The sequence below is a fragment of the Aplidium turbinatum genome, chromosome 12 (assembly GCF_918807975.1).
Source record: "Aplidium turbinatum chromosome 12, kaAplTurb1.1, whole genome shotgun sequence".
Lineage (NCBI taxonomy): Eukaryota > Metazoa > Chordata > Ascidiacea > Aplousobranchia > Polyclinidae > Aplidium > Aplidium turbinatum.
Genome location: NC_137483.1, coordinates 23,048,284 through 23,109,231, shown reverse-complemented (window position 1 = coordinate 23,109,231; position 60,948 = coordinate 23,048,284). Strand labels below are relative to the sequence as shown.

Sequence of the window (60,948 nt, the reverse complement as noted above, 5' to 3'; positions counted from 1 at the left end):
ACGAGGGAAGGTGGTTACAGCCAAGACATGCTGACCTTTACCAGATCACTGGTACAAACCTGGCTTAAAAAATATGGAGTCCCTCTGCAAAAAACAGGAAGACAACGACCGCTAACAAATGCGATCAATGCTGAGATGCGGTTCGATCAAATTGCTCATGATATCGTTCCAAGTGAACCCAAAAGCCGCCGAAGATGCAGACAATGCCAAAGCCAAACAGTATAGCCTACGTCTGCAAGAAATGTGATGTTCCTTTACATTTGAAATGCTCTCAACATTACCACAAAGAGTGAATACGTTTTTACGATTGAGTACATGATAATGTAACCGTTTTTCCAGCAATAAATCTTGCAAACTGCCAAGCTGACTTAGTGTACTAAATATTACATTATTTCAGAAAAAACACTGCAGACAGATCACAAACTAATATGCATACAACTAAACGGATGAAGATAATAGCTAGAAAGAAATAAGAGATTAGACAAACATAGCCTACATATAAGTTTTAAGTCTGTACGAATCAATTGCGACAACAGCAATAGCATGCGTGGTGACAAACGTCGCGTTTACGCAACATCCACTGCCGGCGGGGTGACAAACGATGCGTTTTCGCAACGTTTGATTTTTGCAAATATTTCAATAAATCAACAAAACTTAAATTTTTTTTTTGCTAATTATCATCCCTTTACACACTATTAAAGATCATATGTGACTTTCACGATTTTTTAAGCATCTTTATTTTGCATGTCTTATATGGGTTAAAATAAGACGTCATTATAATGCAAGAAGTTATCATGAAAAATTCATATTAAAATTTTGGTAGAGAGGTGATTTTTTTTTTAACTAAAGACAAATAGAACCTATCAACCAGACGGCATTTAACATAATAACATGAAAATGTGTCTAAAGTTAACGTTAAAAGTTTAAAAGGAATCAATTTACCCCACAAACCTTATGTTTCAATTAAGCAGTAAAATTCGTAATTATGACGTCATTTAAAATTAACACGTCAACACAAAGTTCACATCGGTTGATAAATTTAGATCAGAGTTCATTATTTCACAACAATGAAACCACGTGTTTTGTTTTCAAACTGAAATGACATTCTCAAATCAAACAGAAGTGTTATTTTCCAATGATGGAATAGTTTCAGATAGTTGTGTTCTACTTAACCCTATCTTAATACGAGCTGTTTTCGTTTTCGGAAAGCACGTCACCGGCTATCTTGGCCCCGTGCTAATTAATCGCTAATAACGGGAGCTATGAAAATCACAGAGCCAAAATATTTTACAAGATAATAGCCATGTGTATTGTGCGTGTAGAAATTAAATTTTTACCCAACAGATTTATTGAAATAAAGTGTTTGAGATGGAAAACGTCAGACAGTCGGTTTTTATTTTACTTTCCCGAAAATAGCTTTAAAAATGAAATTTTTGAAGTAAGTTATAACATAAAGTAATGCTAAACTAAACAAAAAATTACTTTTGCTCATAAATATAGCCAATTTTGGGCGTTTTTACACTTTAAAGTAATTGCACTAACATTAATATTGCACTAACATTAACATATATATAACTAGCATTGCACGAAAATGTCTAGCCACCTGAGACGAAATGCTTATTGTGAAGGGCAGAAAGGTAGAAAAATGACCAGTTTAGGCTTAGAAAATTCGCAAAGAATAAAATTAAAGTCAAGAAATTTCACATTTCTAGCATATTTCCTTGTGTGAAATATTTCACTACTAGTGTGGGGCGTCCTCATAAAGCCCCGTGCACAAACGAGTGCGTAGCCCATCAACTTGTTATGCGCCTTTCTCTCGCTTTGATTTTGTTGCTCTTCCCTTTGAATAAACAAAAACCACACACAGAGAACATAATTTTAATTCCTCTAGCCCCGGATGGCTGCTTTGAAAAAATGAACAGTTCCTGATTTTATGACGCAATACAATCACTCCAAAGTGGGCAGAACATGTAGGCTAGTAAGAATGGTGTTCAACCAGTGAAATGGGTCGAATGTAGAAAGGTAGCTCAAAATAAACCTAACTTAACGCTAAGCTCTTCTCAGGCAAGCGGAGTTTCAGTCCAGCTCGGTTTAAAACTTGAGCGCGCTGCAGAAACTAATTTGCAAGGTCGCTTGGCCAAGCCACCCTTTGAGCTGCGCTTCATAATATAACTGGTTTTAAGCTACGTTTTTGACGCAAAGTGTGACATCACTCGACTTGCATTGGTGATTTTTGAAACCTACCCGACAAATAAAGTAATATTGTAAGTTTAGAAGTTGTTCATGTAATTAGGATGCTTTATTAATGACATCATAATACCTTTTGTTACATCAGAATTGAATTTGAAACGCAGTTTCCAGTTGGTGGTAGCAAGTTAGTAGCCTGTTGTAAGACAACGCATGTTGACAGCAACTAGCAAACATGTAGTAGACAACAACTTGTAGGCTACAAATAGCCAGGGGCCCCGGAATCGGGGGGGGGGCGAATGCCCCCCCTGCCCTCAATTTTTGTGTGGATGAGGGGCAAGGCGGGCAATGGTGCCCTTTTAAGGTCATGTAAGCTACTGCACATTTTGCAATATAGCAATTTCTGCTATTTCTTTTCAGCCTAATTATAATCTTTTATTTTTACTTAATTAATTATAATCTAATATTTTATTATTCACGACACAAAATTCTGTATCACCGGAGGTTACATCATTATAACATAGCATGATGCTCTTCCGTTCCATTGTTCTTTGTATACCTGACACTTGTATCATTACTCGATAATGAGCTGAAAGATGAGCATTATCGCTATATGTTGTTTTAAAACTATAAAAAATGAGCCTTTCAGCAAAAAAAGTGCCCTTTTTTCATAATCCTGCAAGTATTAACAGTTGTTTTTTAACAACTTTGTAACTGAAAAATAGCAGTGAACCAAAAATATCTGGAGGTTTGTCAAAGGGCTACATAGGGACATTCCACCTGTAACTTAATTAAATCTGGTCAGAATTTTCTCTTTAACCTGGTAGTATGAAATGCTGCTAGTAAGCTTCAGCATTTCCAGAAAGTCCTACAGTGTTCTACAGACGGAGAATGCTCATTTTAGCAAGCTTCAAAAAGTGCCCTGTACGATGGACTGATTACACAACTTCACCGCAATCCTTTGAAATCCAGTTTGCAAAAATGCTTAAGGCAAGATCCGCCGCTGTTAAGTCGCCTTTTTTGGCGACTTAAATTGGTGGCTCAAAACCTGGAATGAAACGAGTTTTAAGCTAGGCTTAAAGTAAGAATAGTTTCTGCAGCGCAAAACTCGGCTCAAGCCACTATCTAAGCCCAGCTTGCTTAAAACTAGTTTTGAGCTACCTTTCTGCATTCGACCCTAAGTCATGCAAAGCGGGCAGAACATGTAGAAAGAATGCCGTGCAACAAGTGAGCCAAAAGAACCACAGAGTGGACACCAAGACATGCAAAGTGGGCAGGACATGTAGCAAGAAAGGCGGACAACAGTGTAGACACAAAGACATGCAAAGTGCTTAGGACATGTGGCAAGAATTTCGGGCAACAGATGAACCAAAATAACCACAGAGTGGACACCAAGGCATGCAAAGTGGGCAGGACATGTAGAAAGAATTACGGACAACAGATGAGCCAAAATAACCACAAAATGGACACCAAAACATGTAAAGTGCTTAGGACATGTGGCAGGAATGTCGGACAACAGATGAGCCAAAATAACCACTGACTGGACACCAAGACATGCAAAGAGATGAATGAGAAACCTAGGAGAAAATGGTACAATGATTTAAAAAAAGGGTAATCAAGTAATTTCTTTTATTCGTGAGTTCGAATTGCATTTAGATTTTGAATTTAGAAATACACTAATTTATGTTATATTATCTTTTATATTATCTGTGTAAAAATTGTTTTGCGCAGAGGTATATAAAGCACTTTCAGAAAAAGGAAAATGCAAGCAGTTACGTAATTTAAAATTGGCAAATTTCAACAATATGTTTACGAACTAAGGTGAAATCCTGGTGAGATTCCGTCACAGAGGTGAACTGCGGATATAACGTTTTGTTAAAGCGGAGAAGATTGAAAGCGATGAATAGCCATTGAACAGAATCACTTGGGAAATCTGCGGATGGAAGGTTATTTAAGTCAGGGCTTCCCAAACTTTTTTGCTCGCGACCCCTTTTAATCTCCTAAAATTTTCCGCGACCCTCCACAGTTCAAATAACGAACAGTGCGAAATATAACCTACATTTGTGATATTGATGGAAAGGTTTAACTAGAATGAACACTTAAAACAAGCTAACGGTACTCAAAGACTGCTACTTTACAGTTGACACATAGCCTACTGAAAACACAACAAAGCACCAAACACATTTATTCAGATGGATGTAAATGTGATGAATGCGACCGCTTATTGCTACAGAGCAAGTCCAGCCGTGGCTCAATGTTGGTTCCAAGGCGGTTTCAAAGTTGCTTAGTTTTGATGGTGTTTGTTCATCAACGTTGAAAAAGCTGACTTGCACAAATTGTCGTGGTAGGCTCCAGCTCGTGTCCGAGCATTGGTTTTATTTTCCAGTCGGATGTAACTTTGGAGGCCTAGTCTATGATAGTGGAAAAAACGTGGGCAGAAATCACATTGTATGGAGAGTTGGAAATGTGGTTGTATTAGCTTTTTTCTAATGTTTTATATTTTCTGAGCCTTTTGTATCCTGTTTGTTTTTAAAGTTTTGTGCCTTCCCTCGTTCTCTTCCTCCAGATTGACCTATCACTGGCAAGTTGTTCCCACGATTCTAGATCAATGTTTGCTGGGTTGAGGAAAACTTTAACTGATATTTGTAATTGCGTCGTTGGTGAGACGATCCTCCCAACGAGTAGGCCTACCCAATATTTCCCGCAGTTTTCTCTGCTAGAAATTTTAGGCCTACTGCTGAATCAGTTAATGGTATATATTCCGCTTTAATGTTAAGCCAAAGAGTGTGAAGGCTGCTTTGTTTTTGCGTTGCAAATAGGTTTTGAATTCAATATAATTTGGTATAGTCTAATTCTTGAAGAAAATACTTTTGGAACTGTTACAACAGATTTGACAACCGTTTAATAACCAAAAGCTTAATAACATTTGATTTCACATCTTTGTTAACCAAAAACTTTTCAGTAAAGGAGAACATTTCAAATAAATCATTTTCAACTTTTTGTTTCCAGACGTTTAATTTGTAGATGAACGTTTGATGTTTTCTCTACGAAGAGACAACTTAAGCTTGTTCAGTTTTTTAAGCAAATCTGATAAATAGTATAATTTCAAAAACCACATGTCATTGCGAAAATGATGGGCAAAGTCTGGATTTTTCACGACTTCAATTTTCAACATTATTAATAATCTTTTTAGCTTCAACTTTTAAAAGCCATGTTAGGCCTACTTTACATTGCAATAAAAAGGGTTTTAAATTCCCATTCCGTTTTACACCAATTTGCAAAAATAGGCGTACTGAATGTTCGACTCTCAATACAGTTAATAACTTGCACAGAAGTGTTAATATTCAGTACTTTGAGTAAAATTGGTACACTCTTTGCGACCCATGAAGCTCTATATGCGACCCCTACGGTGTCGCGACCCCCAGTTTGGAAAGCCCTGAGTTAAGTAAAAAATGATTTATCAAAATTATATTTGTGCACAACGAGTGAGTTTTTTAAGAAACGTAAATGTTATAGGAGATTTACATTTTGTAGAAAGTTAAAAACAATGGAAATAACATCGCGGGTCCCTACACACTTATTACAGTACGGTACAAATTATGACAAGTTGTCTATCTCCAATAGTATGAAATTTTTTGGTACGTGTACCACACAATGTTCTCAGTATTGTTATGAAGACTCCACCCTGGCACACATGATTAAGTTTATCATATGCCTCAGTCTTTAGTATTGTAAAAGTCCTATGCCGGGACTACAGAGAAAGGGACTTCCGACTCAAAAACGGCAAAGGTGTGATATTATCCTATATCACTAGGCTCGACCGCAAAGGCAATCCGACTGTTGTCCAATATAAATAGAAATCGTTTCTTGAATTGGAGCGAAATTACAATGATACTTGACGTTTTTGTTAACAGTCTCTCAAACCACAATCCCGAGTGATCAGAACAGGAGTGTGATCAAAGAAGTCGTTTTCTGAAATAACATAAAAGCACAAATCACGCATTTGCCTAAACTAAAACTACAAGGCAATAATGATGATTAATGTGAGTTTTTACATTGCTACATCCATCGTGGATATGCGTCGACCTTTAGCGCTTTACGGACAAATAGTGTGAATAACAATACATTAAATCAGCAATAAATTTCACATAATTAAAATGTCCATACCAATTTTTGCCAAGTAAGCTGGTGAATTTCGGCAACAGCTACAGTCTGAAATTCTTTACACAGGATTCCAATGCGGTTACAATTCAGTTATAACAAATGAAAATAACGCGTTACCATACGCAGATAATGCGCAATAAAACTGTGTCATTAAGTAAGCCCTTTTACAAGTGAACACAGCGCGTACAAAACTGATAGTGATAGATATGTTCAGCTTAGATACGTCAGACGATTAACACAGGGCAAAGGCTAAATTTACAAATTAGCAATCAATTTGTACTCACATTCGAAGCAATCTCTTTACAGCTGCTTGTCCGAATTTTACAAATCTCGACTTACTAAATAAGTCCGAACTGGCTGACAAAACAACCCAAGTTCACAGATGAACAGAACTTTTGCCCAACGTTGGCTACAAACTGCCTGATAATATTTCAGGCACAAGTGCGCTTATTTAAGATAAATTTTTCCATGTTTTGAAATTCCCAAATTATAATAAAGAAGCGACAAATCGAACACAATATTTTCGATGAAATCATGGAATGTTGTTTCTGTAGGCAATCCCAAGGGGCGATGATTTCAGTAAATTGTTACGTCACAATAAACTTGGAGGCACCGTGTTTTGCAAGGGCATGTGAAATCATCAAAATATTTTCCAAAATAAAGTGTTTTTTCTATATTGTTTTAAGCTAAGAAACTTTCCAGTTAATCAATTGCAGTTGATGAATCGCCAGGAGAAAGCTGCTATGCCGTCAAAGAGGGCATTTATCAATGTATTGCCACTCGTAAACACGTGAACTTCAAAACTTATGCAGTGAAGAGAAAATATCTTACATGGGCCTTAAGAGGGTTACTACCGCTCAAACGAAAATCGACAAAAAATAACATCTAAACGTCTTTCTGTTTCATGTAACAACTTTTATGGGTACTCAGCACAAAATTGAATAGGCTGTGGCTATATTTACACTATTGTTCCAGACGGTTGTTCGCCTGGTCAAACGTCATGTAGAAACCGTTCGGGTCTACTGAATATTACGTCATGGAAATTCCTAAAGCATGTGCCAAAATTGCACCAGCGTTCATAAGAATTCTGTCAAACCTGTTTGGGCCTGTTTAAACAGGAAATATTACATCAGCTTTAAACACCTGTTGGAATGACTTCATAATTGTCTTTCATTTATTGCGTCACAGTTACTTTCTACGTGAATTTGAGATATTGATATCTATTCTGGTCATTCGTAAAATGATTGTTTGAAAGTTGGCCGCACATTTAACTGTTGGCTTAGTGCTTGCTAGCTGGACAAAGGTTCCGTCTTTATCCAAGTAATCTGTTCTGTAGTGACAGTTTTCAGTGGTGTAAGGCGTTGCACCCCCCTCGTTTTCGATAGCCTCGGGCTAATTTTACAGAAATACACTGTTTGAAAAGAAGTTCAAGTGTGTGTTTCTTCGGTCATTATATACAGACGAACGGATTTGGGAATCTTATGTTACAATTTTCCCACGAAGAGATTATGGTTTACCGCTGTGACCAACTATATAGTGTAATAATTGCCTCAATAGTATTGCCAGATAAGAAATTCTGCCCTAATTTGTGAAAAGTTTAAAGCTGTTGAAAACAAAAACTTGAATTTTGTGAATTTTTTTAGTCCTGGACAAAGATCAAAATGCTAATCTTATACCTAACTGTACGCTTACCTTACCCAGGGTCACCAAAATACGGCCCGCGAGCTGGAACCGGCTCGCCACGTGCTGCGGAAATAACAGCTGCACTACAACTGTTAAGGAAAAAAGTTATTATATCAAACTTTTTGTAAAGGACTGACTTATCATTAGGCCACCACAAATAGGGACAGCCTAGGCCAAATTTGGAAAGATGTAATGGTTTTTTTTAAGAGTACGATGCCCTGTAGTGTATCACAGCAGGGGATAACTTTTCCAGCAACCTTTCGATTTTCATCACAACTTTGAAAGAATAGACCATAGGCTACGAAAATCAATAAAAAAAAACTTTACACAAAATTTACAGGTTCAGTCATACTTCTGCCGAACTATAACTAATTTTTAGCACAACAACCTAGGAATTTCCATGAAAATTTTTATCAACATTAACTTTTGTTAATGTTTAGCCTATCATCACGGTTTAACCCTCTGTCTACCGAAAACAAATGTTGACTATCCCAAACACCAAAAGCCATCATTTTTACATTACGTTGAATCAATGGATTTAATACGTTACCATCTGTGTCACGATATGCGTCACTTTGGTAAACTGTCGTGAGAAAATAAATGACTTCCAATCGATACTTTACACTTCTATGTTCTTACAAGTGGTAATACTGACGCATAATGCAGCTGATTTACAGTATGTCATTTTCTGTTTATGGAAGAAACAAATGTTTAAAATTTACCGTTTTCAAAATTTATGTTACGGTTTTTACCGTTATGTAAACTTCCAAGTGCTTGTTTTGGACAAAAAAATCAGCTCCGATTATGAAATTAAAGCTCAATAGAAAAGGACGTAACAGATTACCAAAAATACAACTTATAAATACTGAAAAGAAATACACAAAATTGAACACACAAGTCACACAGTAGCCCGAGCGTGGCCAACTAGTCTAAGAGCTTTATTTCATACAGTGTTACTGCAAAGAGCCGCATTATATCTTGCACATGGGCATTGAACACACAAATGCAAGGCCGGAATGAAAACCTATTCACAAGTACGGATAAAATAAATTGCTTCCGTTCAAAGGTACACCTCTGGCAACAACGTGTGGAAAGTGGCAATCTTGAAATGTTTCCACTCACTAAGAAATGGCAAGATGTTTACACTGCTGCACTATGTGAGATCATTAGTAAACATCTGAAAATTCTCAAGGAGAAGATTTCATTTTATTTCTCTGCATGCTCTACTAAGAACCTTGACTGGGTTAGGGACCCATACAGCTCAGCAGTTCTTGGAAAGAACATGACTTTGCAGGAGCAGGAGGAACTAACTGAACTGAGACAAAATCGTGCTCTGAAGCTAAGCTTTGCTGATCTACCTTTGGACAGTTTTTGATTGATTACTGCCAAGGAGTTCCCTATTTTGGCCAACAAAGCTATTTTGTGACATTGCTCCATTTTCCACGACATATCTGTGTGAGGTGAGCTTTTCGAGCCTGACTGTCATCAAAAATAAAAACAGAGAGCGACTAAAGGCTGTTGAGGAAGAGCTTCGTGTGTGTCTTTCTTCAATTCCTTCCAGGATATCAGCTGTTTGTTTATCCAAACACGCACAAGTTTCACACTGAGTGAGTAACATACACTGAGATTGACATTTTGTACATGTAAGTCTTCATATTTCTCAGTGTTAAACAGTGAAATTTTTCCCAAATTTAACACCGGTCGAAAATCAAAATCGCAACAGCTTCGCGTTTGTCTTCTGCAGTTTCTGCCCGAAAATCAACTCTGCGATAATCCAGACATGCCCAGATATCGCACTGACAAAAACTAAAAGTAAATGAATTGTAGTTGTGTTGTTTATTTTGTTGTATGATTATAAAATTTCGTTTATAGTGTTCCGTCAGATTATTTTAATGCATAAAGTGTTCCGTGGCTCAAAAAGGTTGAAAAACACTGGCCTAGGGTCTACTCTTTCAGAATCTTCCGGGTGCATTCCGTGCATCCTTGAGGGTTTTGAGAAATTCAAGATGGCGTCCAAAATGGCTGCCGTTTCAGATAACTCCCTATAACTCAGTTAGTATTTGACCTAGGATGATAGTTTTGGTGTATAACCATATGTTTTGAGGGGCAAGGAATCCATTGAAACTATTCATTTGACTGTTTGGGGATTGCATCATGTAGAAACGCAATAATGCCGCCAATAGGGCTGCCATATTACAAAATTCAAACAAAAACAAACAAATTCACTTGTATTTGGTCTAGAATGATAATTTTGGTGTTTATCCATATGTTTCGTGGACAAGGAATCCATTTCAAGAATTAAAATAGTTGCATATGAATTACATGACAGTAAAATTCAAAATGGCTGCTGATATATTTGCCGAATACTTACTGTAAATTTCTTAATCTCGAACTCCCACTATGCTACGTAATCACTTTGCTTTCTGACTGATAAGCGCGAACTTGCGTCTCAGCAAGCTTGTAAGAAAGATCGATAAAGCGTTCTCTCTTTCGAAGCCGCAGTGCTTGTTCTAATTCAATGTTCTAGCTATAAGTTCTTATTCTTCGAGGAGTACTTGATTGCAATACACTTCAGTCATAGGAGGATTTCGTGGAGGTCTTGGAGAACATAGCCAAAAAGAGTAAGACTGCCAAACTGTGGGTGGACATGTTGATAAAACCAGTGTTCCTTATCATGAGGTTTGTCCGAGCTGAGCGGGAGGCTGATTGGCTGTTGCATTTGAGGCATGCAAACAGATGCTTCTCTATTTCTTTGCCGCTGGCCATGTGTATTATGCAAGGTATGGGATGTGCTACCTAAGGGCAATGTAAGCTCTCCCAGAAGAGGTACTAGTCCTGTTCATGAAATGAGAGCATGTGATGAGGCACCAGCGCGGACTATGGAATGGCCTATGGAGTGATATGTTTATAGAAACTACTTTCATGAGATATGGCCATGCCCCAAATTGCATCATAGGAATAACCTTGAAGCCAGATACGTTCAAGATCTGGGCATTGAGTATTTATACATGTACTACCGTGGAGGCTGCTCTGGGCGAAATGCTTGGAGATTCTGGAGACCAGGGAAGTGGACATAAGCAAGAAAAGAAGGCATGGATAGAGAATGACAACAAGGACCGAGAAGCCATAAGGACGAAGCTTCAAAAATATATGGATCCACTTGATCCGGAGAAACATCCAGACGATCTAGTGAACATTGCAACTGGTCAACATGGAACACCGGCAGTGAATGTGCAAGAGGCTGTGCAGAAAGGATTCAAACAGATGTGCGAATTTGGAGAGAATTTGCCTGATGGCTTACATGAAACAATTCACAAGACCGTGACTACCATGGTTGCTACAATGAAACATGTGAATGTGTGAGGTGGTAAAGTGTACGACATGAATGTCATCTTCTCCAGGGTCATAGGCCAACAGGCTAGTGGGCGTGATGTTGACTTAAAAGATGTCCTATCCTACGAAGTGGCCCCAGTACCAACGTCAATGTTTGACCCCACAGGAGAAATGAGAGCTGCAACATCAAAGTCTTCCTTAAAGCCTTCAGGTTGAGGTATCTGCTCGAACAACAGCAAGTGACACTTCATTAGTTGTGATTGATGGTTCAGCCCTACTCTGGGTCATTCCTTGGCCTGCAGAGGGCACCACTACAGACTACGCAAACAACTTGAAACACGCCATTGTCAAGAGACTAAAAGTTGGGGACCTTCACTTAGTGTTCGATCGGTAGGCCTACTACGATTACAGTACTACGAGTGTCACCAGAAAGAAGTGCTAGGGCCACTGGAGTTAGCCGAGTTGCAATGTTCACTAGATCGTCTGGATGTTTCTCCGGATCATGTGGATCCACATCTTTTTGAAGTTTCGTCCTTATGGCTTCTCGCTCCTTGTTGTCATTCTCTATCCATGCCTTCTTTTCTTGCTTATGTCCACTTCCCTGGTCTCCAGAATCTTCAAGCATTTCGCCCAGAGCAGCCTCCACGGTATTACATGTATAAATACTCAATGCCCAGATCTTGAACGTATCCGGCTTCAAGGTTATTCCAATGATGCAATTCGGGGCATGGCCATTGGCCATATTTCATGAAAGTAGTTTCTATAAACATATCACTCCACAGGCCATTCCATAGTCCGCGCTGGTGCCTCATCACATGCTCCCATTTCATGAACTGGACTAGTACCTCTTCTGGGAGAGCTTACATTGCCCTTAGGTAGCACATCCCATACCTTGCATAATACACATGGCCAGCGGCAAAGAAATAGAGAAGCATTTGTTTGCATGCCTCAAATGCAACAGCCAATCAGCCTCCTGCTCAGCTCGGACAAACCTCATGATAAGGAACACTGGTTTTATCAACATGTCCACCCACAGTTTGGCAGTCTTACTCTTTTTGGCTATGTTCTCCAAGACCTCCACGAAATCCTCCTATGACTGAAGTGTATTGCAATCAAGTACTCCTCGAAGAACATTGAATTAGAACAAGCACTGCGGCTTCGAAAGAGAGAACGCTTTATCGATCTTTCTTACAAGCTTGCTGAGACGCAAGTTCGCGCTTATCAGCCAGAAAGAAAAGTGATTACGTAGCATAGTGGGAGTTCGAGATTAAGAAATTTACAGTAAGTATTCGGCAAATATATCAGCAGCCATTTTGAATTTTACTGTCATGTAATTCATATGCAACTATTTTAATCCTTGAAATGGATTCCTTGTCCACGAAACATATGGATAGACATCAAAATTATCATTCTAGACCAAATACAAGTAAATTTGTTTGTTTTTGTTTGAATTTTGTAATATGGCAGCCCTATTGGCTGCATTATTGCGCTTCTACATGATGCAATCCCCAAACAGTCAAATGAATAGTTTCAATGGATTCCTTGCCCCTCAAAACATATAGTTATACACCAAAACTATCATCCTAGGTCCAATACTAACTGAGTTATAGGGAGTTATCTGAAACGGCAGCCATTTTGGACGCCATCTTGAATTTCTCAAAACCCTCAAGGATGCACGGAATGCACCTGGCAGATTTTGAAAGAGTAGACCCTAGGCCAGTGTTTTTCAACCTTTTTGAGCCACGGAACACTTTATGCATTAAAATAATCTGACGGAACACTATAAACAAAGTTTTATAATCATACAACAAAATAAACAACACAACAACAATTCATTTACTTTTAGTTTTTGTCAGTGCGATATCTGGGCATGTCTGGATTATCGCAGAGTTGATTTTCGGGCAGAAACTGCAGAAGACAAACGCGAAGCTGTTGCGATTTTGATTTTCGACCGGTGTTAAATTTGGGAAAGATTTCACTGTTTAACACTGAGAAATATGAAGACTTACATGTACAAAATGTCAATCTCAGTGTATGTTACTCACTCAGTGTGAAACTTGTGCCTGTTTGGATAAACAAACAGCTGATATCCTGGAAGGAATTGAAGAAAGACACACACGAAGCTCTTCCTCAACAGCCTTCAGTCGCTCTCTGTTTTTATTTTTGATGACAGTCAGGCTCGAGAAGCTCACCTCACACAGATATGTCGTGGAAAATGGAGCAATGTCACAAAATAGCTTTGTTGGCCAAAATAGGGAACTCCTTGGCAGTAATCAACCAAAAACTGTCCAAAGGTAGATCAGCAAAGCTTAGCTTCAGAGCACGATTTTGTCTCAGTTCAGTTAGTTCCTCCTGCTCCTGCAAAGTCATGTTCTTTCCAAGAACTGCTGAGCTGTATGGGTCCCTAACCCAGTCAAGGTTCTTAGTAGAGCATGCAGAGAAATAAAATGAAATCTTCTCCTTGAGAATTTTCAGATGTTTACTAATGATCTCACATAGTGCAGCAGTGTGAACATCTTGCCATTTCTTAGTGAGTGGAAACATTTCAAGATTGCCACTTTCCACACGTTGTTGCCAGAGGTGTACCTTTGAACGGAAGCAATTTATTTTATCCGTACTTGTGAATAGGTTTTCATTCCGGCCTTGCATTTGTGTGTTCAATTCATTCAGATGATGAAAAATATGCCGCAGATATGCCAGCCTTGCTCACCACTCATCACTTGCAATCTTGTCCGGATTTAAGGGGGGGGGCAGAAGGTGCAAGTTCCACGGGCCCTCCGACTTTTGAAGGGCCCCCCTACGTGGAAAAAATGTGATTCTGTGTTATTTTTTTTTTTCTTTCAGCTTTTGAAGTTTATGCAAAATGCTGTGCAGTGCTGGATTAATGCTACTGTAGATGTAGAGGTGGTTTTTCGCGCACGGGAGCCCCCTGATCTAAAAGTGCCCGACCCCCATCAGATAAATATGACCCTGCTTGCAAGCAGTTTTGTGTAATCGGACTCCTCATATGTCAAAAATACCTTGAGTTCCTCCCGCAGCTCATACACACGGGACAACACTTTCATGCCTCACTAATTCTCTTGTCTCAACGTACAATGCAATTCGCTACCTACTGTCATCTAGCACTAGTGTTATGTAAGAGTTTTACATGATTACGCTGTCAGTCACTACTGCAGCACGTACACTCGACAATGGTATATTATTGCAGATAATGATTAATTTATTTTCAATTTTTTTCACGTTTGTATTTGTAAAAGTCCACTACAATTTTTCAGAAAGTTAAGGAAGAATCCATGAACCTCGCCATTTTTTGGCACAGCCTACTGTTGAGGTTTCGAAATGGATTTTAGGCAGTGGCTGATCCAGAGAGCAATCGGGGCAATAATTGCTCCCCTTAAAACATACAAAAGTAACTTGATTCATTGAAGATAAGCTGTATTTCTGTTTCCATAGGAGTTAGGTGAAAATTTCAATAACAATATAGCCTACAAGAAGTCATAGAATATCTTATTGTACCTTAAAGTCAGGAGGAAAATTAAAATTGTCTTCTCCCCTCTATTTACAGTGTGTCATTTATGAACCATGTGAATATTCTGTTGCGTATAGTTTTTAAAAGGTGTTTCAATTCAAAATTTACGCAATGATCATCACATCTAAAATGCGTCATTGAACTGCAAATATGACAGTTTGAATTTAAGTGTTATGAAAGCGACCTCACAATTTGTAATTGTGATACATGAAGGACTTCGTAGTCGAGATTTCTTCGCTAATTAATCGCGATTTTATTGAACTGTTTACAAAGAAATATCAATAACTTTTCTAAACTTGTGGAAATTGCCTTATTTATTGTAGCATTCAAACCAAAATCTTTGTTTCAATTATACTGAAAATTATAATTTCAATTTATGTATTAACCGTACCTGTTACTGGCGTAGACCTTATGGTCTCGCCCTCTGCTAATTTAGCAATTTCACATAGAAGCAGTGACGCTAGAAACCGAGATATCTTGACTTTTACTATTTTTTCTTGCCCCAACTTTTATTCCCGATTATGTTGGTATCGGATAATTGTGAAGTTCACATTAAACCTTTTGTCACAGCCAGTTATAAAATGCAAGAAATTTGCTGATATTCAATAGCTTGATTGACAGTTTACTATTAGCGTGCGGTTTCATTTTGTGTTTGCCACTAATAACGCGACGGCGCTAAAATTCCATTCTGTACCCAGGCAGCAAAATCCGTCATTTTTACATTGATTCAACGTCGATTTTTCTGTCTGGGTAGGGAGACGGTCTCTGACGCAATATGAGTTATTGCTGCCAGACAATAATTAGGAAGGTAATTTGGTATTTGCGCAAATTGCTTTGTAGTGCAAAAAGTGCATGGAATACTGTTTGCACAGAAACGGAAAAACAAAATTGATGAAATTTTGTGTTCAATACAAGAAGACTTTCAAAATAAAATGTGAACTGAGAAATTTGACCAAAAAATGGAGAAAATAGATCAAAAACTGAGTCTCCATCACCTTTTCTACCTAAAATACATAATCACGAATATATTTTGTGAAATAGGCTAAATTGATTGAAGTGATAGATAAGGCTTTTGACCAATGGCATACTTTTTCTCGTAGTTATTTGATATAAGCCGACGGAGTAATTAGCAATAAGAGAGACGCAGACCTGATGGTCTCTGCCAGTAACTCTTGCCGCCAAAAGGAAGCAGTAACAGACGCGGTTAAAATTAGAGTAAAAATTTTATGAGAGTCAAAGCAAAATTGCTCAATATCAACATAGACTTTATTTTTACATGCTTTTAAGCAGTTTCTCTGATAAATCTGTAAACTCAACATTTTTATGTAAAAAGGTTAGTAGAGTCAAAATTTAATGTAAGTAAAAACGAATGAAATTGTTTTTAATATTTTATTATTTATTATGGTGATTATGATTAGAATAATCATGTTTGAGTTAATAACTAGTTGTTTGGTGTTACTTAATTTGGTGATAACCACTGGTGGCGGTGGGTATAGATGCTCCAGTGGAGGAATCATTGCGAACAACTTAACATGTTCAGGAACTTACGATTGTGATGATGGGTACGATGAGTTCCAATGCCGTCCTTCCAATGGAAGTCAGTTCAACAATTCATGTAATGATGGCGATTACCATTTCACAGAAGAACAGAGATGTGATGGTTTTACAAACTGCCGCAATTGCTTCGATGAAGACAATTGCACTGGTCCACTCAAGCGCAACTATATTCGCTGCGATGATGGAACCGGATGCGGACCATTAACTTTTTTATGTGATGGGATTGTTCATTGTCATGATAGATCAGATGAGAAACAAATAGGATTTGGTTTCAAGTGCAATGGTATTCCTACCGACGCATTATACCGAAGTCAAAATTCTACGGCTGTTTCAGATCAATGCATTGTTCCACAACAATCTATGCTGCCAACGTCAAGCAAATTTGATGAAAGACTTTCAGTCTGTTTCAACAATGAAGATGATTGTTATACGTTCAATGAAGATGGAAAGCCAATCTTAGACATTTCCAAATGCTGGCCTTGTCTTGATGGAACAATTATACAACGTCAGCAAGTGTGCGATACTGTGTTTGATTGCGCTGACTTATCGGACGAATGTTTATGCGAGAGACAATTTACCAGCGAGATTTGCAATCATTTGCTTCTTAATAACAATTGCTCACAAAACGAAGTTCCATGTGCGTTTGAAACCAAATGCATTGATGTTCATAAAATATGTGATGGCTTTAAAGACTGTTCTAATGGAATAGATGAAATGCGGTGCAAAAATACTCCTGATTGTCCAACTGCAGCAATTGAATGTTTAAAGTAAGAAAATGATTTAAACCTTTGTTGTTAAAATTTTTGAAATACTTTAACTACCATAATCATACTAAACTACCATAATTAAACTATCTAACTAAATTATCGAATACGGATTGACACATAAGTTACTTATAAACATTGTTTTGCATTGATCATACAGAAGCGCATTCTCACATCGTTGGATTTCAAGACACTTAGAACGACTAGACGCGTCAATTTACCCATACTGGAAATAAGTCAGTGGCAGGTCTACAGGGGAGGTAATGGAGACAAACCCTCCATAAGTTTAGGTCAAAAGCAAGCTTTCAATCCAATTACGTTGTTATGACTGACTTCTCACCTGTTGTTACTGAAATAGTCCCAGCTGATCGTTTAAAGATCGATTTTTACGCCACAGAAGGTATTATTGCGTCATTCACATTTGAAGTACACTGTCACGACTTCTTTCTATGTCTTACCAGGAAAGAGACTTGGACAGGTTCAATGACGTAGTTTAATGGGACATTACCGAAAGGTAGTCAATTAAATGTCGAATAATTCTACTAGCGAAAAGATAATGAAAATTCTTGAAGGACTTTAACGAACGGCTCAACACAGCTTCTCATGTCACTCTAATTTCGATTACAATTTATATCAGCACCAATTTTCATCTACTCGTATTCAATTATTTCAACTCTCAATCAGCAATAATCTCTGCACCAACAACAATCTACAACTCATAGTTCATAATAATCATTTTCGCAAATTACACCATTATTTATAGCAGGTTGTTCGGTCTAGTAACTTCGAGAAGATTACGTAATGTTACATCATAAGACCTCATTGTTCTGTCAAGTTGCACTACACATAAACAAGCAAGTTAAAGAAGGTTCCAGATTTACACGTAGCAGTAGAATGATCTGGAAATACGTCACATAATAAAGATTTCGCAATCAGAGGTTACTACAGGACAATAACCGATAATAACATATAGCATAATAATTCCACAATAAAAACAGCACGTTCGGTCAAGATACAAAGCAGCCCGTTGCGAGGCCTAACAATAGAACAACACAATCATTAAAAAACACGCTACAAAACAATTAAGTACTCAATAAAATAGTTCTCATAAGTTATCTCCAACGACTCATTAGTCCATCGTTGCATGATCTACCAACGACAGCGTTTCTCAAATCAATAATTATCACGTTTACTGCGAAAGTTTCCACCGCCCTCAATGCCTTCAGTGCCCCGGCGAGCAAGATGACCCATCTTCTTACATCGGAAACACTTCCTCTTCGGACAGTCCTTGGCCAAATGACCTTCTCTGTGACAGTTGTAGCAAGCCTTTTCATCAAAAGGGCAGCTCCTGGCTATGTGTCCAATCTTCCCACATCGGTAGCAATGGTTGTCACGGCAACGTCTGTTTTTCGAATGTCCGCCGTCAGCAACGCACTCCCTGGCGAAGTGTCCGCGTCTACCGGATCTATAGCAAACTCCAAATGGTCATCGCTTGCCTCCTCTCTTCGGTTCTTTGCGCTCGTAGTATCCGCGATAGTGAGATCGTCGCTGAATATTGCAGAACAATCTCGAGCAAAGTGACCATTCTTTCCACAAGAATAACAAGTAACTTCAGAATCTCTCTCAGTAATATTTCCGATTATAAGATCAACTAAAGTGTTTTGTAAACATAATGCTTTCACAGTCCCACTACAATACGGAGTTTTGATGTATATCTTTGCTAACGGTCCTTAGATTGAAGTGTTATTTATCGACATCACATGGCCAGTTTTTCCCGTTAACTGATTTTCTACCAAATCTCTCCTCACCATTATACCCGTAGAACTAGAATCACGTAAAACTTTTACCTTTTTGTTTCCAACTGTTCCATTCACTACTGACAAGTAATCTTCAGGTATTATTTTTTCGCAAGCATTTTTTTTGTCTTCTTTCCCGTTTTCTTCTACAACTGATCATTTTCATCCGGTCTTTCCTCCTCAAGCGTTGGTTCATGAATCATTATCGCACAACCGCATCGATAAACGTCCGTGTTTTTCCCGTTCTTCCCAGACTGATTGGATTGGGAAAACGACTTGTCCTTGCATTCCTTTGCTTCGTGTCCTTGCCTACTGCAACGATTGTGTTGTGTTAGTCTCGAATGCTCACAAAAACCTCAGTCATCGCTCACGTAGCAGTCCTTGCGTCGCCCAACGGCAGGTACGCGCACAGTGCTGCGTAATTACCATTGCGTGGCGTCTCAGGGCATAACATGTATTATGCCTTTACACTACATCTCTGCCCAAGCATCGAGGTACTGTAAAGACACCATACAGAAACAGGTGTATAACCACACATTGCAAATACAGTACAATAAACAGAATAAGTTTTCACACGGTTCATGGGAAGATAATAGGGTACGTTATTAAATAAGATCAGTAAAGCTTCTGTGAGCAAGTCTCATGTATACAAGTTAAACAATCATGAAACTTCGCGGAACGTTGTCAACTTTCCTATCGTGAGACACTTTTAAGGAAATATGGTAAATTAAAATAATTCCTTAAACTATCCTACGAAGTGGCCCCAGTACCAACGTCAATGTTTGACCCCACAGGAGAAATGAGAGCTGCAACATCAAAGTCTTCCTTAAAGCCTTCAGGTTGAGGTATCTGCTCGGACAACAGCAAGTGACACTTCATTAGTTGTGATTGATGGTTCAGCCCTACTCTGGGTCATTCCTTGGCCTGCAGAGGGCACCACTACAGACTACGCAAACAACGTGAAACACGCCATTGTCAAGAGACTAAAAGATGGGGACCTTCACTTAGTGTTCGATCGGTAGGCCTACTACGATTACAGTACTACAAGTGTCACCAGAAAGAAGTGCTAGGGCCACTGGAGTTAGCCGAGTTGCAATGTTCACTAGATCGTCTGGATGTTTCTCCGGATCATGTGGATCCACATCTTTTTGAAGTTTCGTCCTTATGGCTTCTCGCTCCTTGTTGTCATTCTCTATCCATGCCTTCTTTTCTTGCTTATGTCCACTTCCCTGGTCTCCAGAATCTTCAAGCATTTCGCCCAGAGCAGCCTCCACGGTATTACATGTATAAATACTCAATGCCCAGATCTTGAACGTATCCGGCTTCAAGGTTATTCCAATGATGCAATTCGGGGCATGGCCATTGGCCATATTTCATGAAAGTAGGTTCTATAAACATACCACTCCACAGTAGGGTGGGCCGTTTTTGACTTTTTTTCGAAATTCAAAAACGGCTAGTCATAAAAAGTGGCACATGCATGAAAAAATTACGTGTGCAAAATTTCATCAGTTTGGGGGTGCATCTTTTGCCCCCGCAGGGGGGTCAAACTTTCAATTTTTTGAAAAAAATTGGGAAATTTCACTTTCCGTTTTAACATAATTTTTTTTATAATTTTTCTAATGGCTAGTTACAAATTGTAAGTAGGATGTACCCAGAACTTTCTTATGTAAAGGCATGTTCGAAGCTTAAGGTTTACTGCCCCCGCATCGACGACAAAAATGCTGAATTTTCACCAATTTGAGATGCTATTTTGTCATTGCTCAATAAACAAACTTGTCGCAAAAGGGCAAGATGGAGTCAACGCTGTACGCTAATTTATGTTCTGTCCATTAACTTTGCAGGATGATACGAATGAGGTACGAACATCAGAACATATTTATGATAAAGAGTTACAAAAAAAAATGAATAACGTTTTGAAGTCAAATTCTAGAGGTGGGCCTAAATTTCACCAAAATTTGGACCAAATGAAAGAATCTGCAAAGCAAAAATATTTGAAATCGGTTGTTGTACTTGTAGCCTGAGTGTTTCAATTTTCTGCAATGTACTTGCCCGCAGGAAAATCGTGTCCCTGTTACAGAACAACAGTTCCTTCTTGATCAAAGAACAACTCACATAATGGTGATTGATAAACATGATAAATCGGTAACAAAATCTAAGTTTAAACGTTTTCCGAGGAGAGTCGCAACTCAAATGGAAAGTAGGCCTATCATGTGCATAAATTTGCAAAGCATATATTTTGATGGCCGAAAAGATTAAACCATCAAACAAAATGAAATTGCCGGGCGACTTCGAAAACATTTCGCAGTTGAAGAGCACAATAGCCTACTTTACTTGAGGAGCCAAGTTCTCATTTCAATGGTCATTTTACTGTAGCCAACTGATCTAATGTGTCAATTAGCTACCGGGATTCTTGAATATCTTGGATCCAATAAAATTAGCTACGATAATGTAATGGCAATTGGATGCGATGGAACCGCAATAAACAAAGGTCAAAAAGGCGTCGTGATAAAGCTCCTGGAAGATCATTTCCAAAAGCCACTTTAATAGTTAATATGCCTACTCCATAGTAATGAATTGCCTCTTAAGCATCTTATAAAAGATATGGCAATACTAGCAGACCTGATAGCTTCACTGGGCCCATTATAAAGCAGCTAGCCACTGTCACACAACCAGATGTTGTAAAATATAAAGCAGTTTCGGCACCAGAGATTGAAATTGATGAAAATGACCTCAGCACTGACCAAAAATATCTTCTACACATGCACAGAGCAGTGAAAAGTGGAGATATAGGCTATCATTATCAATTCATTTCGCATATAGGAGTAGCCTACAGGTATGATGAACCACTCAAGATGGTTGAACACAGCCAATAGAATTCTACGTTTATATGTTGCATCTAACGCGTCAGCTGTATTGGTGGAACGTGTGGACCATATTATGAATGTTTATATTCCAGTATGGTTTGCCATTATACAGGAAAGCAATTTCACTAATGGCCAAAAACATTTCTTTAAAATTCTACACTCTGCTCAGAAGCTATCGAATAAAGCTTGCAATATCCTCAACAAAGTAATATAGAGGAATGTGTTTTATGCCCATCCTGAAAACATTTTGATTGCACTCATATGATATACCAAAGAGTAGGCTATGTAAGGGAACTATAGGATGGAGAAGAATTTTTAATTCAAGAATATTATCACCTCACAGCACTCGTCAGCAAAAATTCACCCTGTCAATATTGCAGTTCAGTTCCGAACGTTACTTTGAGATGATAGACTGGCAAAATATTCCAGTTACGGAACCCCCTGCAATGCGTGGTGTTGACAGCAATGTGATAAAAGAGCACATCAAAACAAAGATGCCTTCACAACAGTTGTTTTCTCTGCCACACACAACAGATGCTGATCACATGTGGTGGACAGCGTTGAAGGAGATGGGTAGCCTACTTTAAAGCAATATTACAATCAAATCAAGGAAAAAAAATTCCTAGGTTCCAGTCGAAACAAGATTTTATGATTCATTAGACTTCAACCAGAACTAAATTTGAGCAAAATCTGAGGAACTGGCTAAAAGACCTTGTTGTTTGTTGTATTTTTAACACAATTTCGTTTTTTTTTGTTAACACAAGTTCTTTTTTATCGTTACATTGCTGTCAAACAAAGTTTACTCTTGTATGTGGTTCTGTAGTAGCCTATCAAGTGAACATTTAATGGTTTGTAAATGACAAATTTGTGTAAACAAAATCATGATAACAATTCACGTGGAACTGTACAGTACATTCCATTTACGGAACCTGCAGATCATATTGCTTTTATTCTGAAGTAAATTATAGGATTGCGTTTGATAGCTGCAACTGATCAAACGTAGCCTACTACTGCTTTTAATTTAAGCAAGATTACGTCTTATAGTTTGTCAGTTCGTATCATCCTGCAAAGGTAGTGGACAGAACATAAATGAGCGTACAGCGTTAACACCATCTCGCCCTCGCCCTTTTGCGACAAGTTTGTTTATTGAGCAATGACAAAATAGCATCTCAAATTGGTGAAAATTCAGCATTTTTGTCGTCGATGCGGGGGCAGTAAACCTTAAGCTTCGAACATGCCTTTACATAAGAAAGTTCTGGGTACATCCCACTTACAATTTATAACTAGCCATTAGAAAAATTATAAAAAAAATTATGTTAAAACGGAAAGTGAAATTTCCCTTTTTTTTTCAAAAAATTGAAAGTTTGATCCCCCTGCGGGGGCAGAAGATGCACACCCAAACTGATGAAATTTTGCACACGTAATTTTTTCATGCATGTGCCAATTTTTATGACTAGCCGTTTTTGAATTTCGAAAAAAAGTCAAAAACGGCCCACCTTACTCCACAGGCCATTCCATAGTCCGCGCTGGTGCCTCATCACATGCTCCCATTTCATGAACCGGACTAGTACCTCTTCTGGGAGAGCTTACATTGCCCTTAGGTAGCACATCCCATACCTTGCATAATACACATGGCCAGCGGCAAAGAAATAGAGAAGCATTTGTTTGCATGCCTCAAATGCAACAGCCAATCAGCCTCCCGCTCAGCTCGGACAAACCTCATGATAAGGAACACTGGTTTTATCAACATGTCCACCCACAGTTTGGCAGTCTTACTCTTTTTGGCTATGTTCTCCAAGACCTCCACGAAATCCTCCTATGACTGAAGTGTATTGCAATCAAGTACTCCTCGAAGAATAAGAACTTATAGCTAGAACATTGAATTAGAACAAGCACTGCGGCTTCGAAAGAGAGAACGCTTTATCGATCTTTCTTACAAGCTTGCTGAGACGCAAGTTCGCGCTTATCAGTCAGAAAGCAGAGTGCTTACGTAGCATAGTGGGAGTTCGAGATTAAGAAATTTACAGTAAGTATTCGGCAAATATATCAGCAGCCATTTTGAATTTTACTGTCATGTAATTCATATGCAACTATTTTAATCCTTGAAATGGATTCCTTGTCCACGAAACATATGGATAGACACCAAAATTATCATTCTAGACCAAATACAAGTGAATTTGTTTGTTTTTGTTTGAATTTTGTAATATGGCAGCCCTATTGGCTGCATTATTGCGTTTCTACATGATGCAATCCCCAAACAGTCAAATGAATAGTTTCAATGGATTCCTTGCCCCTCAAAACATATGGTTATACACCAAAACTATCAACCTTATCTATTCGCACAACTATCATCCAAATCATTATCGCACAACCGCATCGATAAACGTCCGTGTTTTTCCCGTTCTTCCCAGACTGATTGGGTAGGGAAAACGACTTGTCCTTGCATTCCTTTGCTTCGTGTCCTTGCCTACTGCAACGATTGTGTTGTGTTAGTCTCGAATGCTCACAAAAACCTCAGTCATCGCTCACGTAGCAGTCCTTGCGTCGCCCAACGGCAGGTACGCGCACAGTGCTGCGTAATTACCATTGCGTGGCGTCTCAGGGCATAACATGTATTATGCCTTTACACTACATCTCCGCCCAAGCATCGAGGTACTGTAAAGACACCATACAGAAACAGGTGTATAACCACACATTGCAAATACAGTACAATAAACAGAATAAGTTTTCACACGGTTCATCCAGTGTTTCCCAACCTGGGGGTAAATTACCCCCGGGGGGTAATTTGCCTATTTTTTGGGAGTAACAAGACCCGATTTGGAAAACGTCCATATCTGGCAACATTTTCTAGAGTTGCCACTGGCCAGCTGTGTGAATGTTCATTGCATTGAATAAGTCATAATGCTCAAAATATCGCTTGGCGACTGGAAGAGCCGCTATGCGCTGTAGTATGATACCATCACAAAGCAAGACTAGTTTTTAGGAGGCAGTATTATTAATTTAGGTGTGATAAAGTGGCTAAACTTTGGTAGTAATTTAATCTAAAATCTACAGTGCCGGCAAAATAAAAACTTTACATGAAAAAAAGTTGGATATTTAGTCAATGTAAAGAGTTTTTTTTGCCGGCACTGTAATGTAGTTTGTCGCCTTTTCACTCTTCTCAGGGAATCTCTAAAACTGTTAAGTGTAGTAAGGTGTAATTACAGATGTCAGGCAAGAAGCGAAATTATGGAGATGCGTTTTTGAACCACGGATTCGTGAACAGTGAACACTCCTTCAAATAGTGTGGATCGACCGCAATGCGTGATATGTCTCAAAGTCTTGACAAATGAAAGCCTCAAGCCGTCAAAACAGGCCGATCACCTCGCTAGGTGGCGTCCGCATCTAAAACGGAAGGACCGAGGATACTTTGAGGGCAAGTCAAAGCAGCTTCGCGGTATTCAATTTGGATCAACTGGCGTCGCTTCGCAGCAGTTACAAGCCGCAGTGGAAGTTTCGTTCGAGGTAGCCTATCGAATTGCCCGAAATGCCAAGAACCACACGATTGCAGAAAACCTTATTATGCCATGTGCCAAGTTGATGGTTGCCAAAATGTGTGGAGACGACCAGGCGAAGAAGCTCAATGCAGTGTCCGTATCTAACACCACCATTCGAAGAAGGGTAGACGATCTGGCAAATGACATCCTTGATCAAGTTGTTGCTGAGGTGAAGGCAAGCCCACACAAAATGTTTGCTCTCCAGTTCGATGAATCGACGGATGTAAGTAACTGTGCTCTTTTACTGGGCTACATTCGATATGTTCACGAATCGTGCGTGAAGGAAGAGTTTTTGCTGGCACACAACCTTAAAACAACAACGAAAGGAGAGGATGTCTTCAACCTTGTAAACAGATTCTTGGATACACATGGTTTGGAATGGAACAATGTGCATCAAGTGTCTGTTGACGGCTGTTCCGCTATGATGGGCGGGAACCTCGGGTTCAAAGGCTTTGTGAAGCGGAAGAATCCGGACACTAATGTTGATCATTGCTTCATACACCGCTACTCCCTTGCGTCCAAAACTCTGCCAGACAGCTTGAGAACAGTCTTCAACCAAGCAGTGAAGGTTGTAAACTTTATAAAAGCGAAGGAATTGAACAGCCGTCTTTTCAAGGAACTGTGCAAGGAGATGGGAGAAAGATACGAAGCATTACTGTATCACACACAAGTACGATGGCTGTCTCGTGACAAAGTGATAACCCGCCTGGTCGAACTTCGTGAGGCTGTCCATGTTTTTCTGATAGAAAAGAAGTCCGACTTGGCTGAGTACTTCTCTAACCAACAGTGGATTTCCCAGCTGTGCTACCTGGCTGATATCTTTGGTGAATTGAACAAAAGCAATCTTTTAATTCAAGGCAAAAATGTAACTGTGATCGACACCAAAGTAGCCGTAGCAGCATTTATCGCGAAGGTTAAATTGTGGAACAAGCGAGTTGGAAGAGGCACAGTGGCGCAGTTTCAGACTCTCAACATGTACCTCGAAGGCAATGGACTTGAGTTGACAGCGGCGTTGAAAGAGAACATAGCTGACCACTTAGACCAGCTAGCCAAGAAGATGGACAACTACTTTCCGAATTTGGACACGGCTAGTCTCCAATGGTGCACTGAGCCCTTCACATGTGATCACAGCCAGGTGGATGATGACGACTTTCCGGTCAAAGAAGAATTTATATCTCTCCGAGTGAACGAAGCGTTGAAACTTCATTTCAAGGGAAAGGCTTAGAATCCTTCTGGATTGGCAGACTACAGGACACACCAACATTAGCGACACGGGCATTGAATATCCTGACATCTTTTTCAACAACGTATCGCTGTGAACAAGGATTTTCAACTGTCTTGGGAATGAAGACAAAGAAGCGCAATCACCTGGATGTCGAAAGCGACGCAAAAATTGCCCTCAGTACCACAAAGCCCAGAATCACAAAGCTGGCGGCTGAAGTCCAGGCCCAACCTTCGCATTGAATGTTTACCGCGCATTGTTATCTTGTATTCAGTATTGCATTGCATTTTGATTGCCATAGCGCTTTGAAATACATAGCAATGCACACCTTTGTTTTTGAAAATTGATCGTGGGGGGTAATTGGCTCACTTCAGGGTGGAGGTTAGGGTAACAGCCAAAAAAAGGTTGGGAACCACTGGTTAAACAATCATGAAACTTCGCGGAACGTTGTCAACTTTCCTATCGTGAGACACTTTTAAGGAAATATGGTAAATTAAAATAATATGCACTAGTAGGACACAACTATAGTCCTACATTATCTCTCCTCCAAAGAAAACACAAGACGTACAGAACAAGACGTAAGCAGTTAATATGACAAGCGTTCAGGTGGTTTTGGGATCCTGCCGGATCTTTTTCTTGTAGATTGGACGTCGCTGGTCTCCGTATTTGCTTCGTTGTTAATTGTCAAAAGAATGAGAGATTTCACATTTCACGCTAGGCCTACTACTTATATCAAATTCACCAGCCTGTGGTATTTTTACCAATGCGCTGCGGTTTCTACAAACTGATGTTCCTTGATTGGTGTCTATGATGTATGACCGTTTGGCGTCATACTTCTTTCTCACGACCCCCTTTTGCGTGGCACTGCTGTCTCTAACAAACACCTCATCACCTGGATGGAGGGTAGGTAGCGGTCTCGCTCCATGGTGACGGTCAAAGTCTTTTCTTTGTTTGATTTGATCCTCAAGGTCAAGCTTACGGACAAGTGCAAAATCTGGCCAATTTGGCAACAAGTTGTCGGGAAAACATGGAAGTTTTGTCCGGAGCTTGCGGCCCATCATCAATTCTGATGGAGAAAATCAATTTCTCAATGGCGTCGAACGATAAACCAACATTGCCAAGTACGGATCTTTACATTTGTCGAGAAATATCTTCATGGTTCTGACGGCTCTTTCGGCTTCGCCATTAGATTGTGGATATCTAGGACTAGACGTAACATGAGTTATGCTAAAATCTTCTACAAAGTTTGAAAAGTCTCGGCTCTTATACTGCTGGCCGTTGTCAGAAACTAGTAAACTATCTCGGGAATGCCATAACGAGAAAACATAGACTTCACGTGATTAATGATGGAAGGAGATGTTGTGCTCAATAACAAGGATAATTCGATCCATCTCGAAAAATAGTCTATCAGTAAAAGATACTTCTTACCTTTGAACTCAAATAGATCACTCGTTATTTTTTGCCATGGTCTGCTCGGTCTTTCCACTGGCAGAATCGGTTCACACCGATTGCGGGAATGCTCCGCGCAACAAACACAACTCCTCACCATTTTCTCGACTTGTTTACTTATTCTTGGCCACCAAATTGCATCGCGAGCTCGTTGGCGACACTTGACGATTCCCATGTGGCCTTCGTGGATTTTCTCCGGGATATCCAATCGTAATGAAACGGGAATCACTAGTCTTGTTCCTCGAAGTAGCAATCCATCGTGTACGGACAATTCGCTTCTAAAGGAATAAAATACTTTTAGTTTTGGGCCTAACTTACTTAAGGTCGGCCATTCATTAGTGCAATAATGCATAATCTCACAGCACACTGAGTCTTCAACCAGACGTTCTTTGATTTGTTGTAGACGACTCTCCGTAGCTGGCAGCGGTTCAACAAGAGAACAGACGAAAGCGTGGACCTGCTGACAGTCATCTTCGTCTGTTTTGGAAGGTGGCTCTTCCGGAGCTCTAGAGAGTGCGTCTGCAAGGATTAGGTCTTTTCCTGGTATGTGCATAACAGAATAAAAAAAAAACGCATTAGGCAAATCCGAAACCGTTGCAGTCGTGGCGTCAATTCTACTAACGACTTTGCTCCTAAGATTGCAACTAATGGCTTGTGATCAGTTTGGACAACAAACTTCAGTCCTATGAAGTAATCAGAAAACCTCTCACATGCCCAAGTGATACCTAGGGCCTTCTTTTCGGTTTGAGCATAGTTCTGTTCTGTGGTACTCAAAGAACGCGAAGCAAAGCATACAGGGCGCCAATCACCATTCTGTTGTTTCTGAAGCAAAACTTCCCCTAATCCAAATGAACTAGCATCTGCTGAAACAATTGTTTCTCTTGTTGGATCGTAAAAACACAATACTTTTGTGAAACAACATAACTGCTTCACTTTAACAAAGGACTTCTCTTGCTCCTCTTTCCAAGCCCACACAGAATTCTTGGTGAGTAATTCTCTCAGCGGCTTAGTTGCTTCTGAAATTTCTGAGGAAAACTTCCCTAATTGATTGACCATACCGAGGAATCTTCGAACTTCGCTTACGTTCTTTGGAGCACTCATATCGCGTATGGCTTTCACCTTGTCTGGATCGGCACGGATTCCTTCGCTGTCGATGACGTGACCTAGAAACTTTATCGACGTTTTACAAAACTCGCACTTTTCGTTTAATGTTAATCCACACTTTTGTATTCTACTCATTATTTTGCGCAGCCTGTCGTCATGTTCGTTCTTGGTGGTTCCAAAAACTAAAATATCGTCCATTTCACACACCACTCCCTCAATACCTCCAACGATTTGGGACATTCGTCGTTGGAAATAATCTGGGGCACTTGATATTCCGAATGGCAAACGATTAAAGCAGAATCGTCCGAACGGTGTAATAAACGTTGTCAACAGTTTTGACTGCGTTGATAGTTTGATTTGCCAGAAACCCGATTTTGCATCTAACTTAGAAACATATTTTGCACCTGCCAGTTGGCCTAAAACTTGATCTACACAGGGTAAGGCATGTTTTTCACGTTTCACACATTTGTTGAGTTGAGTGTAATTGACACATATGCGTAGTTTGCCGTTTTTCTTTGGGACGACGACCATCCCTGAACACCAATCCGTTGATTCATTAACTTCCGATATGACACCATCTTTTACCATTTGATCAATTTCACCTTTAACTTTTGGAAGTAGAGGGATAGCGACTCTTCTCGCTACGGACACTTGGTAAGGTTTGGCATTGTCACAAATTTTTATGTTGTACTCCCCCTCGAGATATCCCAATTTTCCGAACAAGTATGGGAATGCCTTTTTGTATTTATCTGACTCTAGGTCGAGATTATCCACAAATTTAACTACATTTAATTCCTCTATGGCAGGTTTTCCGAGCAAGGCTCTGCTACCTGAATATGTAACATAAATTTTTTGCCATGCCGCACGTTTTTTGTAGGATACGTAGTAGTAGAAGTATCCGACAATGTTCAATGTTTGTCCATCGGGTTCTTCTAACCTTTGGTCAAGTTTTACCAATTGAAGCTTTTGGAAATCTTTAATTAAGGTTTTTGGTATAACTGTAACATCCGCTCCTGTATCTACTTTAAAATCAATGACGTCGTTGTAAATTTTAATAGGCACGGTCCAATTACTCGTTGAAGACTCATTTATTTCACCTAAGTAAGACGTCTTTTCCTCTTCGTAACTTGTTACGACTTTATCAGCTGATATCGGCGAGACTTCCTGGTATTTATTGCTGCGGCATTGTCTTGCAAAGTGGCCTATCGTTGAACATTTAAAACAAGTAATGAATTCAGCTGGACATTTTTCGTTTTCGTAATGTTTATTTCTCCCACATCGTTGGCAGCATTCTCGCTTCGGGAAGAACTTATTGCGACGTTTGAAATGGTTGTTGAAGCGTTCCTTGACTACGTCGTAGTTGATCGAATCGGCCTCTGATAACTTAAATGAAGAAAACACATCCTCGCCTTTGCTTCCTAGCAAATAGACTAGAGAGTTGACTTGCACTTTTTCAGGTTTCGACGCTAATTGAGGTGCTTGCCTATATCGTTCGAATCTTTTAATCCACTGGCCCCACTCGTTATGTTGCCAGTTAAACGCATCTGGTAACATTATCTGATGCGACATTTTATCTCACTTCTGACACCATGTTGTGTTAGTCTCGAATAATAATAATAATAATAATGTTATGGTTTTATTTATTGTCGCTCTACAACAGCTAAGGTCTTTTAGCGACAGGGCTCATTTTTAATTTATATCAGGTTTACGATGGTATCACATTATTACCCGACTCATTCTCTCTGCGTTATGCAAGAAAGAACACAATCCGTACCGTTTTTAAAGTCTTCGGTTTGACCCGACCTGGAATCGATCTCAGATCTACCAGCACCATAGCCGAAGGCGAAACCACTCGGCCACTGAGCTGGTGTTAGTCTCGAATGAATCACAAAAACCTCAGTCATCGCTCACGTAGCAGTCTTTGCGTCGCCCAACGGCAGGTACGCGCACAGTGCTGCGTAATTACCATTGCGTGGCGTCTCAGGGCATAACATGTATTATGCCTTTACACTACAAAAACCTTTGCCTATTAAGCTTAGGTCTTTTAAAGGAAGTTTAACATCACTCAAAACTTTTACAATGACATCCGCTAAAGATTTTCCAGTCAAACTGGATATCTGTACAAGCTTCAAACATCGTTCTTGTATTTGAAAATCTGCCACATAACGTATTATAATAGACATGTAGGCATTTTTATGTGATGTCACCTCAACGCATTCAATCGAGCAGTACTTGGCAGCACGCACTTGATTGCAGATAACATCAGTTACAATATTGCTACAAATACTGAGCATCTGATATTGGCTGACATGAGAAAAGTATGACACATTTGAGGGTGCTTTTCTATCCATTCTTTTAGAGGCATGTGGTATTTCGACAGAAACTGAAGTTCTTCAAGAAAATTTCCCTTGTTTTTAGATGAGTTTGATTCGTCATGTCCACGAAAGTCGACATTCTTCTTCGCTAGATGGCGTATACCGTCGAATATTACCTCCACGATATGACGATTTTCGTAGGCTACCTTTCTCGTTCTTGTCTTCCACTCAATTCGCGAGCTGCTTCATTTAACTGGATATCAACAGGCGTCACTGACTTAAAGTTTTGCATTCGTTCCAAAGATAGCAAATGCATTTGTGATTTCGCATGTTTTGCAAATGTTCCAGTTCCACCGGAAGCATTTTTCCAGTTTTTGAAACCCGTTTTTGTAAACGTGTCTTCTGAACAGCCAACTGCCAACACAAGAGTGTTAGTTTTGCTTAACTGATGGCAATCCAGGATCTTATGCTTATCTAATGGCAAATCGTTTTTAACTTCTTGTTTTTTTACTTGGTAATTCGAACTTAGGTCTACTACTAGTTTATATTTGAATAATAACAGCAATATTAAACCATTTAAATTAGGCTAACATGTGCAACGCTTAAATTTCTTCGACGATTAAATTAAACTTTTCAGCTTCGCTTGCATGACTTTAAAATGCTAAATGCATTTTATACGCTATTCCGATATTATAATGCTTTACAGTTTCCTATCATTAGTTTGTTCTATTAAATTTCAGGTAGAGAGGTTGGCCTACCGATAAATTGAAACTTGAGCAAAAGAATGCTGCTACATAAACTGTAACATTGCTGTAGCCTATAACTGGGATAACTCAATGCCATAGCGATCAGAAAGCAATAAACTTACCAAGCGTGCCAAAACATCGGCAAATAAAACAAAATGCAGCATCTTTCGAAGTCGAGTACTCCACCCACCCAAACTCTGAATACCATTTCTTTTGAAATCGTTAATTCTTTTTGCACTGCTCCGACTGCGGAAAAACTATCAGTGGCTGAATCCGGCCAGATTTAAAAACAAATTCGCGATTATCGTTGTGTATCACCACAGATATCTTGCATATAGATATGCAACTCAGCAATCGTGGAATTATCGACACGCTTGACTGACTTTATGGACACAATCAACAATCAAGGTTGCCAGCTTGGCTAGCGTATCTATGGTAGGCTATTATTGTACGGTCTGGGCTTGGCGAGTGGTGGCTTTTGAGCTCCTTTGGAATATTTTGTTTGGCGTATAGGCCTATTTCAAGTTTTCACAGAATAGCCTACTATGAAAAATCAAGACAATAATCTTTCTTCACGTAGGTTATGCAACCTCTGTTTCATGATCGTTGGAACTATCATTTAAGCTTATTTCCAGTGACTCAGAGCTTGTTGTAGGCAGTTTACAAACCTGAGATAGAGGGGCGCCGGAACAATTTTAGGACGAGAGTTTTAGGATGAGATATAGCGATAATGCTGGGCAACTCGTTCGATTTCCCGCTATTAGCCATGAAAGTCGAAATGTGAGACAGATGAATAATTGCAATAGCTTGAACAAGAAACGAAAGGTAAATTTCACATTCATAGCATCACAATCTGCTGCAAAGTATAAAATGTGTCCACGGGATAATTTGTGTGGGCCTACTGTAGGCTATAGGTCCTATAATTTGGCTAAAAGCGAATAGCAGAAGTTGTTAGCCTATATTGCAAAATTTGCAGTAACTTACATGACCTTAAAAGGGCACCATTGCCCCACATCTACAGAAAATTTGAGGGCAGGGGGCATCCTCCCCCCTGCTGAGACAGCTTCATTAGCATCACGGATCCAACCGCTAAACCAAGACAATTTTAATGTTTGGTTCACACCATAACTAGGCTACCAAATGCTATAGCACAGCTTTCGGTAGCCAGCAGTAACTTTCATTTTGGTAACACTCAGTAGATTAATTGAATAAAACTTCAGCTTGTCCTGGAACTACAGCTCCAAAAAAGGTCTTTACCTACTTATCAATGGTTGACAGGCTTGTTGTTAGGCATTGTCGGAAACTTTCAAGCATTTTCAGGGGTTTCAGGCATTGTCTAGGATTTCCAGGTATTGTCGATCATTATCAGTGGTTGACGGGGTTGTTAGGCATTATAGAACATTTTCAGGCATTGCCAAACATTTTTGGGGGTTGTCGAGCATTTTCAGGGGTTGTCAGGCATTGTAGAGTAGCTACTTTCAGGCATTGTTGGGAATTTCCAGGCATTGTCTAGGATTTCCAGGCATTGTCGATCAATATCAGTGGTTGACAGGTTTGGTAGTCATTATGGAACATTTTCAGGCATTGTCGAACATTTTCAGGGATTGTCGAACATTTTCAAGGGTTATCGAGCATTTTCAGGGGTTGTCAGGCATTGTCGGTAATTTCAAGGCATTGTCTAGGATTTCCAGGCATTGTCGATGCTAGACAACCCCTGAAAATGTTCGACAATGCTTGACAAACCCGTCAACCACTGATAATGATCAACAATGCTTGGAAATCCTAGACAATGCCTGGAAATTCCCAACAATGCCTGAAAGTAGCTACTCTACAATGCCTGACAACCCCTGAAAATGCTCGACAATTCCTGAAAATGTTGCATAATGACTACCAAACCTGTCAAACACTGATATTGATCGACAATGCCTGGAAATCCTAGACAATGCCTGGAAATTCCCAACAATGCCTGAAAGTAGCTACCGTAAGATGGGGTGGATAGGAACAATTTGGAGGTATTTTGTAATGCTGTTTTGAAATTACCAACTTAACCAATACCACAATAGTTCCAAAATGTGTACATCAACACTAGGTATACGTGTAACAACCAGATTAGTTGGAAAGTAACTACGTTTAGAAAGCAGAGACAAATAAGTGATGTTCCTATTCACCCCACACTTCGGGGTGAAAAGGAACGCTTTTGCTTTTTAAGTATTTGTTCCTATAAAACCCAACTGATGTTGCTAAAAGAAACATGCTTCGACTTGTGGCTTATAATCTACAATATGACAACCGCATGTGGGAGTTGTGGAGCAACTAATGCACACATAATTGCATTTAAACGAAGTTTTATTGTTACTCAAGAAATAAGTCCATGCAGTCAATCAATCAATATCAGAGTTCAAAATCCCCAAACGGAATCGAGTTCTGGTACAGCGAATATGCCCCTTTTCCTGACCAGTGGAGGTGCAATTTTCCTTTTGACATCTGAAAAAGGATAAACGAGGATGTCTTCGTCTTTCGGCCACTTCCAATGGAAGCCGCTTTTTACCATAGATTTAATTAAGCAGCCTTCGCTTTCCACAGCTATGATCTGGCCAGGAAAAACCTCCCCTTCATAATTAAAAATTACATAATCTCCTGGCGCATTTATCTCAACAATATCATCCTTCTCAAAATCGTCCACTTCTGTTGATTCGGTGTTAATACAAGTTTGTGCCGGTGACACACCTTGATCAGAACATGAAGGAACATCGGCCGTTCCTACACTTCTTCCGGGTTCCACAGTTAGCCGTTTCCGTTTTTGAGCTTTGTGTTGCGCATTAGCTTTGTAACGCATTCCTTCCAATACTGAAATTAAGGTATCATCCACTGCAAAAAACGAATCTCCATCATTTGGTTCGGTACCGGTACTGCGATGTGGAAGTGAGGAAAGAGCCCTGTCTTCATTTAAAGGATAATTTCCACACTTTTCAAAACCAGACTTCAGATTTGACGCAGCATTGTTATACACATCGTTGTGCAACGTATTTAGGAGGGAAGGGAATGAATCTTTAGAAAGGCCAGCCGAACCTTTGCAGTTGCGCTTTTCTTTCTCCAGTATTTTCCTCCAGGAACGTTTAAGAGGCCGAAAAAAGGAAACATCAAGAGGTTGGAGGATGTGGGTGGAATTTGGTGGCAAGAATGCAAACGCAACGTAGAAACAACTGAACTGAACTTAAGTTGTCTCCGATCATTATTTTTTTCCCTTTCAGATTTTTCAGATACGGAAGCGCAATGCTCACAAACCAGTCCTCAAAGGTTTGCATTTCGAACCATCCTGAACTAGAGCGATTATATCGAGCACCGGATGGCCCTCCAACTGTCCACGATTCATACAAATGAACTGCTTTGTAGCAAACGTATGGCGGAAGCAAAGTGCCGTCTGCACAGCCAGCGTACATTATCGATATTGATGATTTGCTATGATCCATGATTCTTTCTGGATATTTGATGCCTCGCTTAGTGATGACCTTTTTTCTCCCTGGGTCATTGCTTAAGTTGGTCTCATCGTAATTCACGATGTTGGCTGGTGGAATGCCAGCAATCGACACTGCAAGATTAGAAAAATATGTCTTGACAATGGCAGGCGACAACGATGCTCTTGAAGGCTTTATGTTTTGACAAATCCGATAAGACACAATCTCACGATTTCTTTTAACAAATGAATCGGCCCAATCTTTGCTTGGCAAATTGTTTTTGAAACGTGGAATAGAAACACCACGTCTGTCTAGATATCCTTTTACCATGAATCTGATGTCGAAGTTGTCCAAAGGAAAGCCCCATGTAGCACACGTAGCTACTCTTTGTGCCATATATGTCTCCAACTCTTGATCTAAGGCAGTTTGCCCCCCTTGAGTCTTCATTTTGGGATTGTTGGCTCTTCTGCAAAGGACTGCAATCGGAATCCCATATTTTTTTGAGCATGAGCGAAAGGACATTCCACGACGGTGATCTGCCAGAGCTTGATTGATTGCTTCTGGAGTATGTTTCTTGTATGTTTTTCCTCGAGGATCCGATTTATATGTTCGTGGCATGTTCTTTTGGCGTGTTCCTATTCTCCCCAAAAATTTCGAAAATTTGTCTGAAAAAAATGAAATCCATGAGCACAAAATTTTGTTAGGATTTTAATTGAAAATTACCATGAAGCGTAAACTACTTACTATGGCCGAGGTCTTTGGCAATATGAAAGTTCTCCACCTCTGCTCAACGTCGTCAGGGAATAGAAGTTTTTCACGGTTGCAAAAAACACTCCAAAAAGTTTCAAGAAAAAATCTCTGCTCAGCAGTAAGTCTGTCGAAGTACAGATCAAACACTTATGCTATTCTACACTCTATATAATGCCTAACCAAAATAACATGCGAGCCTGCAAAAATATATAAACAGATATAAGGAAATATGCAAAATATTCTAAGTCTAAAATTTGTTCCTATTCACCCCCATGTTCCTATTCCCCCCGTTTTACGGTACTCTACAATGCCTGACAACCCCTGAAAATGCTCGACAACCCCTGAATATGTTCGATAATGCCTGAAAATGTTCGACAATGCCTCACAAGCCTGTCAACCACTGATAATGATCGACAATGCCTGGAAATCCTACACAATGCCTAGAAATTCCCAACAATGACTGAAAGTAGTTAGCCTACTCTACAATACCTGAAACCCCTGAAAATGTTCGACAACCCCTGAAAATGCTCCACAACCCCCCAAAAAGCCGACAATGCCCGACAATGCCTGACAATGCCCGACAATGCCTGACAATGGGTATTTAGAGGTACCCTCTGTGACTGTGATTGTTTTCAATCGCCAGAATCTCCATAAAGCAGTCCATGCGGAACGAGAATGTGACGTCATCACAAGCAATCCATACGTCAACTTGAAAACGAAGAAAGTTTTATTTAAACAAAATCCAAAAAATATATTAAAAATAAAGTTGTTTTGCTGTGCCAAGTTTGAAGTCAATGCATACAGCCATAGCTACGCTGTTAGCCTTCAAACAACGTTACGCACCACTGAGTTGCATATCTATATGTAAGATATCTATGGTATCACTTCAGACGCGGATCCCTTTCAGACATTTCCATAAATAGCAACACAGTAATATTCCAATTAGGCTACCTCTTCGAGCCAAATAAAATCGACCTTTAGTTAAACTTAACCCTATTATCCCTAGGTTCTGGGTTCCACCGAATCCCCAGGTGGTGCTGATTCAGCACCCAGTTTAAGCGCTTATAACTCTTTTATTACGAGTCTCATCATTACCATCTTTTGACTACAGATAGAAAATTTATCTGGGGTTATGAAAATTGTAAAATTGTCATTCAATTGCTTAAAATACTCTTGATTCAAAGCAATACACAAGCAGTACTTTTTTTACCACATTTAAAATAAAGAAACACTGCAATCAAGAAAAAATGTTCGTTTTTTCTCACTCTCCGCGTCATCAGCGTTTGCGGTTTCCATTCTCTCGAGAGATTGAAGGCTGACAAATGATTTTAAGATTCTTCTCTCTGTGGTTTTTCTTGCCGACGTATTTGTCAGCGCTCAATGTAGCTGTTCATTTTAAAGGATTTTAACGTCCGAAGACGTTAGTCTGATTTTGAATAACGCAATAGTAGAATTGCTTTTCTTGAAAAGGTTTCACTGTGGTCTTTCAGTATAGTCAGAAACAATTCAAGCTGTTTCGTCTATAGCCTATGGTTCACACAATTTTGTATTGTTGAGAAGTATCTTATTCTGTGCGAGTCAAACGAATCTTCACGACACTCTGGACACTTTTTTTTTATAAAAACGTCTTGCAGTTTGTTCCACTCACCAGAATGAAAATATTTGTTTTTGATTCATTTTATGGTGTTGTCAAGTTTTGTTTAACTTAGTAAAAGAAACTGTATTGAGTAGGACCGTTTGTCACAAAGTAGATTGTAATAGCAAAAAACAGTTGAATTTTTTGCAGCATTACGGAAGTTAAAAAAAATGCACGAATAAACCTCAAATAAGTTTTGAAGTCTATGCCGACTTGCCTAGCACTACCCGGCAAGAAAAATTTGTGCATTTTGCATTGATTCAATGTCTGTAGACTTTTTTCTCAGTATTAAAAATACATCGTTTTAGTAGCTGGGTAAATCCTCATAAAAACGGCAACGTCACTGCAACTACGTCGATTTCATAGTCCAGCCACAATGATTTATTCAGTCAAAAATAAGATCAGAAAATTATTAAATTTTGTGTTGCAATGCAGCACAAGCAGTTTATAATATTGTGCATTTAAAATTTTCTACTGTATGCCTGTTTTACTTTGCATTGCAACAAATTGCCCAATGACGACTAAATAAAATCCTGCTTGAGACTCGCGGCAGATTGAACATAGCGACTTTGGTATAGCGCCTGTATTGCGAAGTCCACGCAGAAGTTATTTTCCAATGCAGAGCTAACTGCCATCAAATTGTGATAATATTTAGCAGGTGGAAATATGAAAAGCACATGGATAACTCTGTAGGCTACTGCAGTTGGGCATAATGTGTTGCCAAAAAGCAAACCTTGTCATTGTTTTGGTTTTGTTTCACTTTTCTTTAGTTAATAGAATATAGGAAAATTTTTCCCGGTTCTCTATACTCCTAATTTCAGTCGGAATCCCTTTTCGAGTAGCCTTTATAGTTCCGGCTGATGTTATGCAGCTATGCTTCGCTCTAAAAGCCACTCGGCTAAATGTTGTGTCCCTGTAAATCTATGTTTTCTGCCCGTGGAAAAGACATTTTGAAGCCAAAGCGAGCTGGGCTTAGCGATCAACATTTTGAAATGCTGTTGTTTCTGAAAGGAAATTGATGTTGTGCCTCTTCGCTCATTTTAGATACCGGTATAAAAGTATTGACACGGCCTTCTGCTTATAAGTACGGAGTGTCCTTGGCATGTCGTTTTTTCAATTTTTTATTTTTTTATATTTGGTAGGCGGACGTTTTGGGCTTGGATTATGGATTTTTAGAAGCATTATAGTATGTGGACAGCTAGCAGAGTGGTCGCTGTTTTGTAGTTAGGCAACAGCTACGAACAAAGTATCGTCTTGCCCTTTATCATGTATTTTTCAACTTGTAGCCTACTTCATGCAAAGAAGAGTAGTTGTAGGTCAGTACACATCCATTTCTTTGAAAAGTAACTGCAACAAGTTACTTTAAAAAAAGCGGTAACTGTAACTAAAACTAGTTACTTTTTGAACGAAGTAACTGTAACTCAATTACTTTGAAAGTAACTAGTGCCCACCACTGGAAGCTATGCTTCGCTCTAAAAGCCACTCAGCTGACGTCACTTATGTATACAGTCTATTTTCTAAAGTATAGCGTAGTTATCTAAATCTTTAGAAAGTTAAAGAAGCATAAAAGATGTTAGAAATTGTCAAATTGTTGCCCACATTCGATAAATGGATTCATAATTATCAAAATAACTTATAAAATGAGACCCTGATTGTGACTTTAAAAAAATAATTTTTTACATGAACATGAAAGACCAGCCACCAAATTAATCCTTTTTAGCTTTGGTTCAACGTCTGCAAATGTCTGTCTGGGCGATGCTTAGGAAAAAGAGGGTAGCTTCATTTCTAATGGATATAGGCGTCAGCCCTCCGCGATTTACAAGAAGGTATCTACGCTCACTTCAAATGCTTCCTTCTCAGCACTTATGTAAAAGTTGTCGCCTTTTCGTTGACATAAATGTTTAATCAGTGGGAGAAAGGTTTAAAAATATTGACAAAGGTTTAAAAATATTTGGAAGATTTTACTGTTATGGATTTTATAGCCGGTGCATTATGACGGCAACAAATTATGATTTTCTTTGAGTTACGCAACCTAAAGCAGATGATCGATGCAAAAAAATAATAATAACAAGTACGTACACAGCAAAGAGTGATCAATGTTCTGATCTAATTCTTCGAAAACCGTACGTTATTATAGAGTAAATACTCGTTTTTTTCTAGGTATGGCAGAGCGAACAAATTCGCTCTCATAACGTTGATTCATTGGCTACAAACGCAAACAAAAGAAATTGCGGACATTGTACGTACATTGACCGAATCAGCATTTGCGTTGAAACGATAAAACTCGCACCAAGCAAGCACTTTCATGAAAAATTGAGATCTGTCCAGAAAATGTGGATAGCCTACATTTTGCAACATTTGAACATTTAGGCGACTGGAGAAAATTCAAGTTTGCAGTGATATGACGTTTTTGAATGAAGGCTCTTTGTATTGTCATCGCCACTTCCCGGTTTTGAAGGTAAAATAGATAAATGTGTACAGTTTTGTTGTTAGAAAAGGAATTCATAGATTGCGTTTGAAGATCAAGGAATTGTGAGGTCATAAGTTACAACTGCTATGAATCTCACAGCAAACAAAAAGATTTTTTATTTAGCAAATTGACTAAAGATCAGCGTTGCGTTCAAACGATGAAATTAGTAGCAAGTGTTTTGATAAAAAAATTGAAATCTACCAAGAAAATTTACTTTGGTTTTTCACGCCGCTTCTAAATGTTTCCTGGGGATGTTACGTTTACTGCAGCAATATGATGTTATTGGATGAAAGGTTTGTGTATGAAATAAAATCCTGCGTCAGCACAAATCTTTGACTGACAACGCTAAAGCAGAATCCACCAACCAGAAAATGAGTCATACATTTTTGCGGTTTTGTTTTCAGACAGTTCTCGGCCAGCGCGACGCTCCATATGAGCAATAAAGAAACACACAGTCTTCTCCGAAAAGAGCAATTTAGCAAAATTTCACCAATTGCATTTCAAAATGCATATGTTTGCATGAAAAGTATAAGACATTGGAGGCCTAAATTTACACACAATAAAATTCGATGAAATTTAGGAAAAGTCAAAAAAATCTGGATGCATGGAGCCAGTGGTTAAGCCGCGACAGCACATTTGAAGTGCTTGGTGCTGATTCAGCACCACCTGGGCAATATAGGGTTAACTCATGAATGATTACTGATTTAAGATTTTGACTGCAGAGGGTGGCCATCCACTCTTTCCATTAATTCTATATTTTGATTGTTATGTCACAGCGCGTCACAATTACGGAAGAAACAAAACAACGTGGTGAACTAACAAACACCACAAAAGCTTGTGTCTCAGCTGTGACGTGACAAAAGCCATCACCTCAAAATGGTAAAATTAAACTACAATCATCAATCAACACAACAGAGCGATAACAATGAAGATTCTTTATTTCTTCATATAAGTCAATGTTGCAAAGGAAAAGTAATTCATACGTAAGAAGTTGAAACTTATTTATGACGCTGTCACTAGGCTCCCCTAACCCCCCGCATACACCCCCAAGTTTTCTCATCGGATCTCGACGAATTACAAAATCGACTCTAAATAGGAATGGGGTGGACATGCCCACCTCAGTCCACCCCGTGGCGCCGCTACTGAATTGTCTCAGCCCCATTCGTTCAGCCATGCTCCGTAAGTTTTCGATCATCTCATTTTTGACGGTATCCGTCATTTTGACAACTTGTTGTTGATTTATTGTTCTTTCGGTTGTTCCCGGACGAGCCCCCAGAATGTCACGATTTCTTTCTATCTCTTACCACGAAAGAGACTTGGACAGGTTCAATGACGTAGTTTAATGGAATGTTACCGAAAGGTAGTCAATTAAATGTCGAATAGTTCTACTAGCAAAATGAAAATGAAAATTCTTGAAGGACTTTAGCGAACGGCTCAACACAGCTTCTCATGTAACTCTAATTTCGATCACAATTTATATCAGCACCAATTCTCATCTACTCGTATTCAATTACTTCAACTCTCAATCAGCAATAATCTCTGCACCTACAACAATCTACAACTCATAATTCTTAATAATCATTTACGCAAATTACACCATTATTTATAGAAGATTGTTCGGTCTAGTAACTTAGAGAAGATTACGTAATGTTACATCATAAGAACTCATTGTTCTGTCAAGTTGCACTACACATAAACAAGCAAGTTAAAGAAGCTTCCAGATTTACACGTAGCAGTAAAATGATATAGAAATACGTCATATAATAAAGATTTCGCAATCCATGGTTACTACAGGACAATAACCGATAATAACATATAGTATAATAATTCCACAATAAAAACAGCACGTTCGGTCAAGATACAAAGCAGCCCGTCGCGAGGCCTTGCACATTGATTGTGACATACACTATTGCACTGCTTTTCAACCTGTAGGATGATACGCACTTGTGCGGATAAAAAATTGTAATGCGGATGACAAACATGGTGCGGATCAGGTGGATGAAAATTCCACATGATTTTACTTTTCGTTATGTGCGGTTATTCAAATAAGCCGTATTGTAATCAGTGATGTACGCGCATACAAAAAATATTGACGCCGTCAGCGTTCACGCAAACGTTCGAAAAACCATACGCCGTATGCGTCAACGCAACTTGTGAAAAACGTTGGCGGCGTCAGCTTCAGCGCATACACTAGCGAAAACTAATTTTGTCTGCTAGATGCCAAACATTCACACGGTATAAACCACTCGAGACAAATAAGTTTTATTTTGAATTTCCACAAAGAAACATAAGCATCTGAAAGCGTTCATCTGACATTTTGCTGTGTTTTGGTTCCAATATGGCTTTGCCCATTGAAAACATTTTTTCAACTGCAGCGCTGGAAGGTATTGGCGTGTTGTAGCAAAAAAAAGACATTAAAAAGTATGCGTTGACGCTATGCGCTAAAAAACCGCGAAAACTTTACGCGTAGCCTCAAGCGAAAACTATCTAAAAAAAATGTGGCCGCAAGCATTAGCGTAAACAAAAAGTCTACGCCGCATGTATGCGGCGTAGCATTTGCGGCGTATACGTACATCTCTGATTGTACTGTAATTGACAATGGCCTTGTGTCTTTGTAGAAGGGTGTTACTTGTTTTAATAAAATGTAGAATGCTAATAATGTAGAAGGGTGTTACTTGTTTAAGTTGAGGCATGGCGATCTGTATACACAGGCCTTGGCATCGTACGAACTGGAGGGCTGACTGAAGGCCGATGTATTTTCAATTTTGAAGTTTAAGCTAAATTCACTTTATATTCCTTTTAAATGATAATTTAAACAATTTAAATTGCCAAAGTGTGATCACTGAATCCCAAATCACTGCAAAACTCCTAAAATTATGTTGACAAAATGACAATATTTTCCGAAATACTGGTGTTGCCAGACGCTTTTTGGATTTCCAGTACAAGTGCCAAAATCTATTCCGTTATTTGAATGGTAAAAACAGCACAAAAGTAACTCAAACTCTGACAAAATATAGACAAAGACTCTATTTATCAACTAACACTCAAACTATCAACTTATACTCGCGATTTTGGCTACTAACAGATCGGCCTTCAGTCAAATTTTAAGCTGCACGTTGCCATGGCCTGTGTATAAAGGTCGCCATGAGTTGAGGCTTACAGTAAAGAAGGGCTAGTTTTATTCTGACGACAGCTCCTGATGAGAGTCAAATGAAAATCTGCAGCTTCGACTTCGAGCTACCGTGAGAAACATTATACTCGCAAACTCTAGATAGATTTAAAAAACAGCCTATCCAAGCACTTAAAGTTTCGTGCAAAATAAAACTACTTATAATTGGCTTAAAGGGGGTTTATGGCAAAACAAAAACGTAAAAAAAATGAATCCTTTTGATTAGACACTTGATGACCTAATGCGAAAGGCTTTGGAGCAAGAAGTTGTGCTGAAGTGGTCTGAAATTTTTAGAAATGCTCAGCAACAAATGATTCAGTAATATATTAGGATGATTAAATACAAAATGCTACTTTGCACAATGTCTATTGTCTATCTCTGTTGTTTTTTAATTTGTATAATAATTTTTGTGGTTGTTGTTGTCAAAAACAAAGTTTCTTCCAAGATCAGTAGCTAGCGAGTGAAATAATTCAGATCAATCCTGTTATAGTCGACATTCAGTTACGTTGATTCTATGTAACTCATGACCAGGGCCATTGCAACAAAAGCATTTGCTGGTACAGACGTTGGAATTGATTATCTTCGCACTGCGCGTGGCAATCGATTAGCGTTCTGTACCACTTCCTCAGTTGCATACCTTGCGTTTCTTTGTTAGTATATATTGCGTTACCTTGTAGTCAAAATCAAGTAAGTACAGAAGGTCAGAATATTTTAGTTAGTTGGCTTATTGGGTAACATTATTACGTTTTATATCTCAACAGTCCGTCTCTCACTACGACCTGACTCATTTCGTTTTTCTTATACAGTATGTCTAAAAGTTTTACAGGCATGGTTTTTCTTATACAGTATGTCTAAAAGTTTTACCGGCAGGTTTTACAGGCATGATAAAACTGATCAGAGTCCTGCAATAACAAATTGTTAACCAAGAACGCCAGACAAAAGAGCAAATTGCGAGACAAGAACAACGTCACCAAGATCAGACCAAACTACTCATGGAGCAACTACGAGAAATACGAGCCCTATAACTTCAAGACCACAGCTAACAACAATACCGCAGCAGGCATCTTTGCCTAAGTTCGTAACAGTTGATACCACTACTGAACTGTGGGCAGACTATTGAAAGAGGTTTAACACGTTCGTGGGGGCACATTCAGTCCTACAAGACAAATTGCCGCAGGTTTTTCTGACCAATCAGTCATCCGCAATCTACAAAATATTAACAAATTTGACTGGGCAGGAAACTAACCCTAAGGAGGTCAACGATCTAACCATGACGGAGATTACAGATTACATGGCTCAACAATTCGACCCCAAACGCTTTATCGTGAGAGAGCAATTCCGTTTCTAGAGCGAGATGAAGCGCAAGCCAGGTGAGACCGCTCAAAAACTAACCGTCCGCATACGCCAAGCAGCCGCCACCTTCGACTTCTCGTCCATTACCAATCCATTTGACGAAGCTTTACGTACTCGCTTAGTTTGTTCAATCGGTAACGATTTGGTACTAAAAGCGTTGTTTAAAATTATAACTAGGGCAACCAAAAGTCAATAAAGTCAAAATTTTTCTGCCTTGTTCAAAGTTTATAAAACGTCTAGAAACTAAATTTCAGGTTGACACGAAGAGAGGTTTCAAAGTTATTAAGTCAAAAAAAAGTCAAATTTTTTGCTTAGGTCAAAATTTTTTTTAAACGTAGTTTTTCTTCTCTCTATTGATATTTTATTAAAGCTACACAAATATGATACTGATTTTTTGTTGCAATTTATGTTGCTATTCTGACGTAATAATCCATTTGTTGCAATTTCTGTGGTAATAGCCTTGTTTCGCCATGCCAAATTGGAAAATGGGACGAGATGATATTTCACCACATTTATATGGCCTGCTGAGGTACTCCCAAACAACTTCTCCATCAGTAGTAAGAAGTTTCTCCATTTTAGAAAAAAAAATGGCGAGAGACAGGAATTTCAAAGGCGATAATGTGAAACATTACTTGATGTTGAAATATAATACTGCAGAACCCTCTCAGTAATTTAGGGATATTTAAAGACACTCCATATTTATCTTTTGCAGTTTTTCGAGTGATTTTCATTAGGCCTACATGTTCGTTAGCTGTGGTGTCATTGAGTCTTCCACATTTTTCTTTTATTTTATTAGAAAAAGAAGATATCCTTACCTTACGGTTTGATTTCTAACATGCTTTGTATTTCGCATTTGGGTTGCAAACGTAGAAAGTTATTGGTCAAAATTAGGTGAAAATTTGTAAATTATAAAGTCAAAATTTTAAGTTTTTAGGTCAAAAATTTGGTTGCCCTAATTATAACTGATGAACTTACTTTCAAACGTGCGGTGGAAGTAGCATCAGGGACTGAAGAGGCGGCCAAGGTCGCCAAAGAAACTGTTTACGGCACTCCACCGGTGCTTGTTGCAAAAGTAAGGATCATCAGCAAACCTTCAAAAGCTAAGCAGGTTACAGGTAGCCTACAACAGTGCTACTCAAATGCCGGTACGCGTACCGGTGCCAGTACGCGAGCACTTGGCTGCTGGTACGCGGTCAGTTAGGAGAAATTGTAAATTGAGTAATTTGTTTTATGTTGATCAGAACGTCTATATAATAATTTTTAGGCAACGATAATGTTCAATCTGCTTTTCCAGCTATAGACTGTTTGGTGGCCCGCTACTACGACGAATTCCAGTTACGTCACAAAGAAATGTTATTTCGTAATTGTTGTTCATTATTTCAACAAAGTATCGCAATGTTCGATGCGAGATGATCATCCTTTTTGTGTGCTTGTGCTGTGTCCACGTGCTTGACTATACCCGCAGCGTCCAGTAACGAGTAGAGAAGTGAGAGGCTCAATCGATCGGCCACACTCTGACTTCAAAATATCAGATGATTGTAGTGAGTTGAGCATGTTTTTACATAGATTTGTTGAAGCTATAAACCTTGTTCTTTTTTAGAAAGTGAGTTAGCTGTTAGCCCATATTAGCCTATAAAAAGTATAGTTTTAGCTAAGTTTTACAAATGGCAAAGCGTGGTCCTATGGACAAATATATGAAACAGAAACAATGATCAAACGAAAATGATCAAACGAAAGTAATGCTGGAAGCACTGAGGTGACTGAGGTGTTGACTGTAAAAAGAAGTCGTTCAACATTTGTTCGAAAACACGATCGATCCATCGTATTTAAGCTATTTTATAGATGAACAATGGCTTGCTTTGCTAGCTTACATAACTGACATTTTCGTTATTATGAATGGCCTTAACACTTCCGTGCAAGGAAAAAATGCTTCACTTTTTGCAACAGCAGATAAAATTGACGGCATGCAACGAAAGCTGAAAGCATGGAAGATTCGAATCTCAAACAATTGTTACGACATGTTTCCTAAGTTAGCTACTGTTATTGACGATGCTGGAGATAATTTGGACGTAAAATGTGTTCAAGATACTGCCACAGAACATTTGTCAAATTTGGTGGAACGTATTCAACATTATCTTCCGGAACAAAAAGATCTACAAAGAGGAAATGAATGGATTCGAAACCCATTTGCACCAACTGTAAACGTAGAAGAGTTAAATATAAGTGTCGATATAAAAGATAAATTATTGGATCTATCTGCTGATGAAGGTTTGCGAAAATCTTTTGAATCAAACTCCCTTGCAAGCTTCTGGGTCAAAATAAAAGCAGAATATGCGAGACAGTGTACCATGGCTATTAAAATACTGCTTCCATTCCCTTCTACATATCTATGTGAAGCCGGCTTTTCTACCATGAGCTGTTTAAAGGGAAAACACAGAAACGCGTTGGATATCCATGCTCCTCTTCAAGTAGCATTGTTTTCCATTGAACCGCAATTGGATAAGCTGGTTGCAAATAAGCAAGTGCACACTTCGCATCAAAATTCGAAAGACCATTAATAAAAGTGTTTTTTTACTTGTTTTTTTGTGTATTTGTTACAAAAGTAACAATGACTTTGCTTTTGTCTTTTTTTGCAAATTGACCGGGACGCCAAGTGATGGAAAGTGCTCAGCCGGTACACGGCGTAAAAAAGTTTGAGTAGCACTGGCCTACAACGTCAATGTCAATGACTACAACGTCAATGACTGCAGGCTTAAGGAAACCACCTGCCATTTTTTTAATCTTATAGGACACTTTCAAACTGTCTGCTGAGAAAGTTAAACAGTTCAAACCATCTAAATTGTATTGTATCGAGGAAATTAACATGCTTTCTAGTTATTGCAGAAAACCTCGAAATCCAAAGATTGAAGTACCGATTTCCATTAATACGGTAACAGCAATCTGATAGCAAGCATCTATAGTGCCAATCTCAGGTTCTTTCGCAGCCAAGGTAACTTGTCCTTCCACGGGAAGTTCAGATTATATTCCCTTTGTAGTCCCAGAAATCAAAGGACTAAACTTGCTAGGTCGTGATGCAATTTCTTCTTTAGGAATTTATATCAATAAGTTCCGTCTGTCTTACTGTTCTACTTCACAGAGCATCCACTCTAGGGATAGTAGATACCGGGATTGTTAACTACATCCGCTTTTTCGTTCATCCGCCACATTAGAAGGGTAATTTTTTTTTTTTATTTACAAAATAATGTATTTTTTATGGGTTATATAAAAAGAGTGAAGTTGGTTTTGAAGTTATTTAAAGTTTTTAGTTGAAAGCAAGCCAGCAGCAAAGCGTGAAAAAAATGTCAAATTGGCAATTTACCCTTCTAATGTTGGCGGAACAACGGAGTTGCTTGTCCCGGTAATCTACTGTCCCTAATCCACTCGTGCGACAAGCCTGATAAGAATCTGGAGAAAGCATGCTCCCTCTTACGTAACGAGTTCAAAGATGTGTTTAAGCCGTGGCCTACAAAAATAGATGGTCTGGACACCGTGCACAAGCCTTCAGAACTGAAGGCTGAAGTCTGTTAAATAATGAAAAGCGTACTTTGGTTGGATATTCGTCAAGAATGTTCATTCAAGCACAATAGTGTTTTTTCTGATAACAAGCAGCTTTAATATAAGAAAAAAAAATATCGTAGCATTTATCAAGCAACATACAAACACAATTCAATAATTTAAACATTGAATGGAATGCTTAAGATGTACTGTACTGGTATTTCCGAAGTTTTACTGATATAATTATCACACTATCAATATTCTTACATACAGATTGCAAAAAAATCGACTGTGTGAAAGCGCATTCTCCAAAACGTACATGCAGATTACATGTGTTAAGTAAGGGCGTCTTCAAATAATAAGCGTAAACAATAACATTAGATGTCAAACGAAAAGAAAACTAAAAAATACATGAAATGGATAATTAGAGCAAACTTTTTGAATGTTTTAATTGTGTATAGTTACAGTCTGTTAACTCCGATGTACAACTGTTGTCTACACATAAAAGTATATTTTCAAAATGGAAAGTGAGGTTGATCATACTTTTCAAACCTAACCTAAGATATTTCTATCCCGGCTTTATCATTTTCAGTTCAGTTTCTTTTGAACTCCTCGGGGTATTCATTAAGCCCTAAGGCATAGTTTTTAATGAATATATTAGACAATATCCGAGAATGTTTCGTTGTTATACCACTGAACTTGTACTGTTTTGCAATTAGCATGAAATTGTTTATACAGAATGACCTACAGAACGACCCTGTTAATCTTTGAAAAAAAAAATCATACAAAACACAGACCATTGGACAAGGGTGTCAACAGGGACAGTCAGTGCACCTCTATCAATGGTGGTAAAATAGTCTTTATATTTCTCAAAATAATAGTAAGTGTTATTATCATTTAATATTGGAATCTTTCGAGCACAAATTGCACTATGTTTAGTTACAACCCACTTGGCTCTTGGAATGCTATCTTTCCACTTTTGTTTCTCTACATCATCTTTTGGAAATTTATACACAGATACTTTGATCTCGGAAGAATCATAATTTGAATTGCAGTAAGGCACACAGAATTTAAGAGGCATTATTTATTTATTTACTGGGTAATCTGTAAAAATACTTGTCTATTAGCAAAAAGGGCTACACTGACTGATGCAGGCCTATCATATAAAGTTTACTTCATGCTATCCTTAAACAGACACTGTGAATTGCCTTAATTTAACCACAAGTCTTCTTTGTTACTTTACTACCTCACTTAAGTTTTTACTGATGATGATGGCGTATGAGCAAATGATGATGATGGCAAAAGTTTTTACTGTGTTCAGCTAAAAACTTTTCAAGAATAATCAGGACACTTAACACACTTTCGGTAGGCTACAAATAGTGATTGTACACAATAAAAATATCTGGCCAACTAGGGCTTTCCAAATAATTTCATTTCCACAATGCCACTACCTGAGTGTATATTATGATAACCCTTCCTACTCTGAAACAACTAGCCTACTAGTTCCTTGTAAACCTTCTCAGGACTACAAAATAACCTCTAAATCATAAATCCTGCTTACAGATACCAACACATTTCAGGTATTCTTTAGCATTTCAACTCTACTTCTGTAGGCTACATGCATCTTTGAGCTTCTGTTAATACTAGTAAATTCAGTAAAAAGCTGCACTTGACTGCACTAGCAGGCCCTAGCTAGCAAAGCTTTTTATTTTATATCGTTTCAATGTCTACCGATGTTGAAACGACGTAAAAGAAAAACAAATTTTATCAGTTCTAGAATGTGACTCAACGACCGCAAGAAAAACCTCCCTTGGGAGACGTTTTTTCTTTATCACAAACTTGGGAGTCAGCCGTCAGTTCTGAAGGCTTGTGCACGTTGTCCAGGCCATCTATTTTCGTAGGCCACGATTTAAGCCCAAACTCGGGTGCTTACGATATTATGAACTAGACATAGATTTTAAGTCTGATGCTAAACCTGTTTTTCTCAAACCCAGTCCTGTACCTTTTGCGCTAAGAGAAGACTTAGCCAGGCCTATGATTCGAGAATTGCACGTAGTGTAAGGACACCGGTTCAGTTTTGCGATTGGAGCACACCGGTTGTCCCAGTCGGTTAAGCCTTCAAACTCTTCAGAAGCGAAGGCCAAGTTAAGCATATGTGGCGATTATTCAGTCACAGTGAACCCTTCCCTGGAGACTCATCGGTTACCCCTGCCAGAAAACTGGATGCACAAGTTGGGTGGTGGGTATGGTTTCAGCAAGATAGACTTGGCTGATGCCTACATTCAGATTCGACTTGGTCCTGACAGTCGAAAACGACTCGCATTAAGCACTCACCGTGGCGTACTTTTACAAAATGTTTTACCTTTTGGCATATCTTCTGCTCTAGGATATTTTCAGAAGATCATGGACGACCTTCCAGGGGTAGCAGTCTCTTTAGACCACATTCTTCTTGTTAGTGGCACTACTGCTGAGGAGCATCTCCAGAGTCTGACTGCTCCTAGAACGACTTCCCTCAAAGGGCCTGAGGTGTAGAAAAAACAAGTGTAAGTTTGCACAACCTCAGGTAAAAGTACCCAGAACATATTTGTCGATATCTTGACATTGATAGAGTGATCTGTGCTATCGATACCTTGAATTTTCAGGTCCAGACCTCAAATGTTGCATCACTACGCAAAAAATCTTCAAAAGATCCTATAATTTCCACGGTAATGCGTTTCATTCATGAAAGATGGCCGGCCAAATTTTCTCTGCTAGAACCTTTTGGTAAGTACGCAGACTTTCTTTGTACTTGTTACGGATGTTTACTTTACGATTCCAGAGTGGTCATCCGGTCTAAACTTCGTCCTTCCGTCGTTCATTTTCTTCACGAGGGACATTTCTGCATTGAGAAAATGAAGCAGTTGGAAAAAACTGCCGTTTACTGGCCAAACATCTATTCGGACATAACTGAACTTTGCCACAAGTGTAGCACCTGTGGCGAACACCAACTTCAATCTAAAACCCAGGTTCACTCATGGACTGTTCCAGAGGCACCGTGGAGTCGCCTACACAAAGATCATGCGGTAGAATTCATGGGTTACCATTGCTTACTACCATTGCTTAGCATTGATGCCTTTTCCAAATACCCATGTATTCATGCTACTATCAACGTGCCAGAAGATTTTGCCTATTCCTTACTTTAGTTACCAATAATGCTGATACTTTTAAATCTACATACTTCCAAACTTTCTGTAAGGAGAGGGGATGTTACACATCACCGGTGCTCCTTACCATCCGGAAACCAATGGAGCAGCCGACAGCCTCGTACGTAGCCTACGTTCAAACCAGCACTTCGCAAGTCTTCCCTGCTACCAAGACAAGCCGTATTTGAGTTCCTACAGCAGTATCGACGCACGTCCACTCTGGGTGGCCACCAGGCTGGCATCTCGAAAAAAAAATTTTAAACCATTTATCATTTTATAATTTTGGCCGTCAAATTTTGGGAAATCCCCTAATAAGATACTGCTAAACCACTTCGAAATTGACCGACTTTTTGGAAAAATTCAGAATTTCTCCTTGGGTGAACCAGGGTCAAAGGTCAAAACCAAACAAAAACTTTTGGTTTGCAAATATAAGTAAGCAAAATGGAACATTATTCCAAACTGACAAAAATTAAAAAAAAGATCAAGGAAAATGAGCCACCCTAGTGGCTACTCTCCAAGCCAGCTACTCAATAATTGTCAGATTCAAACCAGGATCGACACGCTTCTCCCCACATCGTCTTAAGTGGTACCCAGACAAAAGACTCGCAACACGGATGCCTCCAAAAAGACAAAACGACTTTAAGCAAGGAGACCCCTGCTACGCGCTATCCTTCAATTCATGACTCTCGCTGGGTTCCAGCAGAATATTTCTGTAATTAATAAAGTAATTTAGCGCTAAGACAGCTGAATATTTCTGGTACGTCTACGGTCTACTTCCACATGGTCCGACTTGGAGGCGTCACATGGACCAATTACAACCTAGCATCCTCGGAGGACCAGGAGCTCGGAGAAACTTCTACACGAATGGTCGACTCCTCCTTAGCTTGATGTGATTCCGACGAGACACCTACTGTCTTCTTTGTAACTTTTGACTCAAGTTCCACATGTGTTCAGTTAAGATTGTATGTTATCAACAAGAAACGGGTTCAATTGTGATGTGGAATAGTCACTGCACACTCTCATTACGGCACGTCTGTCCGATAGATGCGTACATCGTAAAAAGGAAGCCGAACCACGTTTGGAAAACACGAGTTAGTAAAATAGAGAAAAGATTATGAGAGATTGTCGCTCAAGCGTGACAGTGCATCGCAATTATGACATCACGATTGCGTCACAATATATGTTACAATCATCATCATCATTTTCAGCCTGTGAGAGCCCACTGCAGAGTGTAAGCCTCTCCCTTTTCATGCCAATTTACATGATTATGTGCTAGTTGGTATCAATTGGTTGTATTGCATTGTTTGTCAATGTCGTCCCTCCATCTCACTTTTGGATTTCCTTTCTTTCTTTTGGTTTCTCGTGGTGTCCATGTTGTTAATTTTTTAGTCCATCTATTGTCCTGATATCTTGCTATATGACCTGCCCAGGACCATTTTAGTTTAGTATGTTTGTGCTTAGTATATATTTGTGCTTAGTATATCTCGTAATTTCGTTTGATTTCTGATCCATTGGGCAGTCTTTTTATCTCGCCACGTTAAACCCATAATGATTCGTTCATGTGCTCTCTGCATAGTTCTTAGTTTAAGTGTTAATTTCTTTGTAAGGTTCCAAGTTTCTGCACCATATGTAGCGGTTGGAAGGATGCATTGATCGTAGACTTGTTTCTTGAGAGAAAGAGGCAGTTTTGACTTAAATATCGAACTAGCTCTTCCGAAGACTTGCCATCCAAGTGATATTCTTCTTTTGATTTCATCTTCTTTATTGGAGTTGGTTGTAATTTTTCGGCCAAGATATATATAGTGATCAACTTTTTCGATAGTCGCTCCGTCCAAAAGATTATTGCTGCCGATGTCTGCCAGTTTGTTAAACATAACTTTCGTATTGTTAAAGCTCATATGAAGACCAATCTTTTTGCTTTCTGTATTGAGTTCACTCAGCATTGTTTGTAGTTGCATATATTAATTTCCAAAGGATAGTCTAGGAGATCTCCTGACTAAGAAGCAGCAGGCCAGCGATTCTCCATCAAGTATCAGTTGATCATTCTTTATTACAAAAATACATGCTGGACAATCAGCAGAGCCCTATTGGCATATGCATTTCGCTCTAACTGTAGAGCATCATTACTGCCTTATTCAAATAGAATCTTAAAATTTTTAAATAAGAAATTGTAAGAAGATTTTTTCACTGTCTCTTTGATTTTATCCAATCAGAGATGTTCTTTTGAATTGTATTGGCTGTAAAATATGCAAAGTGTTAGACTATCAAGCCATATTTTAAGCCACATCCCAGGTAGCAATAGTCGGCGTGCAGCTGGCGTCATCAGGGCGGCGAGCGCTCACATTGGCGACATCGAAAATCGTTAGCTGTAGGACAGCGCCTCACTGGCGAATATCGTCATGATTTTTTTTCTTTAAAGTCATGACGATATTCGCCAGTCAGGCGCTGTCCTACAGCTAACGATTTTCGATGTCGCCAATGTGAGCGTTTTCTGCTAGCTCTGCGCCGTCGACTTTCGAGCGAGAGACGCGCTTTCGATTTTCGCTCGCTTTCCGCTGGCAGCGCGCCGTCGAGTTTCGTCAGAAGGTGTTGGTTTCGTACGAAAGGCCGAGCTTCGCGCTTGATAAGAAAAATTTCGTCATCATACCGTTTAGTTGCGCTTGATTGAAGTCACGTGCCATTTCAAACACGCGGTTGATTTGATTTGAAGAGCCTGTTTGTCTGATTAATTGTCTTTTGCGCTTGCTCAGTTACTGGGTAGACTGCTGTACAATAAAGCTTACTTTGCACTTATTTTGCTGTACCCGGTTACGCCTACAGCATGTAAGAAAGTGTCGAAAGAGGGAACTGTGTCCTAGTCTATTGTGTTTTAACCTTAATTACATGAAGATTTAAGCAAGCTAACAAACGCTCTCTTTTTGATCTGGAAGAAAAGTTAGAAGAAGATGCGGATGTTTTGGCAGCTAGTGTAAGTCACTGTAGCCTACTCATTTGTTATACACTTTTATGCCACAAGCTACATGTGTGGTAGGCCATGTCGGAATAGGTACATGCAATCCTATTCCGACATGGCTACACCAGCCTTATGTCATGCAACAACCGATCAGTTAAATTCTAACATGACCTGTTGACAAAATATTTGTTATTGCACCTATAAAGTAACTGTTGTCATATTACAGTAGTTACATGTTTGTTTTCGCTTTGCAGGTGGTAACTACAGTAAATCATACTCAAAAAAGATTAGAACCTTCCAGACAGCAAAACCCGTCATTTTTACATTGATGTGACGTCTGCGGACATTGAACCAATGTAAAAATGACAGATTTTGCTGTCTGGGCTTTTAATTATTCAACTGCTCAGTTTCAATTTTTAAAACTTGTTTGTTTTGCTCTAAATGCTTCCACATACATTTTGTGTGCAGAAATAATTTAGTTTGTAAAATAGAATCATGTTTATTAAACCAATTTATGATGATTTTTAAAGAATAACCTAACAATTAATCAATATATAGAACATGTAGTTGTTTTAACTTGTTTGGTTTGAGTTCACGATCTAGACTTCGCTTGTTACCTTGTTCAGTTTTAAACTGACTATTGAGTAACGTGTGGATGTTCATTTAACAGCGATGGAAAATAACAACGGTTGGAGGAAATGATTGTACGGAAACTGTGTGGAGAGTTATGCGACTTTTAATTAATGACTATCTGGCCGCTCAGTTTATGGAGTGGAAAAAACGAAAAAACTGCTTTTCTTGATCTGAAAATAAAAAAGTGTTATTTGGTAAGTTTGTATTTATATAATTGTATATTTAAGTAGTTTTACGAGCTACCGTCAGTAATCAGTGCTGCAATGCTATTGCTAACACCATGCATACTACAGTAGGCTACGATGGTGGAAAATGCCAGGCTTCTTTGTTTTTATGAATGGAAGTTAAATATAAATCAAATCAACTGAGGATTGACAAATTGGAAGATTTATCAAGGAATGGAATATTTTTCTGTAATATAAACGTTAAAATGTGACAACGTCCTGTAATAGATCAGTTTCTACTATTTAGCCATGCCTTCCCAATATCACATGCGTGGTTGTTGTTGCAGGATAAAACACGGGTTTCAGCAGCACCTTATCACAAAAGATGTTTCAATAATGCTGAGTATTATCACTGATGAATTATATTAAACCCCCTCCCCCACCGATGTGACGCTAACGTAACGCTTTACATACCTTCCCCCCGTCGCAGGCGTTACGTAATATTTGAACGTTTCCTAATTACAATTTTTTTATATTACTACCCGTCTTGCTACGTCATAGGGGGGTTTATACAGTACATTTAATTGTAATGAACCCCGCTCATGTCCTCATGCAGGTTAAGGATACTTGCCATCGGTTCAATCTCTAATAATGAGTTAGTAGTGTAATTAAGTTGTTGTTGTGAGCGAAATTGTTTTCACAGAGAGCTCATATTGTATTATTACAGATGTGATTCGAAGGGAAGCCAAGGCGACGGACAAAGTTATCAAATCTGCAGTGAAGCGGTATTTGAAGGCGGCTGGTGACAGAAATGAAAAAAAAGCACCGGGCAAACAAAACTTCCGGCGCAGATAAAAATTCGGACGATACATGAACGCTATGTGTTTTTTGATTGTTTGTTGACCTTTTAGTGTTCTCTTTTAACATCTTGCTGCGAATTATTATTTTTGCGTGCCTCTTAATTCGGTTTGCTTCCTTCGTACAGTAGTTGTATTTGGGAAAATCTTATCCCGACAAGCTATTGCCAAACACTGTTGTGCCGTCTATTCACTAATATTAATTCTTGTAGTGAAGTCGAGTTTAATGTTATTAATCATTTAATTAATATGTTTAATGTTGTTATTCAAACGTGTTTTCGGAGGGGTGTTTTGCCGCCAGTCCTAATCCCTAACATTACCCCGAACCAAAGCTCTTTGGCGTCAAAACGACCTGTTCCCATTTTTTTTTATATTTACCTAATGGATGTCGGAACGCAATAATCACTCATGATTGTTGGTATACTGCATGTATCCTATGTGGATTTACATTTTTTTTCACGCAATGGTATGTTATGAGGGTTTGAATTTTGTGCTATCTGGCTTTGAAGGTTGCCAGCATGACAGCCACAACAGATGTGCAAACGAAAATGCGTTATGGTCGTCGTTCAGGCGGCCCTTCCCTATAATTGTGGTTGCCGTGCTGGCAACCCTCAAAGCCAGATAGCACAAAAAACTCATTAATTTGAATTTCCCTGCTGGCTACGCATTAATCTTTATTACATCATAGAGTACAGTGGAAGCAATAGTAGTGTTCTTGATGTTGCTGTGTATTTTTCTTCCAGTGTTGTGATTTTGACGTATTGCAATACCTATCATATATGCTTATATAATTATGATACTGTCGTATGTAGTACACAATTGGTTTCTAACCGGGAGTAAATTTTACTTACCCCTACCCTAGGCCTAAGGTAAATCGTGCAAGCAAACATTTTAATCAAACTCATTATAGTTTGGAAAACCAAGAAAGTTTTTTTTAATAGAATTTTTTGCTTAAAAATTATTGTTTCGCGAAAACTGTCAAAATTCACTTATAACAGCTGCTGGGCTTTTACAAATAATCTCATATTTATAGTCTTTAGCTTTGCTCTCACATGGCTTGGACTTGTAAATTGTTCTGTTATTTGTATTACAAATGATCAGAAAAACCGCCATTCATTATTACTGAAACATTTTTTAGCATTGTGTTACGAAAATGGAGCTGTGGTAAGACAGTGTATTAAAAATCTTCATTGTTTTCGTTGTTTTACATTCTTGAATTGCGTCTCGCTTTATCCACAAAAAGACAATTAATACACGAAATGCTTTAAAAAGTTTTATTGTTTTGTTTTGATAATTTCGCAAACAACAGCTGCTGCTGGTGGCTGAAAAAAAAAGGGCTCCAGCAGGGCGACATTCGTCAGTCCAGCGACAGCGCGCGCAGCCGCAAAAACGTGCCAGTAAGTTTAGCGAAATTCGTTGGCGTACAGACAGCGCGCCGTTAACTAACTTGAGCGACTTTCGCGATCGAGGCGCTTGCGCACAGCCGACTTTATTGTCGAATTTCGCCAGCGTTACGCCGGCTATGCGATGAGCAGATCGGTGGCGGCTGGATGGCGATTGTCGCTGGCGCGTCGCCAATAACTTCGCTAGCGTGGAGCTGGCTAGACGCCAATCTTTGCTACTTGGGATCATCTATCATGTGAAGTGATTTGCGTTACAGGGTTACGCCATTTTGAGATCATCGACAGTCAAGTCATTAATTGAGTTTGTGTCCATTGTCGTCCATTGCTTAAAAAAAATTTCTATTTGAATAAGGCACTAATGATGCTCTACAGTTAGAGCGAAATACATATGCCAATAGGGCTCTGCTGATTTTCCATGTATTTTTGTAATAAAGAATGATTGATTGTTTGTAGTTGTTTAGGTTGCTCAGATATACAGTAAGGATGATGTCATCAGCAAAACGTAAATGGTTTATGTATTCACCATCATTTTTGATTCCTTTTTCTTCCCAGTTAAGTTGCTTAAAAATTTCTTCTAAGGCTGCTGTAAAAAGTTTTGGAGATATTGTGTCACCTTGACGTACCCGTTTTGAATCTGAAATATGTTACAATAGCTGGGCAATAATTTCGACAAATAGCTGGGCAATAATTTCGTGAACAACGGAATACAGGCCACACAATCCACGAAGGTCGAGTCGCTACCTCAGACCTCCAGCTGGCATTCAACTATAACTTTTTATGTTTAATTTGCTGTCTTATTAATTTTTCTTTAGAGAAACAAAACAAAGTAGGCTAACCTTAGCTGGTTTAACATAAAGTATTACACACAAAAAATAATACTTAATTTAAATAACCTCAAACGTTTTCGACACGTACGCAGGGGTGTATTCCTAGCATTTTATTTGGGGGGGGGGGAGGGGGGGCTCTCACCTAACTGTGTTGTTATAGACAAAGTATGTAGCCGGTAAGTAATCGGTGTAACTTAGGTTAGCCAACAATCTTTATCTTTTTTAAAATGAAAGTTCAATTTGTTTTTATTTCTGAACATCATATCGAAAAACAACCCATGGTAGAAGTAACAAAACGTGAAAACGTGGTTGAATCCGAAATAAAATTATAAGCTTGAAATTTGGCCTGGTTGCTACACTGCAATCTCCTTTGCTTTTTCTTTACTGCGTAGGCCTGCACTTGAAAATTAGTGTGCATGAGCTAATTCCAATCTCTTAACTCAATTGTAAACTTATTTGTATGATACAATTTTAAGCAGACTTTAAAAAAAATCGACTGTAGGAAATTGAGGAAATGCATTTCTTGAAATGAGCTCTTGTGTTTGCAGCTTTGCTAGTAGGCCTACTTCAGTTCACTTGAGTTTGTTTTTATTTAATAGCCTAAGAAGAAGAACCAATCAGCTTCCAATGTGACAGTTACACTAAAATCTCATTTAATTATTAACGAACAGTTTAAACAACTTCAAATACAGCAAAAGCATAAGTTGGTGTAAATGAGTTTATACAAAAGAAATAGCCTGTCTGCCGTGTCTTTGGTTTTATGGGCTAAGTTACAAGTAGGCTACCACGACAGTCTTAGATTTTAGCCAGCGTACAGTTTTGCACAGATTTGCGTTCATTCAATGTGGGCAGCTTAGAATGCTTAACTTGAGTATCCACAGCCGATCGATGAGTCTGCAACCACTTCTGAGTTGCCGCAGTGTCATTGCATAAATTATGAGGGGGTCCTTACCATTGATGCTGATGAACAACAACGCTAAAAGAAGAGAAATGGTCTGCCGTGACCTCAGCGGTGTGATGACCAAATTCATTTGCAACAATCCACGTTAGACTTCAGCAGAACTTATAGCAATCCTGTTTAACACTACGTTCTTGAGCAACTTTATCGTATCTGGTACTGTATATGGCAAGGATTGTCAACGTACAATCTAAAATCGGAAGAAGGAGTGATTACAGGAAATCTCTCCTCTATTTCTCGTAAACTCTGCTCCCCTTCTTGCCATGGAACTTCGATTGGAGCAGGCCATAACTCTGGTAGGCTACAATACTTTCCAAGCTTTTCACAGAATTTTTATTGTTGGTGTCCACCATCTTGTTTCAAATGTTGTCAACCAAAGCTTGAATAAACGGATAACGATCAAAAAAAGGGTATTGTCTCTACGTCGAGCTTTGAACTGGTCCAACGTCATGCCTTTAAAGGAGTAGTTTTTTGTACTTCCAGGACTCAATTTCTCAAGGACACAACTTCATCAAACGAATACTTTCTTTCTTGAACAGCCTTCTTTATTTGAAATAGAGAATTAACAGTCCATTTGACGTGACAATTAGCTACTACGAAGTTGTTATTCCTAGTCTGGAGAGTTTCTGACAAAAGCGAAAATTGACGAAGACAATTTTTTAAAAGCGCCAGATCTTCTACGAATTTCTTGGTGATCATTTTGATGCAGAGACCTCTGAACACGGCCCGATCTGTTCCTTTAATATTCTTCCTTTCTGCGAGGGTTATGAAGTGTCAGTTCAGAAAAACCATGCCAGTGAGAGTCGTTAACAGTGTTTCCAACTTTACGGTTTTCCCACAAGTTTGGGCTTGTTTTTTTCGAGCTTGCGTATTTTTTTTAGTTTGGGAGTTGTTTGTTTTTGGGCTTGTTTTTTGGACTTGTTTTTTGGGCTTGGTTTTTGGGATTAGTTTTTGCCAATCAAACTTTTTTTAACCTATTTTTAGTCATTGCTATTCATTGCTTTTTTTTAAGTAGGCTATCGATAGCGGAAAGTCATTGCTTTTTTGGGCACTGTCAAATAGTGAAATAGTCATTGCTTTTTGACTAACGACTTCCAACTCTAAATGACGACACTAATTAAGGACACGACCTAACGACACATATTAGGCTACATTTGGTTTAATACATTTTGTGTTGATTTGTCAACAGCATGATTACTCCCATAGCCTTAGGCAGGAGTGACGAACCTTTTTGAACTCTTTTGGCTCCTTCGAAGCAACCGCAGACCACTGAAAAATGTTTATATAATTAAAGTTTTGGGATATCGCGTCTTCTAATGAAATCAAATGTTTCATAAGTTTCAAAGCGACGCACT

At 38.9% G+C, this 60,948-nt stretch overlaps 1 protein-coding gene and 1 pseudogene across 1 annotated transcript; both read left to right on the top strand.

Annotated features, from left to right (window-relative positions):
* The first annotated feature begins 24,494 nt into the window (after positions 1 to 24,494).
* On the top strand, positions 24,495 to 26,638 carry LOC145780697 (zinc finger BED domain-containing protein 5-like). The gene is made up of 3 exons (XM_082592318.1): positions 24,495 to 24,639; positions 25,143 to 25,981; positions 26,549 to 26,638. Exons 1-3 carry the CDS (start codon positions 24,495 to 24,497, stop codon positions 26,636 to 26,638), a joined length of 1,074 nt encoding a protein of 357 aa, XP_082448444.1.
* A 20,336-nt stretch (positions 26,639 to 46,974) lies between these two features.
* Positions 46,975 to 47,640, top strand: LOC145780696 (SCAN domain-containing protein 3 pseudogene; annotated as a pseudogene).
* The last annotated feature ends 13,308 nt before the right edge of the window (positions 47,641 to 60,948 follow it).

What these genes read in the sequence shown, in the direction of transcription:
- LOC145780697 (XM_082592318.1), top strand. Translation starts at nt 24,495, where the DNA reads ATGCCTTTACACTACATCTCCGCCCAAGCATCGAGGTACTGTAAAGAC. An exon ending in CAGTGTTTCCCAACCTGGGG is followed by an intron (nt 24,640 to 25,142) that starts GTAAATTACCCC and finishes ATTCGTGAACAG; the next exon opens with TGAACACTCCTTCAAATAGT. An exon ending in TCTTCAACCAAGCAGTGAAG is followed by an intron (nt 25,982 to 26,548) that starts GTTGTAAACTTT and finishes GATCACAGCCAG; the next exon opens with GTGGATGATGACGACTTTCC.